This window comes from Ricinus communis, chromosome 6, assembly GCF_019578655.1.
Source record: "Ricinus communis isolate WT05 ecotype wild-type chromosome 6, ASM1957865v1, whole genome shotgun sequence".
NCBI classification, from domain to species: domain Eukaryota; kingdom Viridiplantae; phylum Streptophyta; class Magnoliopsida; order Malpighiales; family Euphorbiaceae; genus Ricinus; species Ricinus communis.
The window spans coordinates 12,862,423-12,934,511 of NC_063261.1; the positions used below are offsets into that span (position 1 = coordinate 12,862,423).

General features: G+C 30.3%; 2 protein-coding genes and 1 long non-coding RNA gene across 7 annotated transcripts in view; 1 reads left to right on the forward strand and 2 right to left on the reverse strand.

The window, feature by feature from the left end:
- Positions 1-235: 235 nt before the first annotated feature.
- LOC8279006 (dihydrolipoyllysine-residue acetyltransferase component 1 of pyruvate dehydrogenase complex, mitochondrial) lies at positions 236-14,497 on the reverse strand. Of its 5 annotated transcripts, none has more exons than XR_007216332.1 (25): positions 14,263-14,497; positions 14,034-14,175; positions 13,756-13,806; positions 13,235-13,289; positions 13,131-13,164; positions 12,956-13,002; positions 12,806-12,850; positions 12,618-12,691; positions 12,198-12,267; positions 11,602-11,784; positions 11,490-11,496; positions 11,294-11,363; positions 8,517-8,586; positions 7,905-8,300; positions 5,999-6,059; positions 5,877-5,921; positions 5,697-5,780; positions 2,636-2,712; positions 2,463-2,525; positions 1,984-2,054; positions 1,828-1,888; positions 1,358-1,418; positions 1,193-1,273; positions 511-696; positions 236-430 (listed from the first exon to the last, which is right to left on the reverse strand). XR_007216332.1 is itself a non-coding variant. In XM_015723922.3 (24 exons), exons 2-24 carry the CDS (start codon positions 14,141-14,143, stop codon positions 638-640), a joined length of 1,917 nt encoding a protein of 638 aa, XP_015579408.1. In that variant the 5' UTR covers positions 14,144-14,175; positions 14,263-14,497; the 3' UTR covers positions 236-637. The 5 variants fall into 5 exon arrangements, 1 of the variants encoding a protein (XP_015579408.1); XR_001535756.3 differs by having other exon boundaries at positions 570-696; positions 11,294-11,367; positions 11,452-11,496; XR_001535755.3 differs by having other exon boundaries at positions 11,294-11,367; positions 11,452-11,496.
- A 26,796-nt stretch (positions 14,498-41,293) lies between these two features.
- On the reverse strand, positions 41,294-42,744 carry LOC125370456. The gene is made up of 2 exons (XR_007216454.1): positions 42,320-42,744; positions 41,294-41,491 (listed from the first exon to the last, which is right to left on the reverse strand). It is a non-coding gene; the product is annotated as an uncharacterized LOC125370456 (long non-coding RNA).
- Positions 42,745-71,742: 28,998 nt separating this feature from the next.
- The window catches only part of LOC8272173 (ADP,ATP carrier protein 1, mitochondrial), a 3,280-nt gene continuing 2,933 nt past the window's right edge, over positions 71,743-72,089 (forward strand). The window contains exon 1 of the mRNA XM_002531865.4: positions 71,743-71,938. The gene's annotated coding sequence lies outside the window, so the exon portion shown is untranslated. The remainder of the gene's footprint in view (positions 71,939-72,089) is intronic.

Sequence of the window (72,089 nt, forward strand, 5' to 3'; positions counted from 1 at the left end):
TAGCAAACAAAATTGCATTGGAGCTAAATGGCAACAAGTAATAAAGTTTAGGAGTCAAGTTGTAACTTCTGTCCACATTTTGAATTTTGTACGACATTTCAAATTTTTCTACAACCGTACAAATAAAAGCTTAAAAAAGCATTATTCTCAATAGTTTAAAAGCTCAAACAGCACATGTTAAGAACTTAATTGCATCAATCACTGCCAACAATGGTGACATAAAGACACTGTTGTGTTGCATATAAGAAAAACATATATTTTTATTTATTCAACTGTGAACAATTTATTGATTCAACTATGTATACCTCTGTTGTACATTATTCTTTCTTCAAATAAACCAAATTTGCAGCACAATCTTCAGACGAAAAACACTGAAAATCTTGTAATATTGGAAGTTTGATACATGGCAAAATCTTGCATGGATCGACACCTGAACAATCAGAGCACTAACTAATATCAAGATGAGTTCATCAAACGGAGATATTTAGTAAGAGTGCACGGCTAAATCACCGTTAAAAGACACTTCTTGAAACTTGAACAAATTGGGGTATCTCGGAAAATTCCCTAACCAGCTTGAGCACAGCATCCTCTGTCATGGCTTATTATTTGAAAAGCCAATTGTTAGTTCGAGGGCCCCTCATAGAAGAAGTCGCCGAATATCACTGAAGTTAGATCGCAAAGCTGACAGAAATGCACCTGCATAGAAAATAACTACAAGTTCAATAATCACAAACCTAGCATCAGATATCACTGCCAACTTTGCCGTGTGGCAGCAGAAGCAGCATTGCTAAGATGTGATTTAGCTCCTTTTAGAGCCAATGATCAAACAAAACGAACAATAGCCTGAAAAAGGCAATACGACCTTATCATTGATTTTCATTACTAGCAAGACAAAGAAGGAAAAATATGAAGATTTCTCAAATTCTCAGGTCCATTGGTGGTCTTCACATAATTGTATCACCTCAACATTCATGGAAGACCTTGTCATTAACAGAGTAAGGGGCGTTTCTTTTGCAGCCTAGCCTTTATAACGATATCCTCTACGAATGAGTTCCCATAAGTTACCAACATAACTAAGCAGAAGGTTAGACCCAAAGGGAATCAAACCTCAAAATTCTCTGCCAGATAAAGCACTAACATTTTTAGTATACCTCCCCATTTCAATAATAAGAAACATTATAGCATTACAGACCTCCGACTTTGCCATCAAAAACACGATGATCAGCAGATAAAGTCAAGGTCATCTTGGTGACCACTGCAGGCTTCTCACACCCTGGTAGAAAGCAAATCCATATTACATTTTTCAGTCAAAAAGCATCTTATTTATATGGGGCAGAAACTACAAGCAGCTACTAACCATCACTTCCAAGTAGTGGCTCAACAACTTTGTTCCCTCTACCAACTGCTAGGATGCCCGCCTGAAATTTCGTAAAGTAGATTTTTTACACCATCAGGGATGAGCCAACAATAACAATGCCAAACAATCATTATAATTTTTTAATACACTTTATAAAAACTAAGAGCGATTAATCCTAATACTGTTCATAATAGATTTTCAACCACCAATGTTCAAGACACGAAAAAAGATATTTATAAGATATTAAGAACAATGGAGTTTGAAATAATAAGAATTTAGCATTATGTGCTCATAACATCATGCTTTCATTAATGGCGATAAAACACTTTCAGAAAACCTTTCTTGGGATTTTCAAGACATAGTTCAAATAGCAAACCAATTTCAATGCACATAGAGACCAAAGAAACCAACAGTTGTTTGTTTATAGCAAGAAATAGTGTATGCATCAAATACAGGACTAGAACAAGAACCTGCGGAGGATTTATAATTGCAGCGAAATGGTCCACTGGATACATTCCCAGGTTTGAAATGCTGCGTCACAATTAGAAGTTAAGTTTCACAGTTATCTTTTAAATAGAAAAGGGAAAGAGAGAGAGAAAAAGATGAATAAAGACAAACTTGCATACCTGAAAGTCCCTCCTTGGAACTCATTTGGAGTAAGCTTCCCCGCCCTAGCTCTTTCAGCTAGTTGCTTGACCTGAAGGTCCAAGTTCTCAAGCAAATGGGAAAAAGATAACGATGATAGCAAAAATCAAGAATTTCAAACTTGACAAAGTAAAATATTGCTAATAATTAGATTTTCTTTTTAAGCAAAAGGAAGAAGAAAATAAGGATGAATTCAAAAATGGCCTGAAACCATTCTATTCTAAGGGAAGGGAGAACAAATATAACTACACATTTTCAATAGATCAGGTGAGATATGGTTTGTGACTTTGTGTAATAAGACAGGCTGATTCCATCTTCTTCCCCTGACATAGTAAGCCAGCATAATTGTATCGGAGAGAGAGAGACAGCACACTGAAGTACTAGTCTCATGCAGTTATCTTTTAGACTAATGGATTCCACATGAAGATATTAAATGGATAAAATATCAAAGTTTCCCTACCTCTGCAGAGATTGACGAAATGGATTTCTGGTCTGCATTCCTAACAATTGGAGTCATTAGACCCTGTGATATAAAATAAGAAATAATGAAGCCATATGTTTTCTTTTATCAGAACAGAATGAAGCCAGATGTTTTCTAGACATTAAATAACAGAGCATTATCAGCACACATACCTTCTCAGTGGCAACTGCTATTGATATGTCAACAGAATCACAGAAAACTATTTCCCCTTTATCCTCATTCCAATATGCTGCAATGACAGATGCAATCAGATTTTCAGTACTAGAAATTCATGCTATAAGACAGTAAGAGTAGCTTTCTCATTTCTCTTCTTTTGCTGCTTGTGAGGGGGAAGAGACCTAATGCCATGGAATCCAAAATACTCTATAGTTTGTATCATTTCAAAATTTTCCAAGAGATATAGTTATAAGTTCAATCCAATAAAAACTCTTTTCTGGTTTTGTATGATATAAACAAAGAGTCGCCTTCATATATTATGATTGCCACGATCCTATACGACATCAAAATCCATCACTTATTTCTGCATCTGAGCTACAAACTCAAATTTTGACAGAGTTTTCATTGTTGCTTTGTTATGGGTGCTTTATAACAATTAGTAGAGAAAGGATATACATTAGACAATTTAGAAAACTAATTTGTAGGTTGGTTTGCATTGTGATATAATCTGTAGATTTAATAAGAGAAAATGTAAGGAATGAAACCAGAGTACTACTGTTTAGATGTTGCTGGAGGAAGATCCAGCTGCCTGCTACTTAACCTCAGGTATTATCAGATGAATGAAAAAAGAACTCCAGCATTTGATCACTAAAGTTTTCATGTTAATTCACCAATCATTAACAAATGAGATTTTTTAATGGGTTGAAGAACTAAATAAGAATCTTGTATTTCTAGAGAATCAAAGTGTTAACTTGGCAAATCAAGGACAGAGATGGCAGGAAATTAAAAACGGGGTTCAGAATTGTTATAACTAAAACGAGATTGGAGCTATTTTCCAACTGCAATAGTAATAAGAAATGCTACCAGGGACAGTATTTAAAAAAAAATTAAAAGAAAGTTCACAAAAGCGAGTTAAAGGGAGTCTTAACAATGATGAAGGTGACTGAAACATTGTAACCAAAACTTGGATAGGTTGCAAGTGCAATCTTTACTTTTTAATAGACAAATATATAGTTAACAGTGGTAATATTCTGAAAAGAAATTAAAATCAATTAATATATGATAATAGTTTTTTATTAGCATAACAATAGTATATATACTTTTTTCCAAATATTTAAAAATATACATACTATCATTTATAAATATTAAAAAGAATTAAAATAAATAAACAAAACTATAAAATAATGGGATAATTACTATTTGCCCCCTGTATTTTTCCATATTATACTAGTTACCTCCTAACATTTGAGAAATATATTTTTTCATCCTTCTGTTAAGTAATTTTATACTAAAAACCCTTTCCGTCAGAGTTTTTGTAAAAATTCGTTAATTAGGTTTGATTTTATACTATTTGCCCCCTGATTTTTTGTTGTAATATACAAATTGCTCCTTATATTTTATTTATTGCATAAACTTCCCTTTCATTTTGAAAATCAATGCAATTAAAGAACTAAATTGATAAAACAAATATAATTTGATCCTCAAACTTATCAAAGTTAAATTTCTACTGTAACAAAATTAATTATAAGAATAATATCTATTTTATTTTAATAATTTAAAGCTAAATTATATGAAATTTTTAATATTTTGATTAATATAAGTACTTTTAAGATATTTAAATTTTATTAGAATTTAATTATGCTAAAAATTAGAGTAATTAAAGAATACTAGTTATTTATTTTTATACAAATACTAAAATTGATTTTTGCATAAATATTAGACAAGGAGTTTTTAGTATAATAAATAAATTACAAGGGGCAATATGTATATTACACCAAAGATCGGGGCAAATAGTATAAAACCAAACCTAGTTAACGATTGTTTAACGAAAATTCTGACCAAATGAGTTTTTAGAATAAAATAACAAAATAGAAGGATGAAAATATATACTTTTCAAATGTTAGGGAGTAACTAGTATAATATGAAAAAACACAGGGGCAAATAGTAATTACCCCTAAAATAATTGCAGCATTTGAGATTAATATTCAATACTGTAACATTTTATTTTATTATTTCAAGTGATCATTATATCAATTATTATAATTTACCCCCATTGCCGGTAAATGCATTTTTTATTTAATAATTAAAAGATACATGGAATGTGTGCGTCAGACAGACAGAAAAAGCAAGGAAAAAAAAGCAGTATACTGGAAGAAAAGTTTTCTTTGTGAAAGTTTAGCTGAAGCAGCAAGGGGTATTACCTGCAGAATAACTTGCCAGTTTTCTGCAGCTTTTCAAAGAAAAAAGATGAGCTGAAACAGATCTAACATTTTATTCAGTAAAACTTGGATACTTTGAATACCATTTATATAATTTTACAGGCTTTCAACTCTAAAAGCAATATTTTCGACTTCAGTAATTAGCATGTAGATATAAGAAAAGAATCAGGAAAAGAGGAAAAACTTTAAGGAACCAAATGCATCAAGAGTACGTAAAAAGGCCCTTTTATGCTATATTTAGTATTAATACTCAGATTTTTCAATCCCTTTAACATATTATTGATATAGAGGTTTGGAGTGGAGCAACAACTTCCAATGGAGTTATTAGAATTCTTAGTTGGTAATTAAATAGGTGCTATATATCAGAGGCTTGCACATAAATTACATCTGTTAGGGCTGAAATCCTTTTTTACCTCACCTATTGAACTCAACAGACCAAAAGTACGCCACAAGCATACTACAACATAGTGGTTTTGTCATTGCATTTGTTCATTTTAAACATGAAAAATATTCAACCAGCAGCAAAGAGCCAACCAAATTTAGCAGGGTGTGAAACAAAAATAAATAGCAGCAGGCATAATTTCCATTTTCTTAATAGAAAATGGCAGGCTAGTGGAGGAGGAAGGGCATACTGTTTCCCCCTGAATCCTTCATAAGAGGACCCTTAGAAGCTGTTAGCCCTTACTCCATTTCTGAGTAGAAATGCAGGCCATATTCTCTAAGGATGCTCTGGGAGGTTGCTATTATTTATTATGTTCCAGATCAGCAAACAAATCTTAGTTTTGAAACTACTGTCTGGAATAATATCTCAAGCAATTAACAGTTACATATTTCTTACCATTAGCTTCTGGTACATTTCTCAGAGCAATTGCAACAGCTTTGATAACAATATCATTTACTGATACTTTGATATCATGATGCTCTGTCAATTGAGGAAAACATTGATGTATAAGCAATCCACCAAATTGTTGGTGTCCATAGAAACAAAGCAACAAACTGAAAAGTTTGAATTCTATACCTTTGAGCTCCTTTCTGAAAGAAATAAGAGGATCCAGTATAACATCTGAAACGCACCACTAACGGAATTAGGCCAAAGATTATATGTTAAAAAGAGAAATAGACTACTAAATAAAATTGCACCTGTTGATAAATATAGGTGTGGTGTAGTCTGTTTTGACTCCAATAACCTTCTTGCTATAACCTGAAAATTTAACACTGAGTTGAACATAAACAGAACTCATAGCAAACTGTAGGCGAAATTTATACCAAATTATATTTTGAGCCATGTGTAGTTAATTTTTCTTTGATAAGGTGCATGACCCAAGAACAGAGGAAGAATGCAGAAGAAACCCCCAAAAGAATATTAGGAAAGGAGGGGAGAAAAAGTAAGCATCTAAAACATCCAAAAAATTCAATAAGGGGTGGAACTAGACACAGGTAGTAGCAAAATTTATCATATATCATAAACAAGCAAAAGCTCAACATAACTGCACCAGGCTTTCATTCCAAATATCAGAAAGAGCATTCATACATTGCAACTTCATGCTAAAACTCATTTGACAAGAGTAAAATGCCGAAATGAGTCATGATGACATACACAACCCATATAAATTTCTTATCTAGAAAAGTAAGATTCTACTAGTCCGCAAAGGGTAAAAAGAAGATGGAACTTGGTATCTGGCTAAGGCAAGAACTAAGAAGTCAAATATTAAAATAGCATATACCTACTTCCACAACCAATATTTCTAATCCATAGCCCCATCAATAGCTTATCAATTCAGCAAAATAAACACCACTAGATAACTGCTTTTTCCATCTTCTTTTCCCTTTCAGAAGTTGTGTTCTATCTCACCATCTCTGTCCTCTTGAACTCCATCCACACTGATAAAATACTGCACTATTCAGGTCCCCTAGACTCTGCATTACAATAATATGTAAGATTTTCTTGATCTCCTTCTCCAAAGATCTTGTACGTCAATCCAACAGACTATTATTGATAACCCCTATAAAGTTACTCTTTCTATGTATAGTTTGAATGATCCTCTGCTCATAACAGTAATTGTTGATATATGATTACTCAAAAATATAAAAACTTTCAAAAGAGATGATAGAAATAGAAGCAACATTTTCTGCAAAAATTCCTCTTGATTTCTCATGAATAAATGAAATTGATACATCAACATTTAATCTAATCGGGTCCAAATTGTCTAGTTCTCATCACATCTGAACCTCAGTTCTCTAATAGTAAAAATGTTTAAATTTTATGCTAAAATATTTTCAAACCTTATTTAATTCTTATCTCAAAGAATTAAAGGTCTTTCATTTCCTATCTTCACAATAAACAGAAAGGAAACAAACGGAGGTTTTTCTGATTTTCTTTTAAAAAAGAAAAAAGAGATGGCAACCTAATCTATCTATGCGACCTTCAAATTCTTCCGCACATAAAAACAAAAGGTTGGAAATCAAGTTGCAGGTTTGAAAGCTATAAAAGATGGATTCAAATAAAGGGTAACATTAATAAACAAGTAAACCATATACCAAATTGAAAAGGGATAGTTTAGGTAGTCAATTCAATTATTAGCAATTTTGCTGTCGAAATAGCTTCACCCTATTAAATAATGTTACAGACAGACAGATAACTGAACAAGGAAAAACAAACACATTATGATGCCGCAATATAATGATTAATGAATATAAATGTCCTAAATTAACAGTATTGAAAGTTGGATCAAATGTATTCAAGATGACATTGGTGAGAATGGGTGTGGGTATGTACCCAAGTAGGCAAACATGCGATGCACGACAAGATCCTTTTGAATTCCAAATCATAAAAATGATTTTTATGTTTTGCCTACACACCATCTACATCACCTGTAGTAAAGGGATGCTTCATTTTATTCTAGGATACATGGAAATATATATTCAAAGCTGTCTAACCACTGTTCAAAATTTTCACCAAGTAGATAAAAGGGGTCACAAGTGGGAGAGAAAAAGGAAGAAAAAAAAAAAAGCTATTTGCTCTCCTTTCAAATGTAAATTGACCCACCTTGCGAATTTGAGTATTTGGAATATCTTCAAAAGAATCTGATTGCTGCGACTGAGGTTCTGGCAAAACTGTGGTTGAAGCATACGGGCCTTTTTGAGGTGATGGGGCTTCTTTCTCCTTAGGAACAGATTTTTTTGAAGATCCCTTTCCTGCTTTAATTGCAGCCAACACATCAATCTTTAGAAGAGTGCCAAAAGGGCCTGATGCCTTTAATGTTGATGCATCCAATCCATACTCTGAAATAAGCAACCTAGCAGAGGGGCTGATCCTGGAAAAACTTGGCTTTTCTTCTCTAGTTTCATCCTTTGAATCATGCCGGGTAAATTTTTCTTCCTTAACCTCCATGCCATTACTAATGGAAGTCTTTACAGTTTCAATATCATTTGGATCTTCAACCTGGAAAAACAAACACCATCAATGATCTAACCTCCTTCAAGTGATTAACACTTCAACACAAGTTAGAGGCAGATGAAATTACAATGTTTTCACATATGAAACATCCATCTAAGAACTGAACTTGGAAACTACCCACTACTAATTTAAGGAAGAGAATAACAGCCCAACTTTACTTCATACCATTAGTTACTCATATACACAGTAAATGAAACTTACTGTGAGTGCAATAGGTTGTCCTACAGCCACATCCTTTGAACCTTCAGGTGCCAGTATCTTAGCCAAATACCTGCATTCAATATTCCACTTAGCATTGCGTTAAAAATCAGCTACAGTAGATTTCTATGAAAATAGACATGATTAAAGAGATTAAGCAAAATACAGCACGAGGGCACAAACCCATGCAAAACTGGGGATCACTTGCAACGCAAGAAGTCATTCAATCCCACAGCAGCAAGTATATCTATAAAAATTTCTTGCTGAAACAGAAACCAGTGCGCAAAGCCCGATATCTTTGTGCATTGTAAGAGACAATTCCTCCCTCAAAATCTCTCTTTTCATTTACTAAATGTGTATAAAGAATGAATAACTATTTTTTTCAGCAAATATCAAGGTGGACTCTAACAGGTTCAGTTACAACATTTGCAACTTGGTGGGTTTAACCACAACAGCCTTTTATATATATGCAATAATGCTTGTGACAACTTAACTAATAAATCATTTATGAGGAAAAAGAGAAAATTGAACAAACAAACCTATTTTTAAATCTCCATTGTCCAAATGGAAAATCAAAATAAATAAATAAATAAATTGAAAAGTAAAAAACTGCAAAATGAAAATAAAAACTGTCTTTTACTTAAACAGCCCCTGAGCCTCCTAAAAATGTCAACACAAGAACTTTGAAAAAGCATATGTAGAACATATTCAGCTGTTCTCTTTTAACTAAAGTTGTCACATGCATCATTAGAAATATAGGATTTGATAACTATGACCTTGCCCTTTCATTGAAGATTGTCCACCCCATCTTTCCAAATTAACCTCCATGCTTACCTATCCCTATCTCACATATAGATTTATTAGTAATGACTAATGAGCCAGCTACAAAATTTGTCATCAAATCAAAACACCCTCCTGCACTAATCCTTCATTCACAGCCATATCGTATACTAGATAAGAAGAATATAAAGAAAATCTTCAAGTCACAATCTTGAGATATCTAACTAGATTACGTTCCCAGACACACTTCCATGGAGTGAAACAGGCAATTATTCAATACTCTCTTAAATTTCAACATCCTGCACCAGAAATAAGAGTCTCAAAAATCAGATCTAGATGAGAATCTCAACACCATAGATCATGCTGAAACAAGGGTAATCCCCAAATATCCAGTTACTTTGAAACCCAAGCACTAACAGAAGCCATTTTGATAGTAACAACCATCCCCCAAAAATAAACTCTTGCAATAATGAATCTAAAACACTTGACAAGATCTCTCTTGAACAAAGACATATACTTTGTACCTAGAATTATCCTTCTCACAGGTTCCTAATTGCTCCCCCCATACAATATGATGTTATACCAACTTAACATCCTATCCAACCTCATAGAAAGCTTTTCCAGAGGACTTCAATCAACCTATTTTCCAGTAACCCGAGGAACGTAATATATCAGAAAAACTTACTAGAACAGGTATCATTATACAAATATGCCTTCCTCCTCAAGATAGATGATGACATTTCTATCAAGAATTCTTGTTTCCAAAAATTATTTCACAATAGTAAACCATTAGGTATACCAGCAGATTAGGAATAAGAGAACAAGGAGAGAAAGAAACAATACAATCCTTAATTGTGAGATACTAAATTCCAAGCACAACCTACATTAGAAACTTAAGCCCATATATATACAAGTACGCTAACCATACATAAAAGAAAAATAAAATAAGTCCCTTAAACAAAATACAACCTAAATAAAACAAAAGAGAGAGGGGTCAACTGAAATAACTTATATCATAAAGATTATAAGCATCAGCGCCTGGTGTTGCTTCCTAGAAGCCACCCATCACTGGTACATCCAGAGGAATCATTCCACTTTAGCTCAAATTGACCATCAGCAGTTCAGCAACAGAATACATCATAATGCATTGAAGTGCACATTTAAGTAATGGTAATAACAGATTATGCACCTCAACGTGTCAACAAAGAAAATTTCAGAAATCGTCAGTTCCCCTTCCATCCTTGTCCCAATTGGCTGCTTTAGATAATATCTGGCTAAGAACTTCCATATTTGCAATGGATGTCCTGAATACCATTTTCAAAAGGTTCATATGGAGTAATACTGTTCCATTACCTGTTATTATTTCCACATTTTTTACACTTCAGAAGGAGATTAAAATTCGGAAAGCTTATGCCTAACCTTATGCGAAATTAAAATCTCGGGTGATTGCAACACTTATAGAATTTGGTGAACATGCGATTGTATCCATAACAGAAAAATCAGCTACAGCCGACATCGTACTTCTATTTGATAGCCATGAAAATCATAGCAATATCCTATAGAAATTTCATGGATTAGTTTCCATGAAACCCCCTCACGACCCAGAAGGATATAGTAATAATGAAAGAGGTACTCTAAGCACTGCCTACATTACCTTCACTATAGAACATTCTTTTTCTACTTCCCATATTGATCAGATATTAAAAGAGAAAAAACAAAACAATCTTCAAGGCAAAGTCAATTGTTTATCTAGCACCCACTAATCTGATAGTGCAGAGAACATCTTTGAGTGGTTTTCTCTTGGTCAAACTCAATCTGCTTTTTCTTGGTACATCAGATATTAGGAAGTAAAACAAAATATGCCTAATTTTAACTTTAAGTTTTATGTATCTTGATTAAACCATGTATGCTCCCTTAAATGATATCAGTTGACTGAACTATTATTTAAAAGTTATTTCAAGTAACTAGAAATACATAAACTTTAAGTACAAGAATATTACCCCTCTTCAAGACATTCAAATTCAAGGGTGGCTTTATCTGTCTCTATCTCACATATAACATCTCCCACTTCTATCTGTAAAGAAAAGAGATAAGTGCCAAGAAAACAAGGCATGATGATATGATCAAATGATTCTACAACTTATGCTAACAAATGAACCTTGTCTCCTTCTTTCTTTCTCCACTTGGCGATATTACCTTGGTTCTATAGAAGAACATAGAAAAGCATTTCTTAGTGTTTGCAGGAACATAGAAAATTCAGCACAAATGCTGCCAGACACAGCTCAAATCTTGGTCCATACTTTCTTACCATTGTTGGTGATAGTGCTGGCATTTCAAGAAAAACATGAGGGGGAAGTTCAGACGTGTTGATCCTAGCAGATTTGCTTCCCACATCTTCACCTTTGGCATCCTGCTCAGCTGATTTTCCCTCTTTAATCTCTGCTCCACTACTATCAACAGGGACATTTTGGATGTCATCTTCATTCTCAACCTTGTGAGAATAAAATAAGTGTCAATAACCTGCTACTTGAATGATAGCTATTCTTAATAAGCATTATTGAGAAAGTATAAAACAGAAACATTAATACCAAACAGCTCTTGCGAACAGCAGGAAATAATTGTTTAAGCGAATTCAAATATCCTCAAGCACACTCTTACAAAAAATTAATAAAGGAAAAACAAAAGTATACAAGCAACAAAAGTGAACAGCCAAAAAAGAAAACAATTAATTAAAAATGTTATACTTCTCTTAGATTTCTTTACGAGAAGAGAATTTTCTTGGTGCCAAAGCAGTTGCTTTCCCATTGTAAGAATAGAACTAGACTAACATACGTGTGAAAACTTTTTTCAGGGATAAAGGCAATGTTTAGAAGTGATTAAACAAAGTTAATTATCAAAATTTACCGTTATGGCAATGGGTTGTCCAACAGGTACATCCTTTGAACCTTCCGGTGTCAGTATCTTTGCCAAAAATCTGCATTTGAAAAATGAATATCAACAAAATAAAATAAGTTCAATGATCGATTTAAAGTAAGAAAGCAAAGTAACTAACGGTTGCACTCTCGTCTAAAAGTAATGAATAAAGTATGTAACAAATTACAGAAATAATAATACTGCTAGAAAGAATATTCCAAAAATAGTAATACTGCTAGAAAGAATATTCCAAATAAGTCCTTCATGGATGTCAATTCCAACAGCAACGCATACCCAAAGTTTGATGAAAAGTACAAAAGAATTAGATTAGAACATTGCAAAAGAAGAAATAAAGCAATTTTTTGCATCAAAAGAAGAAAAAGATAGGGCAGTCAAGAAAGAGGAAATTACCCCTCTTCAAGACTTTCAAATTCAAGTGTAGCTTTGTCTGTCTCTATTTCACACAGTACATCACCCACTTCTATCTGTTAGATTGGTTCAACAATGCAAAATCAGAGGACAGGAATCTAATCAACAAATTACAACCCATTAATTCATGCGAAAGGATTTATTTTAAACTTAATACAAATAAAACTCACCTTATCTCCTTCTTTCTTCCTCCATTTTGCAACGTTACCTTGTGTCTGCACAAAAGAAAGCAAGCACAATATTGACTTCTTGTAGAAGAGAAGAAAGTCCAAGGAAAAGAGAGACGGAACTGCTGGATGGTATATTATCCCATAGCTCACCATAGTAGGAGATAAAGCTGGCATTCCAATGACCATATGCGATGGCTCTGAAAGAGGAAAGATAGTCGGTGATAAATATAAACATAGCCATCAAGAAAAATCATTTTATCACAACCATACATCTAACTACACACAAATACAGAGTGTTAACTAATGAAATAATGATAAATTGTACCTGAAGATGAGAAATGACGAACACCAATTCCCAACTGCAAAATAAAGAGACAATAGAAAAATCACACATATCTAATTGGTAAAACTGAAAAGCTTAATACAAACCTTGAGCTTCAAAAATTTATCGTGTACTCCAGTGATCATGAAAATCGAAGTAGGCCTGGTTGTATAATCATCAGTGAATTACCAGCAAAATGAAACAAACAAACAAAAAAGAGAACTTAATGCAGATGTGCTAGGTTGGTCAAAGAAACTTGAAAATGTACAATTATTTACATGGCCATTGCCGTTGTGAAGGGTTAAGCAGCATGAATTAAGGAAACAACCTAAACTAAAATTGCTTGGAAAATACAATCACCAAAACTCTTTTATTGACACTGGGTTAAGTTATTCTATACCAACAACCTAAGCAATAATGTGTTGTCCAATGGTTGCAATGAGTTCTAACTGTCTAGTTATGAATTTGGACTCCCTTTACCGATTTTTTTCAACTTGTAATAACTGAAATAAAATGGTCAATAACAATAACAAAATTTTATACAGAAGCTTGATATGAAGGTAACCTTAAAACAGTTGTAGCACACTTGATGATTTAAAAAGAAAATGGAGAATTAATAGATACTAACCTTAAATAAAAATCATTGCCATCCACAAAAGAGTGTTTCGCACCAGAACAGCTACATAAAAAAGTGGATAATAAGCAAGGACATAGTCAGCTACTTAGAGTTATTAAGAGAAGTATCAAATAAAAGAAGCAATAATAATTCCATTAAAACAAAATCAATTCATAATTTTGACTTCTTTAAGCAATTTTGACCCAAAAGCTCATTTCAAAATCTCAAAGCCAAATCAACTATTAACTTTAATTTACCGGTGTAATATAATCTTGAAGAAATGTACTTACATTGCACAGCGCGTGACGGATCGAGAGGAGGTGGAAAGAACGCGAGTTTTGAGGAGGAGGGAAGGAGCGCGTGAGATCATCATCTGATGTCTGAGCCGCGAAAACGCCATTTATGTTCCTACTCTTTCTTTCTTCAACTAGTCTGCAGAGAGAAGGAAAAAAATGTAAAAAGAAAACAAAAAATTGCAGTTTAAAGACTCTTAATGGAGATATAGAAAGAGAGGTTTACTGAGAAAATCAGTGCGTTAGAAGAGTCTTGATTGGCACCCAAAGCCGTTAATTTTCTTCCATGATGATTTAAAAATCCATCCCCGATCTCACTTGGGGGTGATGATTGATTACTGAATTGGTGGGTTCTTTACCGGTTTGAGTGATGGCACTCAATTGGGAAATAAGGTATGGAAAAGTAAGCGAGCCAGAGAATCGCAATGGGTATACACAGCGGAAGAGAGAGTCAGATTTCTTTTCCTTTTTAGAAAAAAAAAGTGGTATGGTTTTTTTGCCCCTTAACATTTATAGCTAGGAGCACATTTGCCCTTGAACTACTTTTAAGCGCGAATAAGCCATTAAAGTTTTAAAAATCTATAGTCTAAGCCCTTCATTTAGCAATAAACTAACTCTTATTTAAAGTTGATAAAGAAAGGGTCAATTTTTCTCCTAAATTTATGTCAAAATATTAAATATATCCAATTTAAATTTTTTTCAGCAAATAACTCCCTAAACTTTTGTCCAATAGTCAAATACATCTAATTTGAACTTTTTCAGTAAATAACCCCTTAAACTTGTGTGCGATGGTCAAATACACTTAATTAAGAAATAATATTTATTTTACTAATTTACTAATACAATATCTAGTGACATATTATACAAAAGCGTGTTTGAAAAAATTTAAAATTCAAATTTAATTAATCTCAAATGACGAGTTATAGATTTATTTGTTAAAGACGTTGAAATTTGACTTATTTAATAATTATAATTTTAGGGTCAATTAAATTTAAATTTTAGATTTTTTCAAATACTCTTTTTTATAGTGCGTCACTAGATATTGCATCAGTGAATTAATGAAATAAATATTATTTTTAGTTTTTATAATTCATTAAGACCTAAAAATCTAATATTATTTCACTTTTAAAAAGGTTTAAATGAGTGTATTTGATCCTTGGAAATAAGTTTATAGAGCTATTTGCTAAAAAAGTTTAAATTGAATGTATCTGATCACTGGATATAAGTTCAGAGGGCTATTTGCTGAAAAAGTTAACCCATTGTCTATTTATTTTTTATTTCTTTTAGAAGTAGGATCCATCGTAAATGCCACATCAACCATATTCTTTTTCTTTCTACAATACCAACACCTTATTATACTTTTTTTCTCTCTTTACAAAACTTTTACTTACACTAATATATGAAAAGTCAAAAGATACCATCCTCGAGAGTAGGATTTTCTGTGTGAACAAGAACCTGAAATAAAAGAAATTGTCTATTGAAGCTGTAAATTTTAAAACTACTTTTAGCAATGCAATTATAACACCACTAGTACTACTTCAACATCGAGTATTGTTCAAAAAGATCTTTATGAACGGCAATTCTTTCCAAAGTCAAGGTTTTTATTCATTTATTTATTCATTCTTTTTAAATGTAATTCTTTTTTTCAATTTCTTATGCATATAAAAGCATGCAATCACTGTTGTATAAAGCCATCCAATAACAAAGTGAGGCAACATATATATGTTCTCGATAAAATGAAGGCTATCACAATTCCAAGTAATGAAGGCCATCACAATCCCAAACATTTATAAGATCTACTTTGTAGTTATTAATTATTATCTATGACCATGAAAGGACATGTTATATATGATAAATATCTTTTAACATTTTTTAACTGAAAATTCTTATAAGATAATATCTTTATTTTTGTTAATCTTGTTATTTTCATCTATTTACCTACTTGCATAGCAACTACTGTAATTCATTTGCTAAACAAAGATAATTGTTTCTTGAAGTAATTCTGCATTTTAACTGTTTTTTCTACATATTAATAGTTTTATTTAAAAGATTCAAAAAGAAAAGAGATATGAAAATTACGGAGAGAGAGAGAGTAAAGAAGAAAGAAGAAAGAAGAAGTATTTTGTTGATGTGGCATTTATGATAGGTCTTACTTTTAAAAGAAACAAAAAAAATATGGATGTCAATTTTAAATAACAAAGTTAGTTTTTCTGTTAAATTGAAGGCTTAGATTATAGATTTTTAAAACTTTAATGGCTTATTTGTATTAAAAAATAATTTAAGAGCAATGTATTCCTAGTGAAAAAGGTGTTGCTTTAATAGATGTCCCAATTGAATTTTTTAGCCATGCAAAGCAAATGGAAACATTCCATGCCAATATTTATATGTCATTTGCATTTTCTATACAATCTTTTTAACATTCTTGTTTGCGGCTTCGTTTGCCCCATTCATCTTTTAGCAAAAAGAAGATGAATTGTGATGCTTGATTTTGAATTGGTCGTATATTTCTGTCATAAATTTATTACAAAAAGATTTAGCATTATTTGTGATAATCATCTTAAAAAGACCATATCTACAAATTCTGTTATGCTTGATAAAGTTAATCACTACATCTTCGGTTATATGAGCATATGAGGCTGCTTCCACCCATTTAGTAAAAGCAGTCTATTGCTACCAAAATGAATCTATGCTCATTTGATGCCTCTGACACTATTGGTTTATCCCATCCAAACTCCACATGGAAAAAGGCTAAGTTGTTACCATTACGTGAATATGTAAAGCATTAATCTCATTCGCACAAATTTGACATTTATGGCACCTTCTCACATATGTTATACAATCTAACTCCTCTTTCAACCAATAATATCCCATTCTTAGGATTTTTCAAGTCAAGTTATGCCGTCCAAGGTGAGTTATTCAAAAATCCTAATGGACTTCTTCTATTAATCTTTGTGCTTGACGATCATCGACACATCTGATTAAGGTGGTATCATAATTTCTCTTATATAAAACATCTCTACTTAAAAAGAATCCTAAAGACAATTGTTGAATGGTCTTTTATCATTCTCTAATGCCTCCAACAGATAACTTCTATATTTAATATATTGCTTGATATCATGGTACCAAGTCTTGCCATATAGTTCATGTTCTATATTGGAACAATAAGCATGAACTCCTTTTATTTCTATTTTAATTGGAGGCATTTTTCCACAAGTATATACTTTAAACATGGCAGCTAACATAGTCAAAGCATTAGCAATTTGGTTCTCAATTCGAGATATATGATCGGGTTTAATACTTAAAATTCTTGGTGAATATAAGGATGTAATCTTGATAAGGAATGAGTTTTGAATCCTCGATTTTCCATTCACCCTTCAAATGGTTAATTACTAAAGTTGAATCTCTAAATACTTCTAAACATTTGATTTTTATATCAATCATTACTTGGACTCCTAGAGTGCATGTTTCATATTATGGTACATTATTAGGGCAATCAAAGTACAACTTAGTTGTAATAGAGTAATATATTTTATCTAGCGATATCTAATCTTATCCCATGTCTTAAAGTATTTGAAGTGTCGTCAAACTTTTGTTAAAGTATGCCCTAAAGATAAGGAGTTGTCAAGTGATCTATTTTAATTTATACATTATAATTGATGGCATTTAATTATACTAAAAGTATTGTTTGACTCTTAATGGTACAAGTAGTTATAATATTATCAAAGAATAATCCAAATTATTAAAAATGAACACCATGGAATATAAACATAAATGTAAGAGAAATTATAAAGCCAGTTTAAAATGATGAGGTTCTCATTACATACGTTCCTAAACTTCATTCATAGTCAATGTTTGATCAAGAATTAGATATTGATTGTTGGATATTAATCAAATGTTCGAGACTACCATAATGTGTTATCACTTACTTGTGAAGTGAGTAATCTATCTTAAAAGGTTGAGGAATAAGGATTCTGAGATAAGCATATGGGTGCTTGTTACAAGAACAAGTTCATTGAGCATGACCTCACTGAGTAGTCCATATGAAATTTATCCTAAGTGTCTATAGACAATAATCTTATGACAATCATGTAAGATGTGATCTTTAGACTTGAGATAATAGTATATTATCTCATATGAGGATTATTATACTTTAATATTGTCTTATGTTCTCCTATCTATGGAGTGCTCAAGGGATAGTCATTGGGTATTGTAAGAGTCATATGAAGACAATAAGTTATCAATAAAGAATGTATTGCCTAAGGTAAAATGTCATGGGACCTTATCCAAGTAATTCTTAATATGCTTTTCATAAGGAAATCATTGGCCTAGGTTGTATAAATGAATATTATGAAAAGTGTTTTATAAATTTTATTCAAAATGTTATATGCAATTGTCAAGAACAAATATTATTACTTCAATTATAGAGTTGACACTTACATCCACACTCTATGAATTAATTGGAAAAGAAGTACAATGAAATGATTGAATTACATTATAAGATTGTTACTATAAAGATTGATTAAAGTACTTTAATCATTTCTACATATTTATATAGTCAAAATGCATTGCTAGATGCCCTATGAATATGGATTAAATTAATTAGAGAATGGACATTGAAATAAGAAAGTCTAATTCATAATCCATATTCATTGCCAATATATTAGAAACCTTTTGAGTCATAAGTGAGGACTAAAATAAGACTTTAAGCATTGGGCTTCAGCTCATATATATAGCCCTAATTAAATATTAATTAATTAAGAGCTAATAAGCCTTGTATAATGGGCTTATTACGGATTTATTTTTCATAAATTAAAACTTAATTAATCAAAGTATAATTAGAAAAATAAAAATCCAACTTAATGTAAGTTATGATTTTATAGTAATCCTAAACCTTTAAGGACTTTGATTCAAAGGTCATATATATAGAAAGAGATGCATAGGGCGACAAGGATTGATGTCTTTTTTGAGAAAAAAATATTTTCTTGAGAAGAATGCCCTAGGTGAATCAATCAATAAGATTAAATAATTCATCGCCCTTGCTTGGAACTAGCATTAAATCTCGTGCATCTTTTCTCAATCTCTTAAAAGTTGTTTAAGAGATCTTTGCTTAGAAGTTTGTGTGGACCATTAAAAGAGACTGGTCATTTAAGTAGTTTTTAAATGCATCAATCATTCTTGAAGAATCAAGAATCAATAAAGCTAGAAGTACTCCTCGGAATTGGCGGCATACTCCCTTTGTAAGCCATCTCCATCTTTTGCTTGTGTTGTGTTTATGGCTATTTTATATTAATGAGATTCTTGGTGGGAATTGAATATTTTTTATTTTAATTTTGTTACGCCTTTTCTTATGTTTTAATATCAATTTCCAACAGTGGTATCAGAGTCTCCATTTATTAATTTAGTCATAATAGTTACATAATTATTAATTGATCATAAGCATGCAAATCTGAATTTTTTTTTTGTTATTTTAGAGATTTCATGGGTTGCCATAGCCATACTTTTAAATTTGGGTGATTCTTATTGTATATGAATCCTAAGGGATAAAACTTATCATCTAAAAGTTTGTAGAATTTTTGGATCTTTTTTTTATTATGGTTTGGATGTTGGGAGTCCATGACATGTGCATAGATATCTTTGATATGATCGTCAACACCCAATCTCTAATCAAATTTGGATGGGTAACTTAATTAAAATAAATGCATGGCTAATTATTACAATAAATCTTCTTGAATATTTGTGCAGAACAATTTAGAATTAGATTCTTGATGATCAAAGCAAAATCATACATACATTACACATCATAAGGATTTGGCATGTGCATGTGTGTATGGCTTTTGATTTGATTTAATTTTGGATAGGTATGAATATATGATGTAAAATATGAATAATGAACCTTTAGATTTCTAAAAATTTAAGGTTTGATCTTCGTGAACACTATATATGCACACAACATATAAATCAAGTATTGATTTGATTAGTTATGTGCATACATGGGTTTGCTTGTGGAATTCGACATGTGTGTCTATTCTTAGTTTAATAGCAAGCCTTTTAAGAAAGAACATCATATTTAGATCATGCAAAAAATGAGTTCTTGAAGCAATCTTAAAGATTGATTTAAGTCTTGATCATGTTCATTGCATAGTTGCCTTGTTTATTGATGATTGTCATGTGAATCTTGATTATCTCTGATTGTTTGATAGAAAATTTGATTTCTTGATGGTGGATGTTGATGAATCTTGATAAACTCAATTAATTCTAAAATTAGTGTCATTAATTAACCTTGTTATATTTTTAAATCTTGTTAAATAAGGAGTTTTCTTATTTGTAGGGATTTCTAGATAAGGTATCCTAGCTGGCATGTGACTTATCGTCTTAGGACATATCGTAGTTGTCTTAGGATTATAATTACTTGTCCTAATATGATTAGGAGATTAGTTAAAATATTGTTTTAATTAGTGCAAGTACTATTAATCCTTAGGACAAGGGCATGTAATTTTAGAATCCTAGTTGGACTAGGTAGTTGTTTATATTAAGACAAGAGTTTAACTCTTGTCCTAATTTTTAAATATAGCCAAAAGTTTACATGAATTAAAAGTGAATTCTTATTGTTTAAATTTGATGTAACTAATTAAAACTCTCATTAATCCTAATTAACCTAAGACTTGTGTCTTAGTATCCTAGTATGACTAGGTTGTTTGTTTTAATTAAGACATAAGTTTGACTTTATATCTTAATGTTTGATATCCAAAAGGATATAAAATTAAAATTAACGATATTTTATAGGAAATTAGTTATTAGTTAAATTTGGTTTAATTAATTTTAGTTCTCTACAACTTTTTTCAATTAAGATTAAATCTTAGTTTTCTAGTATAACTAGGAATAATAAAGTTTGTTTGGTAAAAAATTGACTTTATGTTCTAATTTTCAATTTGGCCAACAATTACACTCTAGATTAAGGAGAATTTTTCTTTTTGAATAATGATTTAAGTATTTTAATTCTTCATACCCTACTTAATCCTAATTGCATGCAATGATAAAATAACTTGAATTATATTATCTTAATTCTTTTTATGCTTTATTTAATTTAATTATATTTGTCATGATGGATAGTTATATACTATAAAGACCAAATTTGATTGTGTTGAATGGTTAAATGTTTTGATTTGGTATTTTTAAATAAGGACTGTGTTGTTTGTCTTTCTCTAAATTTCTTTGGGTTATAAAAGAATTTCTCATCTAACTCATATTGAATGCAACTCAAGATTTCTCTAAATCTTATATAATGGATTTATATAGTTTTAAAATAGTTAGACATAATTCTATTTTGTAATTTGGATGAAAATTTAGTGGTAAATAGAGATGAAGGAGATATTGCTTCAAGACTTGGAGATTATGAAGGCAATACCTAGGTTTTAACCATATAGTTATCTTCGATGGCTCGAAAAAAACTAGTTTAGAAAGTCCATAATCATCCATAGTAGTTTGACATGCTTAGCTTATATTATGTATGTGATTATGATATATGCATGATCATGCCAAAATATGAAACCCTTATATTTGATATTTGTATCTTCATGTCAAAGCATGAGATCTTAATCACCGCTTAATAACAAATCTTTTGTTCAATATTAAGTCACATGTTAAGAACATAATTAAGTTGCCTTCCATAATTAAAACAAGAATGAGAGTCTTGTTCATAGATTAATTTATTGAGCAAACTCAATATTGCCTATTACCTGGGTATATTTTCAATTTTAATTGATGAGTTTTACTTAATTGATGAGTCTTACTTAACTATCTTATATAATTCAGATGCACAAAGCTTTGAATGTATAAAGATAAATGTAAAAATTATGTGAAACACATATGATGTTTAGAACATCATAAAATGTATTTAGACAAACATCGTTGTCGCCTAATTGATTTAGAAGTTATATGGAGATACAATTGACAAATAATTCTCTACCTAATTTATTTTAATATGGTTTGTTGAGCAAACTCAAGGTCATATTAAAATAGATGGGATTTTAGCCCACTGGAATAGCTCAACCATTAGTATCTCAAATTGATATTAATGGTTATTAACTTGTATCAAAAAATAGTGGGAGTTAAGTAACTAGTTGTAAAAACTTTACTAGCTATTTATATAAATTAACTTATATTTGTTTTTCTTTATATTGAAAGGTTATAAGAAAATATGAGCTGCAATCTATCTTTGCGCAGTGTGGAGGCAATTTCAGGTGCGCACCCAAGTGTCTCTAGCGATTACAGCACTGCAAGGCTTTTCAATCTAATTGGGGACATATTAACTAGTCATAGAGCCTAGCGCTGAGAAAAGGAGTCGCAACCCGAGTAATTCTTCAGGACATTTTTACTAAATGAGTAGCGTACTAGATTTCATAAGGAAGTTTGACTACATACAGAGATGGATCTATAAGCCAACTTTCTTATTTGTGTATCTCTATATTTAATTTTATTATTTAACACGCTGTTTTCCACAAACACAACATTTATAATTCTAGAATCAATCACTACAACATGTGAGGTCCGCTTAAATCTATTCCATTTTAGTTAAGCCGAATTCTCAATTATATTGTTAGCTTAGATTTACTACTCAGTTATGCTCCAGAAGCCCATCTAGTCTAGTCCAATTACAAATTATATATTTGATTTCTTGGCATTTGTCCTAAGTGGACTATCAATTGCATGTCAAGGCCGAATTTGTTCATCCTATCTAAGTCGATTGATTTATTAATTTAAAAACATGTCAAAACCCACTTGAGTCCAGTTAATTTTAGTTTTAGGTCCAACTACCATCTTATTAACCTTAATGGACTACAAGTTTCATGCCAAAGTCCAATTAATATCTTATGTAATACCGAAATTTTTTTTTAATAATGATAATATTAATAATAATTAATAAATGAGTTTTTATTTAAATTAATTTTACTTTATTTTAATTTGGTTTAATTTAGAATGATTTAAATGGAAATTTTAATGCTAGACAAATAAAGGAGTTATTTTCTATATCCAATTAGTTTAATTTTTAAGAAATTAATTAAGTAAATTCTTTGAAAAATAAATTATATTTTTGGTTATTCAAATCTTTTCCCAAATGAATATATATAAATTAAATTCTACATTTGAGAATTATGGAAGAATTTGTAAAAGATATCTTATAAAAGAATAATTGGGAAAAAGGGCATTTTAATTAGCTAATGGTGTTAAATTTTAATTGAAAAATATTTAGCAAATTGATTAATTAAATTAATTGTGTGTTAGGATTTAAATTGGAAAATTAATTTGGAATAAGGATTAAAAGTGTAATTTTATTAATATGGGGTTTTAATGAAAATTTGTATGCTTGGTATTTTTATAATTAAATATGTCGGCAAGGGCTTTTTGATAATTTTACATTTAAAAGTAAGGGTAAATATGTAATTGTGTATTTTTAATAATTCTAATTTGGCCCAAATTAAATAGTTAGGGGCTTAATTGAAAAGCTAAAGAAAAGTTTAAGGGTTAATTAGAATTTTTACACGACAAAATTGATAGTAAGTAAAAAGTTGAGGGACTGAATGGTAAGAAAGGAAAGTTTAGGGACCTAATGGCGATAAGGAAAAGAAAAAGAAAGAAAGAGGAGAAGAGGGGATCGATGCGTCGGGGAAGAGAAGAGGGGGAGAAGGACGGCGCGAGCCTGTGGCGGGCCGTCTGGGCGCGCGGTGGAGTTGGCCAGGCGGCTTATACTGGCGGCGTGGCGGCAAAGCAAAGAACGCAAGGCGAAGAGAGGAGCGATGCCGACAACGGCTTCCGGACGCTATTCCGGGTGTTTCCGGTGGCATTGGCGGCCGAGTCGGATGGCGATCGACTCCCCTCGGCTTGGGCTTCATTTTGGCAGCAGCGACAACACAAATGGTGGCCGGAATTGGAAGTTCGCGGTGGAGAGAGAAAGTGGGTGGCAACCGTATTTTTCGATGAGCTCTGGCGGGGGATAGATGATCGGATGGCATATCCGGATTCTCCTCAGCTCAAGCTTCGCAATGGCGCCGGTTTCGTGGTGATCGGACCCCGTTTGAAAATCGACGGCCGAGATCATCCGTAAATCTATCATGATGATCGGGGGTTGGATCGGAAGCGGGGATCGTCATCAGCGCATCATTTTGAGTCCGTTGATGCGTTCGGATCGTCGATCGGACTCCGATGGCTGGAGGCGAGTCGACCGAGTGATCAAGTGTCTCGGTAATTCTCTGACCCATTGATTTTAGGATTCTTTGGTAAAGTTATATGTTTATTGAATTGTGTTGAATATTAGAAAATAGCGTGAGTCAAAATAATTGTTTGTCGGACTGCTTACCTTAGGACGTGTTTTGTGATGTGTGGCGGAGTCGGAAAATTAGTGAAATCTTGCGGACCCGACTCCCATTAAGATGAATTGTTGAATATTTGAAGTGTTCTCTGACAGGTCCTGGACCTGTTTTATGGACCTGTTTTATGGGAGGTAAATGTCCGTATTATAGTGGAGGTTCCCGAGTCGAGATTCTTAGACAGTCAGTCCTAGGGATTTAGACCTAGGGTTAATTGTCAACTGTTTCAGCGTTATTGATTAATTGTTTTTCGTGATTAGATAATCTGTCAGTTCGGCTCGCTCCACCCGAGGCATCGGAGCAGAGCTAGGAGGTCGTCAAAGCTGTGAGTTAAAGCATATATCTGCTTACGTGTGTCAAGCTAATATTTTACGCGATACCTCTAATTAAATGATTAATATTTTGATTATTTAGTTATGTACTGTTTATATATGTTTCATTTTTCTGGATTATGATTTTATCGATTTTGTGTTGACTCGAGATGAGATGGCAGTAGAACCTATTATTTTGATGAGTGCACTGGTATAAATCCGAAAGTGATGGAAAAATGATAAATTGGTAAATTTAAAAAGGTAAGTTTAGGACTTGCCCTGGTCGAGCATCACTCTCTGGGCTTAGTAGAGTGTATTGCCGGAGTAAAGGTCCCTGGTCGAGCATTGCTCTCTGGGCGCCGGCTTATTTGGAAACATAAGCTACGAGACTGGAGTTAAGGACCCTGGTCGAGCTTCGCTCTCTGGGCGCCAGTCTTATTGGACTAAGAGAGCCGAAAGGCTAAGAGTGTTAGTGAAAATTAAGTGTCTGAACTGGATTTAAGGACTCTGGTCGAGCCTCGCTCTCTGGGGGCCAGTTCTGTTAGAATGAGAAAGAGTCGAGATGTTCAATATTGGGATTAGGATTCCGTTGAGGTACTCTGCCCCGTAGTGTTTGAAAATTATTTTATTTAAGCATGACATGACACGTTAATTTTTGCATGACTTAGTATTTATTTCAAATTAAATAAATGTGTTATTGAAGTGTTTGTAACTATTTTTCCTTACATATATGATTTTAATTCACTCTCGATACTAACAGTCTCAATTTTATTATTTTTAATATCTATGATTGTTAGTCTTCACGCGGATCTTATCTAACAACCCGACTCCTTCATCATCAGGTGATGTAATTGGTTTGGTATGTTAACTTGTAAAATTCTTAGATTCTTTGTAGTAGAAATAATAGATTTGTCAGTTTAGTAGTAGAAATAATAGATTCTCTAGCCTCCTACCCTAGGCCAATTCAGTTATTTCAGCACTCCAATCCTAAAACTACAATGTTATATGCATGTAACATGTAGACCAAGATTAGTATATGTTCAAGGCATAAAAATGACATAGAATAACCAAATTTGAGATAAAAATGCATCAAAACTAATGAATGGTAGCTTATAGTAAGCAAATACTTAAGTATGGAAACATCTAAAAAAATGAAAATCGAACCAATCATGCAAATTTAATAAACTTAATCATGCTAATACACATGAAAGGAAGATAAACCTAGCATTTGGAACTATATACATGATTATAAGATTCAAAACTCTAGAATTAGAAGTTATCCGATTCAAAAACCTAACAAACATGTATGAGGTAGAAACATCTAAATGCTTGAATATGAGACCTCAAAGGAATTATTTTGATGCAAGATGGCCAAAAGTGCATCTATGAATGCACATGACAAAATATGCTTGAATATATTGAGCATCTAGAGCGTTTTGAATTTGCAATGGACCATGATTTAAGTATAGACTTAATTTTTCAATCTCTATTTGACAATTATTTGCAGTTTGTTATGAACATTCATATGAATAAGTTGGATACTATGATATCCAGACTTATTAATATGTTAAAAATTATGGAGGACACCATAAAGTAGCAAAAGAGAGTTATTCTAATGGTAGAATTTACTAAGGCTGCTAAGAGTAAATCTAAGAAAAAGAAGAAAAAAAAAAGCCTTAAAGGCTATTAAAAGTGTCAACAAGGATGAACGAGAGGGTCACAATTGTAAAAAGGAAGGACATTGAAGAAGGAACTGCAAGGTTTAACTCGATGATTTAAAGGATAAGAAGTAAGAAGAAACTTCTAATTTTAGAAAGAAGGAATAGACTAGCCTAAAGGAAATTGTTACCATTTAGTTTGGTTATTAGTTTTTGTTTTTCTTCTTTAGAATTTAATAATTGTTATTTAATTCTTTTTCTAGAACAATTATTGTTATTATTTCATTTAATAATATCAGTCAATTATTGCCTTATTTAGTTAAATGACTTATGTTTCTAGAATAGCATACAAAAGCTTGTATCAAGTGGTCTTTGAAAAAGACACATATGTCGAATTCCTAAGCTTTACATAGGATGTATGCTTGCTTTTAAAAAGAGTTATGATAAAGTACCATATCAAGATTATATCATGATATGAAATACTTAGATCTTCACTAGAATGTCTAAAACTTACAATTATTCAAATTGATAAAGTTTCATATGATGATGATATCAGACTTTGTGAGACATAGTTAGATCAATAAAGAATGTTGCAAGAACTCCTATATGTATACTCTTATAATCATTAACCCCAATATGTTCTATATATATAATATGATCATAATAAAGTCTATATAGGATGTAGACTAGTTTGTGATGTTTAAGAGAAACATGTACAATTAGATAAATCAAGCAAGCTTGATCTACTAAATATAAGTTTATTATATATCCAAAATAATTTTAGGATATCAACACTATCCTACTCTTGAAACAAAAACGTTTGTTTAGGATATTTTGTCTTTCAAGAAAAATGAATTTTCTAAAAGAAGCAGCAGTAGTTTGATAGATCTTGATAGAGATCAAGATAAATAAACTAGCACTAAAATGGAACATAGCTTGAAGGCGCTTGCATAAAATGCATAATCTTGAGCTAATCATATACAATATTTTGACATGAAATATGACACAACATATTTATAAGAAATGGAGATCTCTTATGAAATATGAAAATATATCTCATTATTAATGAGACTACTACATTAATAACTAATTTTTGATATTAATTCTTAGAGTTTGCGTTAAGCCATAAGATTTTATTAAGGATATCATATTGTTTAATAAATTGAAGATTGTGGTAGACCTATATAAATGAATAAGATCCATTATGATGAAAGTGAGTTTTTTTAGAAAAAAAAACTAATATGAAAATCTTTACATGAAGGTTGAGCAAAAAAAACTTAATAAGTTACATATTTAACCAAAGAATTGATTAGTAATGTAATTATAAGTAACAATTCAATAGAATAAACAAGTGTATATGGAGGGGTTAGAGGGGGTATAATAATATTTTCTAATATTGTATATTGTAGACATATAAATGAATGGAAAGTGACAAATCATTTATCATAAGTAATCCATAAAGAGTTAGAAGATGCAGTTTACCTTTTAGGATTGTGATATATAGAGATGGATGCTTCAAACTGCACAAATGTTCTAAGCTTCGAGTACATAGACATATATGTTAAAAGTTTTAACATAGAAGAATCAAAGAAATATTATTGGCGATGTCTCATGGCATTATCTCTTTCTAAAGATATGTGCCATAAACACTCATTGAGAAAGATGTTATTAATAGAATGATTTATGTGCAAGTATAATATTTTATTATGTACATATGTCATGTTATGTACTAGACTTTATGGTTATTCTAGATGTTGATTTTGGATCACATAGAATAAACTCACAAGATAGATTCATTTTATTTTTAAAAGGAAAGCATGATTTTGGAAAGAGTTCCAAAATGTCATTCTTACACTTGAGGTCAAATACATCTCATTTTATTTATGTCAATATATGATAGGTATTTGGATCTTTAAAATTCCTTTTGAAGAATAAGGTGTGGTTCTTAAGTATTATTGATCTAAAAAATTAGATAGACAATAAAAGCCATTTTCAAAGAATTAAGGTCTCATCTATTATCTAAAATATTATATTGGTGAACTACCAATATTATTAGTAGAATATAAAAATAAAACAAATACTCGACGAAGATAACAAAGTTGATCCTCCAATAGAGCCGTTTGACCTAGCAAGATCATCAAAAGAAAAATTTTGATTTTTGATACTATGATGATTAGCTTTAATAGTGATTTAGTGCAAGTGAAAATTTTTTAGAGTATCTTTAGACTTCAGATAACAGTATATTATATTATATGAGGATGACTTTACTTTGATACTATCTTATGTTCTCTTAACCATGGAGCGCTCATAGGATAGTCATTGGTGTTTGCCCTTATGAACTAAGAAGAAGGGTTTGAATTGGTGAATAGAGAAGGATGGTGTTGATCCAAAGGTTTTCATATGTGCTTTTGATAATATAAAACATTATTACTACTAACGAGCTTATTTAGTGTTATTCTTATTAGTAAATACTCTTTAATTACTATTGATGCAATGAAGTAAATATATATTAATATTTAGAGTATGTAAGATGAAGATGAAGACATAAGCATGAATATTGATTCAAGAGTTAAAATCTTGAATACTTGAATCAATATAAATATCAAGAAAAAATGATGAAGTAATAATATGAAATAGTAATAAAATATATAAGGGCAATGCAAAGAGCATGTGGAGTTAAGAAACTCATATGAACAATCATGATCTCCATGAAATAAAATTAATTAGCTAAGTTTGAAGAATAAACTATACTACTTTGAAGAGAATATGAGGGTAGACCATATATAGATGGATAGCTAGCCTTTTTTTCAGAACCAGAAATCAGACTAATTTTTAGAGCTAGAAAGATTGAGTTTCAAATTCTTGAGTGAATTATGCTCAAGCTGTCAAATTGGACTAAGCATATGAAGTCAATTAGAATTAATGGTCTTACTTATACAAAAGGATTTTTTATATGCCCATCCTCAGATTTATAGCCAAGAAGTCTAGTTTCATATAAAAAAGGTTTTACATCAATTTGAGGTGTATGTAAGACGCAACAGCTAAAATACTAAGGCATGTCTGAAGTATCATGCCGAGATGAGCAATAAAATATTTTGATTTTCTAGAGTATGAAGATGATTGTTTTTTATGTTTCTTAAAACTACAAAGTTGTAGTAGACTGAAGAAAGTTTCAAACAATAAAAACAGTTCATCATTTGGAGTTATAAAGCTAAAGATAATGAATTTGAAAATAATCACACTAGCAATATAAAAATCACGACCGCAAAAATAAGCAAAAACAGTGCAGTAGAGATTGCGACTGCAACTTCCCAATGGTCATATATGGTGCAACCGTGACAATGATTTACTGACCGTAAAATTCACATTGATACTGTATTTAATGACGATTTTATAGTTGTTATAAAGGATTTGATTTAACCAACTTTTATAACGGTTTTATGGACGAGAGACACTATAAATACTCACTTGGAACATGAACTTAAAGGTTGTTAAGCTCTCTAAAGATAAAATACAAGTGGGAAACACCTTTATACATTTTTGAGCATAGAACTAATCATCAAACCCTCTTATCCTTCACTTGTAAATTTGAAATACTTTTGTATGAGGGTCATAAGTTCACTTTACCTTTTACTATTGAGCTATACTTGTAAAAGTGAACTTGGTTTCTTTGTTCTCTAAGTCATTCTCTATTGTAAGGGTTTGAGTGTGAGCCATAAAATACTCGCGTTTAAAAGTTTGAGTGTTAGCCATTGAAAAACTTTTGGTTTTAGTATTAGCATAGAAAAACACTTGAGTTTCAAGGTTTGAGTGTTAGCCATCCAAACACTTATAAAAAGTTTGAGTTTGAGCTTCAAAACACTTAGGTTTGATCTTACACCTGTAAAAAGATCATTGATAGTGAAAATCTTAAGTGAATCTTGAGGAGTAGATGTAGGCAAGGAATTAGCCAAACAACTATAAATCTTGTGTTTGAATATCTCTTTCCTACACTCTTATATTTATTACACATGTAGTCACTATATGTTGTGATTTATTCTTGCATTCTATATTGAGAATTGTTCAATTGCTTTGATTAATTACATCCGCTAATATTTGTTTTAATACTCAAATTCCTTAAAGCAAAATTTTTTAATTAGAATTAATTTTTGTAAACAACCAATTCACCTCTTCTCTTGATCGCCATAAAATATTTCAATTGGTATTAGAGTCGGTGCTCTTGATAAAAGACTTAACCGTCTAATAGTTGATCCATGACAACCTCAAATGAGTTATTTCAAAAGAAGAGTTTTCACTAAATAAATCTCTATTTTTTATGGTAGCAATTTTTAGTTTTAAAAGTAAAATATAGAAAATTTTCTTATAAGTATTGATATAAATTTATGGGATATTGTAAAAGCTAATATTTGGGTTAGCAAACCTAAAAATCAATTGCATGCTTAGGATGAACAACAATTTATGTTGAATATCAAAGCCATGAGAATTTTGAGAAATTCTTTGAATGAAATTGCTTATGAAAAATTGCATCATGTGTTAGTGCTAAGGATATTTTGAATTATCTTAATTCTACTTACAACACTAATACTATATATGAAAAGAATGAACTTATGAAGAAAATCAAACGACAATAAGAGAAGAATGAAAAGAACTCTTAAGATTGCTCTATGGATGATCATGCATGCTTAATTTTCCTTAAAAATGATAAGGAGACACAATCAATAAGAGAAAGAAGCTTAAAATACTCAACTTCAACATCCTCAAGCTATGACTAACCAAGCAAATGCTTTAAAGAACAAGATGATAAAGTAACATCAAGTCCTTACAAATTTAACATTAATGATGATGATGATGATGATCCTTTTTATAATGAGTTGTTAGATACATTAGAATCTATGCAAGATGCTCTTGAGAAGCTAAAGAAGGAAAACAAAAGTTTCAAAATTTAAATTAGAGCTTTGAAAAGCAAAAATGAAACTTTTGAAAAAGAAATCTTTAATTTCAAAACAAATTACTTTGGAAGAGCAAACTAAGAGCTTTCGAAGAAATCACTTGATTTTGAAAATATCTTGAAAAGTAATGAGATTCTGAAGAATAAGAATAGAGCTTTCAAAGAAGAGAAAGAATATTTGAAAGATAAAATTATTTCCTTAGTTTCCATCAAAGATGTTTTAGGAAAGAAAAATTATGAGCTTTTATTGAAGTCCTAAAACATTGATAAAACTTTGAAAGAAAATAAAAGTTTCAAAAAAAAATGAAGTTCTTAAATATGAGGTTATTGATTTGAAATCATCACTTGCAAAATTTACTAAATAAAAAAAAACTCTTGATATTTTGCTAGGTTCACAAAGATCATCTTGCATAAGACAAGGATTAGACAATGATGCATCATCTAGCACACACAAGACAAAGTTTGTGAAAGCATCTCATTCCTTAAATAATCATGCATTAACTAGCATACAAGTGTATGTTGTTAAAGTGTCTTATACTAAATATGATCATTCTAAGTATATACATAATAATACTCACACACACATAAGAATAGAATTCATATGAGTAGTAAGCATGACATTGCACAAAGCTTTTATAGATATTGTTACTCTTCTAATGCATATGAATATAAAGCATTTAATAGTAAAACTATATTATATGTCCATTGATCTCATGCTAGACCAATTATTGGACATCACACTTATTGTAATAGAAATGGTCATTTTGCTTATAATTATGCCTTCAAGAGGAAACAATCTAAAACCAAGATGGTTTGGATTGTTAAGACTAACAAGCAAGGATCTAAAGAAAAATGGATACCTAGAAAAATATTTTCTTGTAATTGGATGCAAGGTATAAGAAAAAAAAAGACTTGAAGGAAATGTATAAATTAGCATGTACCAAAGGCTAAAATATTTTAATTGGCATCAAACATCAACGTATTGAAATGAAAATGGTAAGCAATGGAAACTCAAAGGAGTAGGAAGGCCATCTCCATTTGGAGATTAAAGATGGAAGAGCTCATGAGGAGATTGTCATCAACAAAGAGTTAAAATAAGAGAAACAATAAATAACATATGAAGTCTCTCAAATAGATTGGCAAAATATAACTCCTCATTCAATATGGACATTAATAATATAAAATCAAGATAATTAAAGCACAAGTCGTACTAATAAATTTTAGTCTTAATTTTACATGTTTGATGTGTTTGTGAAAGATTATTTATTGAATATGCATGTGTTAAATATATTTTATTGTATATATATATATATATATATATATATATATATATATATATATATATATATTGATGTGTGAATTGAGCTTTTACATAATTTGATGTATAATAATGATTTGGATTATGCACTTAATCTTTTAATTTAATACATGTTTATTGGCATCATCATAGAGAATTTTTTATTATCTTAACCCTTAAGGACCCAATAAGTTAAATGGTACCAAACTTATGGATTCTTATAGATATACTTCAAAAAGAATGTTCTTGCGTCATGCTTAACAAAAAAGGAGGACATGAAAATTTTTGAACGCTTTGTTAAAGCCCTTCAAAATAAATTACTGATTTTCCTAAACAAACTTGTAGAAATAGTGAAACCAGGTCGAATCCCAAGGGAACCAATGTGAATAGCTTTTTAAAATTAAATAATAAAAATGGGGGTGTTTTGAATGTTTCAACCAAGATTATATATAAACAGAAAATAATGAACGCTGAATATTAAAGTAAATAAAAATCAATCTTACCAAACTTCCAATTCAAGAGTGCAAATTTCATCAAATTGTAATTCTAATCATAGACTTAAATATCAATTTTTCTATTCAAGTACTTAGTCTACTTATTCGGAAAAGCTGCAACAAGTGTAAATTCTCCTAATTTAATTGACTCAAATCCAGCATCAAAATCAAAACTTACCATTAGTCAACTGGGCACGATATATCAACTCAACGATAGCATTAAGAATAATGAGAATGACTAAACCAATATTAATTAATCGAGATAGCTGCAATTGAATTAATCTTGTTCATGTATTTCCCTAGAGCCTATCATGCAAACTATGTAATTCAAAAATGTTGCAATCACACACACATGAGCCAGCTCCTTGCTACTTGTGTCAATCGTTCATAACAATTACGGATCACAAACTCAAAGTTAGAAATAAAAAAATCAATATCAAATTAAGTCGCTAGTTCAATCAATATCAGAAATTCATAAATAATAAAAACAAGAAATAAAGAATGCGTGAATTAAAAAAGAATTTTGTTAAGCATAAAGCCTCACAAAATTACAATTAGAATTTATTCACTCTTGAATCAGAAACTAAAAGCTTAGCCACACATGGTGGAGTAAGAATTCACAAGAGCTGTAGGGAATAGAAGAAGAAAAATAATAAATAAAATCAAAACTCTCAACCGTTCTTCTCTCTTTATAGAACTAGCCTCCTTATGTAGGAAGTCAAACCTAAATCCTAATAAGTTTATCTAAAAAGAAATAAACTTTCTATATAATCTTAATCTTAGAAGGAAGGATAAAATAAAGGGTAATCTAAGCAAATAAAATCCTAAATAGTATAGGAGTCAGTTTTCTTTATCCAGCACTTTCAAAAATAAAGGAAATAACATAAAAGTGGGTCCACCATGAATTTAACTAAAAATTTAAAATTCTCTTCAACAGATTCCAGCAGCTCACAGATTGTAGGGCGTGGTCACGCCCTATTGAAAATGACCTTTTGCATAAATTTTCACTCTTCCTCTAACAGACTTGGTTTTTGACAAGTGATGCTTTAAAACATGTCTTTAAGCTGAATTCCACTTAATCCTTGATATTTCATCACCTAGATAAGAACAAACACAATTTTTATAATTAAGCACAATATCCAATCAAAATATAAAGGAATTAAACACAATAAATATAACTATTTATGATCTATCAATATACTTCAAGAAGAATGTTCTTGCGTCGTGCTTAAGAAAAAAGGAGGACATAAGCCAAGTTTGAGAAAGCATGAATGCAAATTAAAATGCATGCTCTTAGAGGATCTATCTCTAGAGTTCTTTAATTAAAATAATTTGAATTTCTATTTTCATGCCTCCAAAAATTTCAAAATGCTCTTTATCCTTAAATTGAGGAAAAGTCATTTTTACTCTTGAGATGAATACATTTTATTCATTGCTCCTTGAAAGATAGCTATTTTGCTTCTATCTGTTATAGGCAATATAAATGAATTACAAAGTGATCTCAAAGAGAAAATACTTAAGAACTCTTGATGAATATAAAGAGAAAAGCATACTAAGAACTATGAATAAAGTTAAAGAATTAAGTATTTGCAACTTTCAAATGTGCTCAAAGAGGCTTAATTAATCTTGGTATCAAAAAAATTTGTCAATAGAAGTGTAGTTGCAATATTATTCTTAAGTGGTATTTACTCTTCACTTTTCAATGAACCTCATGAGTTCTGAGTTAATCTTTATATTGAGTACACTTGAATGCTTATTTGCTAAACTGCCTGTGTTTATTTAACCCTTAATTTCGCATCCTTCTTCCTATTAAAAATAAGTGGTCTTACCCTTGTATTTATTAATTGTGAAAAGGATTATTTGTTAATAGGGGAGCTTAATTTATATGATGATAATGCTTAGGGGGAGATATAAATGGATTAACGCTACTTGTAGAAAGGTAGTAGTTTTTGTTTTGTAGCCAAAGCTTCAAAGATTCTCTCTAACATTCAAATGTCAATTGATCAAGCTACAAAGAGTGGAAATAAATTGGAGTAGCTAAATGATCTACTATAGAAATCTTGCCATAAAAAAAGGAGAATCGTGCATCAAATTTCTATCATATTAAGGAGAGTATAATCAAACCTCACTTACACATTTGTTTTAGATATGAAGTGTTTGAATATACACTCTCATTTCCTAAGATTTCAAATTATCATACATTATAGGAAGGATTAATTAATATTTATATGATCATTCACTTTTTAAATGGTTCATATCATTCTATAGTTCATGAGCATTCTTAGTTTATGCTAAAAAATTATTAGTTTGAGGGGGAGATATGCTCTTAAATATGCATAAATTACCTATTTAAGGGGGAAAAATATATCATTGAGATCCTCAAGTTGCAAATGAAATGGAAAATATACATGTATCTTTTAATTTTATGCATTTATCTAATCTCTTGTATTTATAATATATACACTTTATGTTAATAACCCTTTTTGAATGATTCCAAAAAGATGGAGAATTATTTTGATTATTGCGTCAATGTTTTGTCATCATCAAAAAAGGGGAGATTGTTGACCCAAGATTTCATATGTGCTTTTGATGATGCAAAACATTATTACTACTAATAATCTTGTTTAGGTTATTATTGTTAGTAGGTACTCTTTAATTGCCATTGATGCAATGAAGTAAATATATATTAATGTTTGGAGTATGCAAGATGAAGATAAAGACAAAAGCATGAATATTAATTCAAGAGTTAAAGTCTTGAAGGCTTGAGTCAATATGAAAATCAAGATAAAATGATGAAGTAATAATATGGAAGAGGGATAGAACATATAAGGACAATGCAAAGAGCATATTGATTCAAGAAACTCGTGTGGACAACCATGACCTCCATGGAATAAAATTAGTTAGTTAAGTTTAAAGAATAAATTGTACTACTTGGAAGAGAATATTAGGGCAAACCATATATGGATGGATAGCTATATCACTCTAGTTTTAGGAATAAAAATTAGAATAATTTTTGGAGCTAGAAAAATCGACTTTCGAATTTTGAGTGAATTATGCTCAAGCTGTCAGATTAGACTACAACAGATGAGGATAATTAGAGTTAGTGGTATTATTTCTACAAGAGGATTTTTAAAATTCCATTCTTCAAATATATAGCCTTGAAAGTCTAGTTTTATATGCAAAAGGTTTACATCAATCTGAGGTGTATGAAAGACACAACAGTTAAAATACTTAAACATATCTGAAGTGTAATGCCGAGATGACCAATAAAATATTCTGATTTTCTGAAGTATGAATATGACTAAATTTTATATTCCTTAAAATTACAAAGTTGTAATAGACTAAAAAGGGTTTTACAACAAAAACGGTTCATCATTTGGAGTTATAGAGCTTAAGATATTGAATTTGAAAGTAATCGCGCTCGCGACATAAAAATCACGACTGTGAAATTGAGCAAAAATAGTCCAGTTGAGATCGCAACCTAGATCGTGACCGCTACTTTCCAATGGTCATATTTGGTGCGACCATGATAGTGATTTTCTTACTGCAAAATTTACGCCGATAATGCATTTAATGATGATTTTATAACTATTAGAGAGAATTTGATTTAACCAACTTTTGTAATGACTATATGGATGAAAGATACTATAAATACTCATTTAGAATATGAACTTGAAGGTTTTTAAGCTCTCCAAAGAATAAATACAAGTGGAAAACACCTTTATATATCTTTGAGCATAGAATTCATCAGCAAGCCCTCGTGTTCTTCATTTGTAAGTTTGTAACACTTTTGTGTGGGGTTGTAAATTCACTCTACCTTTTACTATTGAGCTATATTTGTAAGAGTGAACTTAGTTTCTTTGTTTTCTAAATCATTTTATATTATAAGGGCATAAAATACATAGGTTTAAGGGTTTGAATCTTAGCCATTAAAAACACTTAGTTTTGAGTGTTAGCCATAGAAAAATACTTGGGTTTGAAGGTTTGAGTGTTAGCCATCAAAACACTTTTAAAAAGTTTGAGTGTGAGCTTGAAAATACTTGGGTTTGATCTTACACCTGTAAAAAGATCATTAATATTGGAAATCCCAAGTGAAGCTTGAGGAGTGGATGTAGGCAAAGAGATGGTCAAACCCCTATAAATCCTTTATTTTAATCTCTCTTCCCTACACTCTTATATTTGTTATATTTATGGTTGCTATATGTTGTGATTTATTCTTGCTTTCTATATTGAGAATTTTTCAATTACTTTGATTAATTGCATCCGCTAATATTTGTTTTAATACTCAGATTTTTCAAAGCAAAAGTTTTTTATTAAAATTGGTTTTTGTAAACAACTAATTCACCCTCCCTTCTTGGTTGCCAAAGGTATTTCAAATGGGAAATTAAAATTTGGTTTGAGAAAAGATTGAATGAGTATAAAGAATGAGACACAAAAAATTATAGTAGTTCAAGTGTTAACAAACTCTACGTCCACTCTTCAATTCACAACTGGAAATTCACTAAACTATCAATCTTTATAAAATGGAGTTTTTTAAGCTCAATCCCAACTTGGTGTTTTATGGCTCAGAATAAACCTTACAACTGGTATTTTAATCGCTAACACACAACCCTTACAAGAGTTATTCCTAGGCTAATCCTTACACCTTACTCCAAGTGTTTAGGCTAATGCTCAAACCTCACAAGAGCATTCAAACTCTTACAACAACAAAGAATTAAGAAATTAATTGCAAGAAAGAGAAATATTCAATTGTGTATGGATTTTTGGAGGTTGCTGCTCAACCATAAATGACCATTTGATGCGATTTTTATAGCCTAAAAACTTCAAAGAGCCGTTAGATATATATCCCAAAAAAATTACCATTACTATAACTTATCAGAATGCAGAATTGTAGTTGCAATTCTTGTTTCATGGGCACGAATCTTGAACTACACCAACGACTATCTGACGCGGCGGTATGGCATTGGCGGTTTTTAAATGTTACCACTGGTGGTTCCTAACAGTTACTTAATCTTCAAGTTTTATGGTAGCACCCACCTGAGGTGCGGTCATGAATCTGAGCTGTCCAATCCATTTTCTTATGTCTTAAAATTTTTGCTTTTTATGATCGCGCCTATCCTGGTAGGGCTTTGAGATATTGAGTTTTTATAGACTCGAAGTTTTTGCTATGAAAATATTGCTTTTCGTAGTCACGCCCTCTTGGTGCTGTCGCAATTTTGAAGCAACCTTTCTTAAACTAAGCTGTAACACCAACAATTGGAGAATTATCATATCAACACTTCAATTTATTTGTCAAGATCAAAAGAAGGGATTAAGCCATGTAACAAGGCATTTAGGCTAACAATCTCCTCCCTTTTTGATCTTGACAAATAAATTGATAAAAAAAGATTAAAAAAACCTTGAAAGATTCTTAAAAGAGGGTAGAAACATCAGGAAATTTTAAGAACTCCCCCTAAGATGTTGCTCCCTTTAATTTATGCATATAAGTTACGAGTTATGTAATCTCTAGCCCTTTATCAAATTCAAAATGGTGAAACAAATAGAGTAACTTACAAAAGCATAAAATTGAGAAATAAATGAGGCAATAAGAAAGAAAAGTAAACACAACAGTAATCATTAACATTGAGGACAATGCAGAATTATAAAAGAATGGGACCTAAGACTAAAAAGCAACAAAGCAAAATAAAAAAAATTAAAAATATGAATGCAAGTGAGATGAATGCAAAATGGCTTCTAAAGATCCTTTGAACCACTTAATTCCTCTTCATTGTCATCCTCCTCCTCACTAGAATTATCATCAGATAAATGCCAAAAATTCGAATAACAGGGAGGGATCCCATGGTGTTTTTGCATCTCAATGAGATCTTCATGGTAAAAGTTCTCAATCCTCTTAGTTTGCCTAGTCATGAAGATCATCATTTTGTCCCTTAGGGTAATCCTTCCTTGAGGGACACCCGTCTCTTTTTTCAACCCTTTTTGCTTTACTTTTGGTCTCCTCTAGATCTTCCTATTCTTCCTCTTCACCCTCTTCCAAAAGTAATCTAGCCCTATTCTTTTCCCAAACTTACTCCATAGAGGAAAAGACACTTGCACCTAGTATGACTTCTAAAGAATCATCACCCTTTTTCTTGAGAACTTTAGGGTGAAGAAAGTATTTGATGGTAATATATAGTTGGTGCTCATTGGTAAAGAGTGTTTTAAGAAGACAAGGTTGGTTTTGTTTAGGAATTTAAAATAGTTTACAATCATGGAGACATAAGATGAAACCATGCAAAACCACGAAAGGATTTGGAGAGATGGACAAGATGGTCAATGAAAAAGTAAGTGAGTTAGATTGGCTTATTGTAAACCATGCAATAGAGAATGCATAGGTCCTTTTAGGTTATCTTCTTATTACCATCATACCTTCCATGAATGGTTAGTGTAATAATCTTATGAAGAGTCCAATGAAGAAGAGATTTAAAATGCTTGGCGTTTGAGTTCTTTTCTATTTTAGTTTCAATTGAGATTTTTTCCAAAAGTTAACTAGACTTACTTGAAGGTCTTCTAAAGCGTTGATGTCATGCTCGTGAAAGTTGAAGATGCCTCTAAGTTCATTCCTTGTGAGTGAACACTTTTGCCTAAAGAGATTGACTATAATGCTAAATACCCAAAGTTTCCTCCTTATCTCTTGTTAACTTCCAAAGAACCCAAAAACTCCAAAGTGAGTTCCTTATATCTATCTATGCTTGAATATGTTATCTACTCCATTTGCACATTGTTGATGTGCTTTAAAACATCTTCATAGATACCAAACTTTCATAAGTCCATATTCAGAGGGGCCCTTGATGCTTCAAACTTCTTTTTTGCAAGGATCTTATACTTATTCCTTGCCTTTTGGCTTGTCTCCTTCATCTTGGTTGGAATGTCTAGTGAAGAGGCAAGAACATCTTCATCTAGGGCTTTACCTTTGCCTTTATGTTGCCTTGAGAGGTGATCTTCTTATAAGCTATTAAGTGAGGAATGCGAGAATAAGGATGTATGTGCCTTTGAGAGAATGATTAGAAAACGAGAAGATTGCACTTAAAAAGGAGTAGAGTGATTAAACTATATGTAAAGATATCTATGAAGGGTATTTATACATAAGTAACAGTCAAAAAGCACCAAAAAAGCATTGAAGAAGTGTAATTCCTTGAAAATCATCCAAAAATAATGGTAAAAGATTTACAGAAATCGTGCAATTCGCAACCGTGATCATAAAGTGCGATCGCGAATTTCAAATTTCTATAAGAACGGCTAGTTTGACTAGTTTCGCCACCGCAATTGCTAGGGTCACAAAAATTGAAAATGGGTAAAAATGTCATAAAGCCATGCATCGCAACCACGATTTTTGAGATTTTGAGAAATTTGAAATATTTTAAAACATAAGTACAATATCAACACTTGAAGAATGATTACATCAACACTTCAATTTATTTGTCAAGATCAAAATAAGGAATTAAGCCACGTGACAAGGCACTTAGGCTAACAATTGGGTATAGTAAGAGTCATATAAAAATAATAAGTTATCAATAAAGAATTCATTGCCCAAGGTAATATGTCATGGGACCTTCATATGATGATTATTGATTTAACATGGAAATTTTTTGCCAAGGTTGTACAAATGAAGATTATGAAAAGTGTTTTATAGATCTTATTCAAAATATTATATGCAATTATTAAGAACAAATATGATTGTTTCAATTATAGAGTTGACACTTGCATCCATACTCTATGAATCAATTGGGATAGAAGTACGATAAAATGATTGAATTACATTGCAAGATTATTCACTAAAAATATTAACTAAATTATTTTAATCATTCCTACACATTTGGGTAGTCATGATACATTACTAGATGCCAATATTGATCTATGAATATTGATTAATTTTAATTAGATAATTAATATTGAATTAAAGAAGTTTAATTCATAATCCATATTCATTGCCAACAATTTAGGAATCTTTTTGGTCATATACACAAATAGTCATTAAATGGTAATTAATTTGAGACTTTAATTGTCACGACCCGATCTGTGGGTCCGTGATCGATACTAGGGAATGGGTAGGCTTAAGACCATCGAATCCCGTAGTAAGCCTTACTAACCGATAATTCAATAAAATGCTTATGAAATATCATATTTATCCTGACTGAGATGCCATAAATAATTCTAACTGGTCTTTATAATATCTCACGTCTATCATGGACTAGAATAATCATAACAAATTAAAAGTACTTTACTGCGCAAGATCTAGAGTATGAAATAACTAAAAATATAAAAGTACAGATTATTTACAACGAGCCCGATGAAGAAAGAAATCGGACTGTCATAATGCATGATGGCGAAGAATTCTAACTGTCACCTGAAAAATAAAAATGAGATTGTCAGTCTCGGGAGTGAGTTAAAATCAAATAATCCTATGACTAATGCAGTCTCCTCTATAAAATAATACTTATTATCTCAGTATAACATGCCATTGTACATCAAATGCGAGTCATACCATAATAAAAAATATAAAATACATTTCAAGACTTATGGGATGAGTGGCTCAGTAGAACTCTAACCCCAAATACTAGCAGCCTTTCGACTCTCTTATTCCAATAGGTCTGGCGTCTAGAAAGCGAATCTCGACTAGGGTCCTTACATCCAACCTGAACACTTGATTCCCAACTAAGCCGGCGCCTAGAGAGCATTGCTCGACTAGGGACCTTTCTCCGGCAGTTAACTTTCACAACCTAGAGAGTTATACTCGACCAGGGCAAAAATCCAAAATAACATTGTTACCTATCTCTGATTATTACCAGTGCGCACGCGGTCCTGATATAATCCATCAAGTGGCATGTTCTACTATAGCCTCATCCCAATGTCACAATCATAACACATATATATTAATCATAGTCTAACATAATCATTCAACACATACCGAAATAAAGATTTAGAAATTTGGATAAAGCAAACATGCATTTTGTGTATATAAATAATAATAATTGTATTAAAATAACATTAATTATGATATCAAAATAACGATATAATTTCAATAATAATATTATTAAAATTATTCTTAGTAATTAATAATTAAATGAAATTATTTATAATGCGATACTGATAATCGCATTAGACATAAATTACTAAAGCATCGTATTAAATTTAGACATAACAATAGTGCAGTGATTATATGATTTTAACTTACATTTCTGACGCGCTCCTCAGTCGTTACGTTACGGATTAAGGAAGAAACTGACCTACCCTGGTAGCATGAAGAAAGCTATCGGTTAAGCCTAAGATTGGCTGGTTCGGCGGATAAGAAGGAGCTCAATTCAAATATCAATTTGGCTCATTCATCTCTTGGTGTTGATTGTTACAGGTCTCTCAGTCTGCTCCTATGCCTCAGGTGGAGCTGGCGGGAAGGATGGATTATCTATCTATGAAAACACTCAATTAATAGATATTCTTAAATTTTTTTTCTAGGCCTAGACCCTTAGATTAGACTACCTAAAATTAATTTAGACTCAAGAAATTTGTCGAAAATTCAGTAGAACTTCTCCTACATTACGAACATTTACCCCCTGTAAAAGGGGTCCAGAACCTGCCAAAGTGTAACACCCCAACTCAAACTTCCCATTGAATAGCAATATATATATATATATATATATAACTTTATAAACATAATTTACTACTTAGTTACAATATACATTCATACAATTTAAGTGGCATGACATACTTAATATATATAAGAAATATTTATACAGAGTTTAATTCACACAAGTTCCCAAAATGCCCCAATGCTTTAGATAACTCCTCCGGCCCACGATAATATTGGACTGATGCAAAAGAGCAATGCATGACTAAGGCTATCTACAACTGCACTAACTTTGAAAAAAAAATTGCTAAGGAATGAGCTAGCGACTCAATAAGCATTTAATTTACTAAACTATAGTATATTAGGCTAGAATTATCAAATCTTTATCAATACAGGAAAATTATACCAACACTTAACTAACAATCACAAAATCAACCATTTCGGTTATTCTCATAAACATATAATTTCATCTCACGTAATGCAAATAATCTCAAACTCAACCAAGTCAAATAATTCAATTCCACATTATTTCTATCAAATTAGGATCAGATGACTCATCCTTACATTTCCTCACATTTTTAAATTTCAGTAACCACTTGACAAGACTATCCGCTCGGTCTTGCCATCTCACATACTCGGGTAGCTATCCCGTCAGCTTTCCGATCACACAATATCCATACAAAAGTTATCAATCCTTAATCACAATCATTTCACTTCACAACACATCACAATCAATTCACTTCACAACACATCACAATCAATTCACTTTATAACAAGCCAAAACATAACTAATATCAACTCGGTCAACCAAGAAATTATCAAGTAATCAAACAGCAGTCCCTACTCAATATACACAAAGTTTAGTCTATTAAATACTTACCAAAAGTTATAGGATAACAAAGTAATCCTATTCTTTTTCTCTTACCACTTCCTTGCCTTTGGATGAACCTATTCACATATTCAATACAAATACAATTCAATCACAAGGCATAAATATATATATATATATATATATATATATATATATATATATTTACTATCAATAAAATATCACATTTCAACAAAATAACATATATTTTAGATATTAATATGATGCATGAGATGAATGACAATAAATCAACATATTTGTTGATGAAGGCAGCTTGTAGGTACTGACTTAGAAATTACACTAAAACTTATGTACAATTAATAAAAATCTCATATTTTCCAGAATTACACTTCCATTTTTATAGAAACCATAGCAGAAAGAATCACCTCAAAATCATTGGTATAGAAATAGTTATGGCATTTTCTATACAGCTGCTCAAATTTCCATCTAAGCGAACAGGAAAAAGTTTCCTATTAAATGACCAATCAAACGAATGAATTTTCTGATGAAACTCTCCATATAAAGTTAACATTCTAAAGTTTCTATAGACACTAATTTTACTCAATTTAAACTTTTCTAGCTCAAGTTGTGAAACACACAATTAGCAACAAATTTCTGAATCCTAAGCCCGATTTCTGCTTAAAACAGTTTCGGGCAGGCCATATTAAGTTCAACATATCTCACGTTATACTCAACCAAAAATTATGAAATTTTTCAGACATATACTACATATATAAATGAACAACTTTCATGTTTAACTCTCTGCTTGGTTCAGCCTCTAAATGCCTCAAAATGTCAGCACAAAAACCAGGTCACCTGCTGAACCAAAAACAGAGCAGCAGCAAAATCGAACCTCATAAGTTCCTACTCACTCAACAATCTGCAAAACCATTTTACAGAGATATTCTTGAGACATATACCTACAACTTTCATGTTTGAAAATTTTCGAGATAAAGCCTCTAAGGTCACGAAATCATAAGTGAAAAATCTGCCCAGAAATTTCAGCTTCAAGATCACAAGTAAAAGCATGTTTACTCTTAATTAAACAATTCCAAAACACATAATCATCAACAATTTCATATCATTAACCCTAATTTACAGCAAAATCAAGCAATTAAAATTACTCACCTTTGTTTTCCTTGATTAAGAAAGCCCAAATCTTTCAAGCTTAAAAGAAGAATTTGATTTTCACTTACTAAAAGTTTTGTAGAGTTTGATTTGCAAAATCAAAGTTGAAGAAGTAAAGGAGAAAAATGAGAGAGACAAAGAAGAAAAGGAAATTGGAAAGCATACGTAGATAAGAACAAATGAAAGAGGTGGTATATTGGTGTGGAAATAGGCAAATTACAATTTAATCCTCTTTCTTTCTAACTTTTCAATTTAGTCCAAAATCATTACTTTTCAATTAAATCAATATGTAACTAAATAATTTATTTATCTACCACATAATATAATAAAATAGATCATATATAATCATGATGCAAATGACATGTTTAATGACATGCTAATAAATATTAATTATTAATAAAAAGAAATAAATAAATTTGGTTGTGACAATTCCTACCCACTTAAAAAATTTCGTCCTCGAAATTAACTAATCGCCAACAGACATGCCAAATAAGCTCGGGTATTTATCCATCATATGCTTCTCTACTTCCCAAGTTGCTTCCTTAGATGAATGTTGACTCCATTTCACCTTTACCATAGGAATTTCCTTGTTTCTTAATTTTCTAACCTGTCGGTCTAATATCTGAATCGGTTCTTCAACATATGTGAGTTTCTCAGAAACTTCAATTTCTGGTATCTTGATGACATGGCTAGGATCAGATCGATATCGTCGAAGCATAGAAACATGGAAAACATTATGTACTTGAGCTAACTCTGGGGGTAATGCAAGTCTATAGGCTAAAGGACCAACCCGCTCTAAAATCTCATACTGACTAGATATATCGAGGACTTAGTTTACCTTGTTTACCAAATCGAAGGATACCCCTCCATGGTGATACTCTCAAGAAAACCTTATCCCCAACTTCATACTCAATTCCCCTTCTGTGTTTATCTGCATAGCTTTTCTGTCTATCTTGTGCGGCCTTGATACACTGCTTCACAACTTGTATCTTGTCTACTGTTTCTTGAATAATTTCAGGACCTTCCAATTGTCTCAACCCTTCTACATCCCAACATATAGGGCTTCTACATTTTCTCCCATATAATGCCTCGTATGGTGGCATACCAATACTAGAATGAAAACTATTATTATAAGCAAATTCCATAAGTGGTACCTGTTCATCCCAATTTCCGCTATACTCTAATGCACAAGCCCGTAACATGTCTTCAAAAGTTTGAATAGTTCTCTCAGATTGCCCATCTGTTTGAGGATGAAAAGCAGTACTGAAATGCAATTTAGTTCCCATTGCCACTTGTAAGCTCTTCCGGAAATGAGATGTAAACTGAGGATCCCTCATGCGGAACAGTGGAGATAGGTACACCATGCAACCTAACAATTTCTTTCACATACAAGTTGGCTAGCTTATCCAATGAATCATTCATTGAATAGGTAAAAAGTCGCTGATTTTGTTAACCTATCAACTATTACCCAAATAGCATCATTTCTCCTAAAAGTGCGAGGCAAACCAACAACAAAGTCCATAGTAATTCTTTCCCACTTCCACTCAGGTATAATTAAAGATTGTAATTTACCTGCAGGTGATTGATGTTCTGCTTTCACTTGTTGACAAGTTAGGCATTTAGCTACATATTCTGCAACTTCCCTCTTCATGCCTGACCACCAATAATGTGGCTTCAAATTGTTATACATTTTTGTACTCCCACGGGTGCATTGAATAAGGAGAATTGTGAGCCTCCCAAAGAATCTTTTGTTTCAATGCGGCTACATTAGGTACATATACTCTGGTTTTCATAACCCACATTCCATCATCTCGCTCGATTAGTTCACTTGTCTTACCATCTTGCACCTTCTTCTGTAACTTCTTTAAGTATGCATCACTACCTTGTGCATGTTTGATCTCATCTAGTATCTGGGGACTAGTCTTCATTGTAGTCAATAATACCCCATTCTTTATAGAAAAATGCATATCCATAGCTCTTAGCGAAATTAAGGAACTCATCCGATATGAAATCATACCGCAACCCTTTCTAAAGTCTTCCTACTAAGTGCATCCGCCACAACATTTGCTTTTCCTGGGTGATAATCAATGGTACAATCATAATCCTTCAATAATTCCATCCATCTTCGTTGCACGAGGTTCAACTCTTTCCCGTGTAGGTATGTACTTTAAGCTTTTGTGGTCGTTGAATATCCGAAATGTCTCTCCATAAAGATAATGTCTCCAAGTTTTCAAAGCATGTATAATTGCAGCCAATTCTAAATCATGTGTAGGATAATTTTGTTCATGAGGTTTAAGTTGTCTAGAAGCATAAGCAATAACCCTTCCATTCGCATCAATACACAACCCAAACCATTAAGTGAAGCATCTGTATAGACTACATATTCCCTCCTTGTATAGGTAATGTAAGTATAGGTGCTTTGTAATCAATCTATTTTTCAACTCCTCAAAACTAGCTTGACATTTATCATTCCACTAAAAAGTCACTTGTTTCTTTAATAGATTAGTCAATGGCTTTGCTAAAATGGAGAAGTTCTTCACGAATCTTCTATAGTACCCAGCCAATCCCGGAAAACTACGAACTTCCGAAATATTTCTTGGTGATTCCCACTCCTGAATAGCCTTCACCTTAGATGGGTCCGGTTGAACACCTTGTGCAGATATAATATGCCCCAAAAATGCAATGTTATTCATCCAGAACTCACATTTACTAAACTTACCATATAACTGTTTTTCTCTCAAAGTTTGTAATACTGTTCTTAAATGATGTTCATGGTCTTCGAATTTCGGAGTATATCGAATATCATCAATGAAGACTATCACAAATTGATAAAGATACGGTTGAAAATATTATTCATCAAAGACATGAATCGCTGCGGTGCATTGGTCAAACCAAATGGCATAACAACAAACTCATAATGACCATATCGTGTCCGAAATGCCGTTTTAGGTATAGAAGTCTCTCTAACCTTTAATTGCCAATACCCGGATCTCAAATCAATTTTGGAGAATACGATTGCCCCTCCGAGTTGATCAAGCAAATCATCAATGCGAGGTAAAGGATATTTGTTCTTGATAGTAACTTGGTTCAACTTCCTATAATCAATGCAAAGTCTCATACTTTCATCCTTTTCTTCACAAACAACACTGGAGCTCCCCACGGTGATATACTAGGTCGAATATAACCTTTCTCCAATAAATCCTTAAGTTGCTTTTCAATTCCCGTAATTCACGGTGCCATTCAGCAGGTGCTATAGAAATAGGAGCAACTCCTGGAATAGTTTCAATTTCAAAATCCACTTCTCGTTGAGGTGGCAATCCAGGTAATTCTTCTAGAAATACATCCGGGAATTCTTTGACTATTGGTACCTCTGAAACCCATGGACTAACAATTCCGGTGTCTACCACATTCACAAGATAAGCATCACACCCAAATTTCATTAAATGAAAAGCGAGTGGCAGAAATCAAACATGTAGGTACAATTTTCCCGTCACCCGTGAACACTATTTTTATTTCCCCATCTATAACCATTTTTACTTCCTTCGTTAAAGCGATCAACTATGACATGATTTCTAGATAACCAATCCATTCCCAATATCACATCAAAATCTCGCAAATTGATCACAATTAGGTCTAACGACATATTTGTACCATAAATCATCACAGAACAAGCCCGAACTACGATTATTCACCATTATTACTCCTCCGAAGCAGGCATCAAACACAAATATCATGTCCTAAAGATTCAATGGCACAATGCATTTTCAATGCAAAATCACATGAAATGAATGAACATGTAGATCCGGGGTCAACTAACACATATGCATCATGCCTACAAATAGGAATTATACCAGTTATTATCTCTGGAGAAGTAGTTGCTTCCTGCCTCGTAATAAAGATACACTCTGCCCGGTAAGGATTGGTTCGCATCTTCAATATGGACATATGCCGCACTTCTACCTCCCCTACCTCTACCACGACCAGTCGTTGTAGGTACTACATTATCCCCAACACTACTTTGTCCTCCTGAATGGTAGGTACTCGATGCTCCTCTACCTACCACACACTCATTGGCATAATACCCAGGTTTCCCACATCTATAACAAACCTGCACTCTCGGTCCCCAACACTCTCCTCAATGGGTCCTTCCACAAGTGCCACAAACGGGTCTATATCCTCTACCAGTAAACCCAGAATTACCTCGCATGTTCACTGATCCACCACTTCTACCCAAAGTTATACTACTTGGCCCTCTAAACTGATAACTACCCCTTCCTCTAAAACCTCCTCGCTGACCTCCTGATCCTCCCCTAGGTGTAAATGAGGTACCTCTAGAGAAAGATGGAGTAAATGTCCCAATTATCTTCTTTTTCTTTGCTTCTAATATATTTCTTTCTAAGAATAATTCTTCTGCTCTTGTTGCAGCTTCCAATAAAGCAATAAAGGTAGGTGGTTGCACTGCCAACTTTTCACGAATCTCCAATCTCAAACCCCTCTCAAATCTATTTCTCTTCACCGGTTGCCACTTCCTCCGGTGCATACCTAGATAACCTTGTAAATTGTAATTCATAGTCAGACATCTCATTTTATTTCAATTCAAGGAATTCAAGTTTCTTCCTCTCTTGATATATTGGTGGCATATACTTCATCTTGAACTCCTTTAAGAATTCTTCCCATGTCATTGTCAATGGTTGTGTTTGGCTACCGGGACTGCCTCCCACCGATTTCTAGCATCCTTAAGAAATAATGAGGTTGCATACCTCACTTTCATTTGGGTTGTCGGTTGGGTATTAAATTGTGTAAACACACCTTTAACAGACTTTAGCCATTCCTCTGCTACAATTGGATCAGTTGTCCCTCAAACTCTTTCCCACCATGCTTTCTTAACTTTCCAAAGTTTGCATCCAATGCAGTGCACGTTTAGTGGAGGTGGTGGTCATTGTTGAGCTAATCTTCTTAACTCTTCGGTATTTCTTTGAGCATACCCTTCGACTTTTCCTTGGACTGTTCATTTTCATGCATCTGTTCTTGTTCAATATGATGTGCATGAATCGGCGAATGTGAACCTACTTGGGCCGGTGGAGTGCTCATCCATGCCTATATCATTAACAAACTTCACAACAATAAATGGTTGTGCATAATTACTATATGCTTGCATGTTATGCTCTTAATCCCCTCTATTCCCATCAATTCAATCACACAAGCATTTAACATATTGGAACATATTAAAAATTCCAACTCACTTTAACATATCACAACACATACACACCTTCATATAACATAACATAAACACAAATATAAGTACTCAAACTTATGTCCCAATGGTCTAATCCCGCTCTCCGATACCAAAAACTGTAACACCCCAACTCAAACTTCCCATTGAATAGCAATATATATATATATATATAACTTTATAAACATAATTTACTACTTAGTTACAATATACATTCATACAATTTAAGTGGCATGACATACTTAATATATATAAGAAATATTTATATAGTAGTTTAATTCACACAAGTTCCCAAAATGCCCCAATGCTTTAGATAACTCCTCCGGCCCACCGATAATATTGACTGATGCAAAAGAGCAATGCATGACTAAGGCTATCTACAACTGCACTAACTGAAAAAAAAATTGCTAAGGAATGAGCTAGCGACTCAATAAGCATTTAATTTACTAAACTATAGTATATTAGGCTAGAATTATCAAATCTTTATCAATACAGAAAATTATACCAACACTTAACTAACAATCACAAAATCAACCATTTCGGTTATTCTCATAAACATATAATTTCATCTCACGTAATGCAAATAATCTCAAACTCAACCAAGTCAAATAATTCAATTCCACATTATTTCTATCAAATTAGGATCGGATGACTCATCCTTACATTTCCTCACATTTTTAAATTTCGGTAACCACTTGACAAGACTATCCGGCTCGGTCTTGCCATCTCACATACTCGGGTAGCTATCCGGCCTCAGCTTTCCGATCACACAATATCCATACAAAAGTTATCAATCCTTAATCACAATCATTTCACTTCACAACACATCACAATCAATTCACTTCACAACACATCACAATCAATTCACTTTATAACAAGCCAAAAACATAACTAATATCAACTCGGTCAACCAAGAAATTATCAAGTAATCAAACAGTCCCTACTCAATATACACAAAGTTTAGTCTATTAAATACTTACCAAAAGTTATAGGATAACAAAGTAATCCTATTCTTTTCTCTTACCACTTCCTTGCCTTTGGATGAACCTATTCACATATTCAATACAAATACAATTCAATCACAAGGCATAAATATATATATATATATATATATATATATATATATATATATATATATATTTACTATCAATAAAATATCACATTTCAACAAAATAACATATATTTTAGATATTAATATGATGCATGAGATGAATGACAACAAATCAACATATTTGTTGATGAAGGCAGCTTGTAGGTACTGACTTAGAAATTACACTAAAACTTATGTACAATTAATAAAAATCTCATATTTTCCAGAATTACACTTCCATTTTTATAGAAATCATAGCAGAAAGAATCACCTCAAAATCATTGGTATAGAAATAGTTATGGCATTTTCTATACAAATTTCTCAAATTTCCATCTAAGACGGGAAAAAAGTTTCCTATTAAATGACCAATCAAACGAATGAATTTTCTGATGAAACTCTCCATATAAAGTTAACATTCTAAAGTTTCTATAGACACTAATTTTACTCAATTTGGACTTTTCTAGCTCAAGTTGTGAAACACACAATTAGCAACAAATTTCTGAATCCTAAGCCCGATTTCTGCTTAAAACAGTTTCGGGCAGGCCATATTAAGTTCAATATATCTCACGTTATACTCAACCAAAAATTATGAAATTTTTCAGACATATACTACATATATAAATGAACAACTTTCATGTTTAACTCTCTGTTTGGTTCAGCCTCTAAATGCCTCAAAATGTCAGCACAAAAACCAGGTCACCTGCTGAACCAAAAACAGAGCAGCAGCAAAATCGAACCTCATAAGTTCCTACTCACTCAACAATCTGCAAAACCATTTTACAGAGATATTCTTGAGACATATACCTACAACTTTCATGTTTGAAAATTTTCGAGATAAAGCCTCTAAGGTCACGAAATCATAAGTGAAAAATCTGCCCAGAAATTTCAGCTTCAAGATCACAAGTAAAAGCATGTTTACTCTTAATTAAACAATTCCAAAACACATAATCATCAACAATTTCATATCATTAACCCTAATTTACAGCAAAATCAAGCAATTAAAATTACTCACCTTTGTTTTCCTTGATTAATAAAGCCCAAATCTTTCAAGTTTAAAAGAAGAATTTGATTTTCACTTACTAAAAGTTTTGTAGAGTTTGATTTGGAAAATCAAAGTTGAAGAAGGAAAGGAGAAAAATGAGAGAGACAAAGAAGAAAAGGAAATTGGAAAGCATACGTAGATAAGAACAAATGAAAGAGGTGGTATATTGGTGTGGAAATAGGCAAATTACAATTTAATTCTCTTTCTTTCTAACTTTTCAATTTAGTCCAAAATCATTACTTTTCAATTAAATCAATATGTAACTAAATAATTTATTTATCTACCACATAATATAATAAAATAGATCATATATAATCATGATGCAAATGACATGTTTAATGACATGCTAATGAATATTAATTATTAATAAAAAGAAATAAATAAATTTGGTTGTGACACAAAGACACATCAAATATACTGCAATTAAATAACAGGAATCGAGCCACCAGAACTGCATTACTTTTTCCCGACTCCGCAATACACCACAACACAATTAATTAAATTCAATTAATTTTTAAGTTATCCATCACATGTAATTAATAGCCACAATATTTTTTAAAAATTACAACATAATTTTTAGAGTCTAAATAAAATTTTACTAAGTCAAAATTGCAATATTTAGCGCGTTCGGAAAACAAAAGGGTCCGGAAGCCGGTCCCGCCAACGGTGTGGGAATTCAAATCCGAAAGCGCCTACGCGAAGCTCGAGTTGCAGGAAGTCCAAAAATACAAGAATTTCGGCCGGAAGTGACCTGAAGGCGCTGAATCGGAGCCGAAAAAGTGCTACTCGGTGACGCTTCTCGAGGCTGCCGGTAGGGAATATCGTAGTAAGGAATGTCGCGTCCGGGATTTTTAAGGGTGGGGAGTCCATTTCCAGCGTCGGTTTATTGAAAGGATGCTGGCAGGAGGCTGAACGACGATGACAGCCTCTTTTTCTTCGGTCGGCGTCGGCAGCGGAAGAGGAAGGGAGCTGGCGGCGTCGGTGATGGCCCGAATGGCGCATAGGTAAGGAGGGAGGAGAGACAGCCGGCGAGGGGGAGGGAAGGGGAAGGAAAAGAGAAAGGAAAGGAGGAGGGAGAGGGGGAGGAAAGGGAGAAGAGAGAAGGGAAACGGGAGGGGAAAGAAAAAGAACGAAAAGAAATCCCTTTCTTTTATATATTATTTTATTATTATTATTATTATTATTATTATTATTATTATTGAGAAAAATAGGGTATTACATTAATCATTAGGCTTAAGCTCATTTGTATTAGGTCTAATTGAAGATTAATTAATTAAAAGCTAATAGGCCTTCTACAGTGGGCCTATAATGAGTTTATTATCTATGGGTTATAACTTAATTAACCAAAGTCCAATTAGAAATCAAAATCGTAAGTTAACGCAGGCTATAATTTTGCAGTAATCCTAAATCTTTAAAAATTTTGATTAAAAGGCCATATATATAGAAAGAGATATATGGGGATGTAAAGATTGATGTCTTTATCAAGAAAAAATATTTTCTTGAGAAGAATACCTTACGTGAATCAATCAATAAGATTAATTGATCATCTCCTTGCTTGGAACTAGCATGTAATCTCTTACATCTCTTCTTAATCTCTTAAAAGTTATCTAAGAGATCTTTACTTAGAGTCTTGTATAGATCACCAAAAAGGATAGGTCATTTTAGTAGCTTTTAAGTGCATCAGTCGTTCTTGAAGAATCAAGAATCAACAAAGCTAGAAGCACTGATAAGAATTAGCGGCATACTCCATTTATAAGCCTTCTCCATATATTTACTTGTTTTATGTGTTATGGCTACTTTACATCAGTGAGATCCTTTGTGGGAATTGAAAAAAATTTATTTTGCTTATGTTGCACCTTTTCGTTTGTTTTAATATCAATTCCCAACAACTTCATGATCCAATTTTTCTAAATTTTTTCCCTCATTATTAATCACCATTATGTTCACATCTGAAAAATCTGATTGTATTGGCTCGTAATCCTTAATTGTTCTATCTGCTAATAATCCGCTATGGTACTTCTTTTTATTGCCTACTGAGTCAAGAAAATAATGTCATACACGGATAACAAACCTGTCATTGAGTTATTCTTCCCGTCAACCTTGATTTTTCAAATATGTACTTAATGGGATCCATTTTAGAAATCAACCAGGTAGTCTAGCATAACGTGTAATGTTTGAGTTCATGAGCTACCCATGCGAGTCTTGTACAAGTTCTCTCTATCATGGAATACTTAGCCTTAAACTATATAATAAATGCCATATTCTTTCTTTCCAGAATAATCATGTTATCCTAAAACAGCCCTCATGGACTTTTCTAAAATGAGCGACCTCCCTCGGTCAGATAGACGTAAAATTGCTAGGTTTTACAAATATTGTTTGATTTTGTCGAAAGCCTCTTAAGATTCCTTATTCTATTGTGTTGGGTTAATCTTTTTTAGGAGTCTGAAAATTACTTCATAGGTTGTAATTAATTGCAATATGAAAAGCGATGTAATTTATTTTTTTAAGAGAACTTCTCACTTCTTTTTCCTAGCTCATGCATTTCTACTATTGCTTTGATTTTGTCTAAATATATTTCTATCCCCTTTTCACTAATTACAAACCCTAACAACTTTTTAAAGTGACTCCAAAGACACATTGCATGATTCAAATTAATTTGATATTCTCCTAATTATTCATAAAGTTTTGGCGCAACTGTAATGTGATCTTTGCCTGGTCATGATTTAGCAATCATATCGTCAATATATACTTCAATTTCTTTAGGCGTCATATCATGAAACAATGTAACTGTTGCTCTTTAGCACATTGCCCCCAATTTTTCAAATCGAAAAGGCATTACTTTATAGCAAACGAATTAATTTAAGCCTAAAATAGAAAGCTAGTATGCCTTCTAATTATTCAGATTGATGTTTAGAGGATAAGGTTGGACCCATTATTCTGCCTCTGCACTTGATTCTTCCTCTATGACCATTGTTATTGTCCTGAACCAGTTTAACTAATGCTATTGGTCTTTCCACTATTTATAATTTTGGAGAAAGAATACCAACACTTTTAAATGTTTCCATTAAAGGTGGGAAGACAATTTTTTTAATTGGAGTTTCTCTATTTTCTAATATTACTATTCATTTTTCTCTTCTCTCCCTCTCTGCTTTTTTTCTATCCACTTTTGATGGTGTATACCCTAGTCCAGCTTTGTAATAATTAGTTAGAGGTTCAATATATTAGCTTACTCCTTAATTCTTTCTTCCTAGTCATAAGCATGGATAAAATGGTTTCTCTTTATCATTTCTCTTGCCACCATATCGGCTAAACTAAATAGCCGAGGTAATGGAATGCGTGAACCCTCTCCCACATATAAACTTCTTCTTTTCTATTGCTAAAGATTATGATTTTAGAATCAATCAATTCTTACACTTTTTGCTTAAATTGATAACACTCATTTATTAAATGATCAGTGCTACCACAATGATATTCATAAACTAAACTGCCCCCACTCTATTTTTCTTTGCAATTTGTTTGTACTTCAACTATATTTGCCTGGTGTGATACTTGAAAGAGGGATATGAGAACTTTATTTTCGTCAAATTTGTATTGCTCTCCATACCCTGAAAAAGTTGCATTGACCTTACCTTCATCATGATTTGGTAGAGGGTTATTATTAACGTTAAGGGCTTTTGCTCCTTAGTTAAATTTTAGTCATCCTATCTTAATGAGAATTTGTACCTTTTTCTTAAATGTCATACAATTTTGATTGGAATATCCAATTACTCCTGTATGATAGTCACACTTTACATTTGGCTCATACCATTTAGGATATGGAGGATTTATAGGCTCAATTGTCATTGGACATATTTGGTGGATCTGAATGAGTTGGGATAGTAACTCAGTGTATGATACAGGATAGGGTCAAATTGTTCCACCTTTCTCCCCTGCAAGTGATTTGCCTGTTGAGTATTATTATTCCTAAAAGTATTTCTATTATTTGCTACTTAGGGAAGTGGATTTGTGTTGGAATATTAACTCACTTAGTAAGTTGTGAGAGACTGATAAGGGTAGACTTCTGATGCTACATTAGCAACATATGAGACTTGTGATGGGTAATACTATGGGTTAATATGTATTGGAGCAACTGGGGTATATCCTCTTACCATATGGGTTTCTCCTTCTTTCTTCTTCCCAGCGTATTGTCTTTTTGAACTGTTACCCTCAGTTTATAGGTCTTCAATGCCTTGCTTAATTCTTTCTCCTGCTGAAATCAAATCTGAAAGTTTATAGTAGTGTTGGCTAGTAAAGATGCTCCCAATGTATCAAGGAAATTGAATATCATTTGGCATCACGACTGTGACAATATTTATGACACTTGACAATAATCTAACCAAGAATCCACTATGATTGTATCCACTATCACAACCACAAAAAGAATCCAACCAATAATCCACCACCACCATCATTATCATTGAAGCCACCAATGATATTCTTCACTAGATAAGTAATTGTTATCTTTGCACAAGAGATTTAAAGGATAATAAAAATCCAATTTAATCTCATTTTTCTTAAAGAATAATAACACACCATTAACAACAATTATAACACCCATCAATCACCATAGCAGTACATCGATAGCCGTAACTAAAGGAGCAGTATATTTACTCAATCTTATCATCTAATATACACAGCCAATATGTTTATTCAATTAGTGGTATAGGAGGAGTTGAGGGAGTGAAGCAGGTGGATAGATGTTGTACTGGTAGAAATTGATGGAGGTGGATAGACGCTCTCAACTGGTGATGTTTGTTTTTCTTTTGTTGGATTGTTTTTCATTTAGGGTTTAGTTAACAAAGAGAGCTTGAGTTTTAGAATGATGAGAGAGTTTTTTTAGGAATAAGGTTTCAATCAAATGATCCATATTCATTATCACCAAAAAATGACATACCACTAATCAATAATTCAATTGGTGTGGCAATTTTATAGCACTACCTTCATCATTAATGCCATTATCTGAACATAGTTAGAATCATTTAGTTTTCAATTATAGAAAAAATAGGATAAATAAAAGAATTAAAATTGGTTATTCATTACTAATGCTATTATCTGAAAATCATTTAGAATAATTTAGTTCTCAATTAAAGGAAGTATTGGAAAAATTAAGGATTGAAAGTGATTAAAAAATGAGATGAGATTTGTTAGAGGAAACAAATATCGAATTTGACACTGCTATAGTAGTGGTAGCAGTGGACTTAAATATAGAAAATGTTAAGAAAATAAAATATAAAAATTAAACGGTAAAATAAACAAAACTATCATATGGTTTGATGCTTTTATATTTGGGGGACAAAGGTATCTTTTATAATAAAGAAGTAACATGTGTTTTATTTTTTAGCATTTTTAGATATGTCCAATATTTATTTTATTTTTTAGATTGCAAATATTAATAATACATACATTTATGATACAATAAGTACTTTTAAATAATTTAGCATCGGACTAGATATTTTGTGCTTATAACAAGTTGTTAAAATATATAAATTATTTAATTTTAATCAAACTTAAAAAATTAAATAAAATTTTAATATATTTATGAATTCTATGATGTATTGCTAGATGACATGTTGTTGATAAAATTATAATTTAAGGATGGTCCAACTTAAATGCATACAAAATTATGTAAAAAATAATAAAAATATAAATATGCACTTAATAAATGTAAGAAAATAAAACACGTAGTACTTCTTTGATATAAAAAATCTCTTTAGCCCTCAACTGAAAAATATGTCAAATCACATGGTAATTTTTTTAAATTTTACTTAAAATTAAATATAAATAAATAAATAAAACTTGTGCAAAAAATAGTAGGGTGATCAAAAAAAAATTATATAACCTAAATGTCTTAATTTATCTTGTTTTCCATTTAGAATTTGTAAGGAGAAAAAGAGTTAGAAATGTTTTTCTCTTTTTTCTACTTTATTAGGGGTGAATTTCTTCGTATTTTTATTAGGGTGACTTTCTTGGTATTTACTTTTTTATTATAGTAAGAGATAATTACAAAAATAATATTTAAACTTGTTAAGATTTGACAATTAAATATTTAAAAGTTACAATTTGGTATATGAATCTACTCAATATTTATGATTGAGTATATATAGCAAGTCAACAATAAATTACAGATTATCCATATCAACTTCTTATAAAATGGTGTGTTAATTTGTTAAAATTTAATAATAAAGTGTTAAAAGTTACAAGATGTTAAGGTTAATGACCATTGTCCACCATTTGACACGATATTCTCGAACTAAACAGGTAATAGAATTTACATTTGGAGAGGGTTTAAAGGGTTTCACCTTGAATTGCTAAGAAAATATCCAAGGTAGGTTAAAGGTTTCGGAAAAAATGATCAATTTGTCATGTTTAAGAATGGGTAATTTTTCTTTAAAGATGGTAAATCCTTCCATAATTTTAGTAGGTATAATTTTTGGGCAAAGTCCAAAATAGGTCCACCAATCAGAAAACCAATTGGGAAAGGTTTTTGAGTTGGTTTTGTGAAACATAAAGAACCAGGAGTGGTTCCAATTTCGAAGATAAAAAGTATAGTACCAGGCTTTCTTATAATCAAAATAATTGAAGCAATGAGGTGTAAAGGTAATAAAAAATTTTTTGGCAGTATAAGGATTTTGGTTCTAGTCGGTTAGGGTAAGGACTTTCAAAATTCTGCATTTTGAATAGGAGATTTTTTCAGGAACGTCTTTATCAAAGGAATGTTCAATTTCTATTGAGTGAGTGTCCAAAAGGATAAGTTCGTAAAAAAATTTTAGTTTGTACGAACTTTCAGGAATGAAAAATTGTCCAGAGGGAAAAGTATGTTGAAATAATTGTTGATAATTGAGATTTTCCAAATTCTCATTGAATATTTCGCTTTCAAAAATAGTTACAATTTGGTGTTGAGGTTTTGTGAAATATTTGGGTGGTTCGGTTTTAGAAGAACCTGGTTTTGTAATAGCTTGTAAAAAGTTGGATGGGTTAGGTGGGGCAGAAGGAGTTTTGTCAAGTATTTCAAATCTGTTGGTAGAAACCAACGAAGATTGTCCAGACTTTTTAGCCGCAAAATCGGCTGAAGATAATTTTTTCTTAATGGGAGTGCCCATAAGAACTAGCTTGATTTATTTCCCTGCAAAAATTCTCTTGTCAAAAAATCAGGCAAAGAATTTGAAGAACCTTTAATATACTCAATATCAAAATCAAATATTCCTAAGTGCTTGCCATCTGGCAAAAACTTGTTTCGAAATAAAATTCTTAACATCTTTTTCCAAAATATTTTTTGCAGCACTACAATCAATACGTAGTAAAAAATGTTTTCCAACTAAATCATCTTCAAATTTTGTAATACACAAAACAATTGATAAAAGCTCTTTTTTAATAGTAGAGTATTTGGATTGGGTTTCATTCCATGCTCCAGAGTGAAATCTAACCAAAGACTCTGTATTTTGACCAAGTAACCTCTGTTTGAGAATACCTCCAAAACCTAAATCAGAGGCATCTGTTTCTACTATGAGAAAGGCATTTGGATGTGGTATGGATAGACAAGGTAAATGACGAATTTTCTGTTTAATAGTTTGTACGACTCGAGTGTGTTCATGGGTCCAGGGTTTTGGATTTTTTCTAAGACGATTGAATAAAGGTTTGCAAAGAATTCTAATATCTTTGAAAAAATCAGACACATAATTGAGGCATCCCAAAAATCTTTGAAGTTGATTTTTGTCCTTAATTTCATCCGGAAATTTGGAAGTAAATTCTAAAACTCTTGCAATTGGTGAAACATTATTTTCAAAAATTTCATGTCCAAGAAATCTAATTTTTGTCTGACATAATTTTATTTTAGGTGCAGAAACAACTAAACCATTTTGCTTAATTATATTGTAAAATTTATGCAAATGAGAGAAATGTTGTGCTAATGAATTTGAAAAGACTAAGACATCATCTATGTAAACAATGGTAAATGATTGATGATCACGAAAAATGTCATTCATAATTCTTTGAAATTCCGATGGTGCATTTTTCAATCCAAAAAGCATGACATTCCATTCATAATGACCAAAAGGAACATTAAAACCAGTTTTGTAACGATCCTTTTCATCAATTTGGATTTGCCAAAAACCAGATTTCATGTCAAACTTAGAATAAATTTTTGAATCATAAAGTTTTTTCAACAAATCTCTTTTGTTAGGTAAAGGGTATCTAATCCATTCTAAAACTTTATTTAAAGGTTTATTACAAACTATTAACCAAAGACTCTGTATTTTGACCAGGTAACCTCTGTTTGAGAATAACCCTAAAATCTAAATCAGAGGCATCTGTTTCTACTATGAGAAAGGCATTTGGATGTGGTATGGATAGACAAGGTAAATGACGAATTTTTTGTTTAATAGTTTGTACGACTTGAGTATGTTCATGGGTCCAAGGTTTTGGATTTTTTCTAAGACGATTGAATAAAGGTTTGCAAAGAATTCTAATATCTTTGAAAAAATCAAACACATAATTGAGGCATCCCAAAAATCTTTGAAGTTGATTTTTGTCCTTAATTTCATCAGGAAATTTGGAAGTAAATTCTAAAACTCTTGAAATTGGTGAAACATTATTTTCAAAAATTTCATGTCCAAGAAATCTAATTTTTGTTTGACATAATTTCATTTTAGGTGCAGAAACAACTAAACCATTTTGCTTAATTATATTGTAAAATTTATGCAAATGAGAGAAATGTTGTGCTAATGAATTTGAAAAGATTAAGACATCATCTATGTAAACGATGGTAAATGATTGATGATCACGAAAAATGTCATTTATAATTCTTTGAAATTCCGATGGTGCATTTTTCAATCCAAATGGCATGACATTTCATTCATAATGACCAAAAGGAACATTAAAACCACTTTTGTAACGATCCTTTTCATCAATTTGGATTTGCCAAAAACCAGATTTCATGTCAAACTTAGAATAAATTACCGATTATATTGATCATATTAACTAATAAATATTTTTAGAATAATTTTTATATTTTTGTATTAATAAAATTTTAATTTTTTTAAAAGTATTAAAAGAAATATTCAAAAATAGTTAGTTTGTAATTATTTTTAAAATATTATAAATTAATATTAAATATTAAAAGTTTTATTAAATTATTTTTGTCAACTTAATTTTATAATCAAATAATAATAACGGCCGTGTAACGACTAGTTTAATATTTTAATTCTAATAGAATTAATTAGTGATTAATTTTTTTAATTATAATAAAATTAATTAGTGATTAATCTAATCTAATTATAATCCTATTATAATTTCATATTATATACTTAATCCTATAAAAAATTAATTCAAATAATTTCATACAACCTTTTGTGAAAATTAAAAGTTAAAAATAAAAAAAATGAAAAGATTTTTCTTATTATAAATAGATGTACATTAGAAGTAAGAATGCATCACTTGAATGCTTGAGATATCTTCCCTACTATCTCTCTTTGTAAAATTTTCTTTTTTTAATAAAAGTTTAAAATTATTTACTTCTTATCTTTCTCTTCTAACTATTTCTCTATTATTAAGATCCTGCTCTGCATATGGTATCAGAGCCTAGTCATTAAACTCGTAATATTGTTTAAGGTAGCATTGGTCAGCTTGGTTTTCCGTTGGTCAGCCCGTCTTCCCAATTATCAGTCAGGGTGGTCCCAGTAGGTGGTCCCACTATCCTAAACATTATTTACTTGTTTATTGTTTTTGGTAATGACATCGTTGTTTCGCAGTTTTAGTAGTCGAGAAATAGTTTCTCCTTCTTCTTCTTCTACTTTTTCTGATTTACATTCTGAAGAATTTACTGTTCAAGAGTCTAATATCCCAGAAATAGAAAATCAGTTACATAATTGGTCCATCCCTAAACAAAATATTAATAGTATTTATCGAATTGGAACTTTTGATTTTGCACAAAATTATTCTATTAAACAAACTGAACAAACTATTGCTTTAAATAAATCTCATGAAAATTTACATTTACTTTCATCTTCTGCATTGCATGAACATATTAAAAAGAAATTTAAATTTCTGCATATAGGCATGGTTCAAATTGTTGTCAAACCTTTATTTAGAATTGGATTGGACATACCTATTTTCCTTTGTTTAAGAGATGCAAGACATCTGAATTTTTCAAATTCACTTTTGGCTATGGCTGAATCGAATTTAGCAAATGGTCCTGTCTATTTTAATTGTTATCCAAATTTTTCAATTTCATTATTTGATTCAAATATTTTAGACACGTTGATTTTAACTGTAAAAACAAAAAATATGGATTTTGCTGAAAATTCTAGATCTATAGCTGTTATTTATAGGATTTACTATAAAGTAATGACAACAACTATAGATCCTAGAACAAGACATTCTTTAACAAGAAATGAAACGATTTTATTTGAAGCTAATCCTTTACATTCTAAAATACAAGTCCCCAAAAGACTAAAATGGAATGAGTTGTCGCAAGCTGGAACTTGAGATTTACAAGAAATTAATAAGCCTCAATCTATTGAAAATAATTCTAGAGTTTCACAAATTTTAGAGCAGTCTAATGGATCTGTTCAAATAAGTTTTTCACCTACTTTTTTACCTTCATCTATATTGTCTACTTTTGAAAATTCTAGACCTTCCACACACACAACACGTTTTCCAAATACAAATTTACAAGGAGTTGATTTTGACAATAGAATTCCTCAACCTTTTTACACTGATTCTGTTAATATAGATCAAGATAAAAATTCAGATGAACCTGTTTTGTCACCCTCAAGATCAACTATGGAAAATTTTTCAACTTTAAATATGATTTCTACTCCTTTTGAAATAGATAAACCTTTCTTACGATCTGATTATTATCATATAAGAAATCATGAAAAAGTTTTATGGTTTCAAAACCATTTTTCAAGAGGGGAGAGAGACACATTTTTGGATGAAGAAGGTTTTTGAAAATTCGAAGTATTTTTTCTATAATTTTTATTAGAAGATTTTCTTTTCAAATATTTTTTAGTTTTTGAAGAAGGAGTTGAATACGTTCATAGCCATATTCAGAACAGAAATCTCCTAACTCCTTTTTAGATTGTGAAAAAAAATTTATGAATATTTAAATTCTGTTAAGGCTAATGTTCCGTTTTTCATTTGATTTGAAATTTATTGTAACAATAATGATATAGATTTTCCTTTTAAAAACCTTTTTACAAATGATAGAGTTTCTAAAACTTGGACTACAACCGTAGGAAATAAACAAATTATTTCTGTTCATCCACCTTTAGAAGAAGTTAAAATAAATGTTCATAATCAAGAAATAATTGCTTCACCTTTTAAAAGGATAAGCTCTGAGAATGATGACAAACTCCCTTTATTAAAAGATATTAGAAATGTTCAAAATCAAAATAATTATACAAATCAGATTCTTTTTACAATTGCTTCACAACTTGATAGGATAGAGACATCTAGCCTAAATAATTAAGCACCTAGGCCATGTGGTATACCTATGAAACCTATTTTTCAACCCCATGAGATTCCTGAACAACAATTAATTAAATTAAATGATAAAGATGATATTTTGAACCAAATAAATTTAAAATTAGCTAGTCTGTCTTTGAAAGATAAACCTTCTGTTAGTGTACTTAATTCTGATAATTTTGAACAAAATGAAGTTAAAAATTTAGAGAGTCAATAATGAAGGCTTAGCTTTGTGTACTGATTTGAAATTAAAAGCTAAAATTAAAAATGAATTTTCACAATCTAAAAAGGAGTTAGGAGATTTCTGTTCTCAATATGGCTATGAACGTATTCAAGCTCCTTCTTCAAAAACTAAAAAAATATTTGAAAAGAAAATCTTCTAATAAAAATTATAGAAAAAATACTTCGAATTTTCAAAAACCTTCTTCATCCAAAAATGTTTCTCAAAATAAAAATAAAAATAAAAATAATAAAAAGAAAGGTCCTCCTGTTTGTTACAAATGTGGTCCTGTTGGTCATTTTAAATCCCAGTGTAGGATGAAAGAAAAAATTAATAAGTTAGACATTTCTGATAAACTTAAAGATCAAATGCTTAACCTTTTACTTTCCGATACAGACCCTGAAAATTCTGATTTAAGTGATTTTGAAGAAAATGATTTAAATATTTTAAGTGATTCTTCTTCTACAAATACTGATTTTGAAACATGTGAGGGTCCTGGAATTTGTACAGGTCCTTGTTGTAATTCAACTTTAAATGTTTTATCAAAAGAAACCCTTTCTGATCTTTTTGAATTAGTTGACAAAATTAATGACCCTTCTGATAGAGAAAAATATTTTTTGAAATTAAGAGATATTGTTTTACATAATGAGACCCAAAAAACTAAACCTATTCCTTACAATTTAAAAGAAATTTTTCAAAGATTTGAACCAAAATCTTCTAGAAATTCTACACCTAATATTCAAGATTTACAAGAAGAAATTAAAAATATAAAACAAGAAATTAATAATTTGAAAAATGAAAATTAGATTTCAAAGAAAGAATTTTAAAATTAGAAGTAAATGGGAAAAATAAGAAAATTGTTGAATCTTCTGAAAATACAAATGATTCTCATATTAATGAATTTTTGGCTCATATTACTAGAGTTAATTTTCATAAGTGGTTTATTTTTGTTAGAATTCTTATAAATGATTTTAAAATTGAGACAATTGCTTTAGTTGATTCTAGAGCAGATCAAAACTGTATTCAAGAAGGAATTATTCCTACCCAGTTTTTTGAAAAAACAACCGAAAAATTACATACTGCTGATGGGTCAAGAATGCAAATAAATTATAAGCTTTCTAAAGTTAAAATTTGTAATGATCGATTATGTTTCTATACTTCTTTTATTTTAATTAAAAATCTTTCTGCTACTGTTATTCTTGGAACTCATTTTTTATCCTTGCTTTATATATATAGACATATAGTGAAAAATAATATTTACACAAAGGAGGGTAAATCTTTCATGTAAATAATAAAATTATAGAAATAGAGAAAAGTATATAAATAATTATTTATGTTATAAGGAGATGTAATAGTAATTAATATTATAGTCAAGTTTATAATCCTCAATAATGATCGATTTTGTTTTAGATGTTTGTACTAATAGGTTGAAGTAGACAAAGTGCTACTTAAAGTTGGATAGAAATTTATAAAAAAATTGATAAAAATAAACTACGAACAGTGTAATAATAGTGGTAGTAAGAGCAATATATTAATATATTAAAAGTAGATACTCTTTGAAGATTTTCTTTTCATTTTTTTTTAATTTACTAAGCTGATAATATGTGTTTTAAGATTACAAGTATGTAATTATTATAGACATACTATATATGCTTAACTTTAGGTTTAAAGGTCAATTTGCCCCCTCAACTTAAGTCAAGTCCAATCTACTCATATTTTAATTTTTTTTAGCTTATTTTATCCACCAACTAGGCAAAAGTGGTCAATTCAGTACAAACTCTCATAAAATTAAGAGATTTGATTCCAACTATAATGTAAAATAAATAAAAGCTTAATTAAAGGACTTAACCAATCAGTAAAACTCAATTTAGTCCTTAAAACTTCATATTAACTATCAAAGTCAATTAACATGAAATTACTAAATAATTTAAATTAAATAATAGTCTTAATAACATTTATTCTTAGTATATAATATTAAATAATTAAATAATATTTGTTTTTCTGCTCTATTTTTATTTTGAGCACAATCTAATCATTATATCCACAGATATTAATAATTAGTCCATAAATTCTGATTACATTAACTATTATCTTATATATTATTTTTTATATTAATCAATCCGGTTAAAAGACTAGATCAATAAAAAATTTAGTTTGATTCATGAACTTAATATTAATTATTAAATTATTTATTTTAGATAAATTAATTTTAATATCTAAAAGAAAATAAAAACATTCGTTAATAAATATATGAGAATATAATAATGATTATGAGTTCAAGAAAATATTTGTTAATCATCTTTATCTCATTAGATTAAGAGAAGTATTTTAGAGAAAACTTCAACCTACTTTTTGTACTACTATTTTTCAATTTTAAGATAGTTATGAGTTGAAAGATATTTTATTGTATATACTTTAAAAAATACATAAGAATGTAATGATGATTATGAGTTCAAGATTTTTTATTTTTATTAATTTATTATATATCTTAATTTATTTAATAAGAAAAGTTATTGAAAATGGTTTAGTTATCTTAAGTTTAATTTTTTTCTTAATTTGTTATAAAATTGATATTTATATGAAAGTAAATAATTAGTGATTTTCTTAACCACTTGACTAAATTATGCTAAAAATAAAAATTAAAGTAAAAGATTTATCAATTAATTATTCTCATTAGAAATTAAGATTAATTATTTTAAGAAATAAAAAAATTTATTCTAATTTAATAAAAAATAAATTTTGTATGAGTTTAATTATATTACTTAATTTAAATTTTTTAGTAAAAATAAAATTTAATTATTTTTTGTTAGATATGATTATTAGATTATATTGAAATAAAAAATTTATTATATAAATTATTTTACAAAGTTTGATACATAATTATAAATTCTAAGAATTAAAATAAACTTACCTTATTGATTAGGTTTTTCATTTACTTGCTTCTCATGATATGTGGAATCCAATCTTTTAATATTCTAGTAATTTAGACTGAATTTAATACTTTTGTCAAGTTGGTGGGTAAAGTGAGCTAAAAAATTAAAATCTGAATAAATTAGCTATTGACTCCAAGTTGAGGGAACAAATTAACCTTTAAACCTTTGTAAGTATGTAATTTTTAAAAGTTTAAATATTTGTTTATCAAATTTTAACTAGTCTAGTAATATCCAACTTTTTTGTATAGATTACCGGTTATATACATTTAAATATTAATAATTTTTTGTTTCATACATTAAATTATAATTTTTAAAAATTTAAATATTTAATTGTAAAATTTTAATAATTTTATATATTTTTTTATAATTACTCCTTATAGTAACAATTGAGGAATCAATTTTGTATTTTTATTCAATCATTGGTCGTTTTTCTTATATTTTAATTATAATTTCAGAGCTTGAACTGGAAAAGGCTCTTAATTTTTGAGTGGTAGAATTAAAGATGTAATATGGACTTTCAATGAGAGTAGAATATGATTAGGAGGGAAAATTTCCATTGAGTTTGACAAATAAATATACGAAATCCTTTTGTTCTTAAGAGCAGACTGTCTAAGACATGTTTGACTTTCAGTTATCATACATCAAACATTTGTTTGTTTAGTAGGGAGAAGGAAAATAATTATTAAAAAAGAAAAAGAATAACATAAAGAGAATAAAAGGAAAGAGGCAGCCCAATTTGACCAATGGCTGCAGTAAACGCGTGCAAAAACCTAACCCAACCCCACATGTGGCCCAGGGCTCACCGACCAGCCGCTTGAGTACCCAATAAAAATGAATAGACTCCGATCCTTTATACAATTTAATTAACATGCATTTTTCAAAATATGAATATTTAATAGTTAAAATTGTGTTAGGTTATTTTAGTGACTGTCCTCAAATTTAGGATCGAGATATTTATATATATAATAATTTTAATATTTAAAATATTTTTATTTTTATTTTGATATACATATTTATTTTAATATAAAATTTAAATTTATAAATAATTTTATTTTTTATTAATTTATTAATTAATAAGTTATATTTCTAATTAAGTATCGATTCTAATTCTAAACAATAATATATATATATATATATATATTAATTTTTAAATATATTAATTTATAAAATTTAAATTTTTTAATACATATGTTTAATTTTTGACATGTTAAGTTTTATATAAATTAATTAACAAATTGGTTTTCTAATTAGATAATGATTCTAATTATAAAAAATAATACTTTATTGATAGTATTAATTTAGATAATATTATAGTAATAAATAAATATTTTAAAATAAGTTTTGCATTACTATACTAAAAAAATTTAAAAATAAGAATATTTAAATTATAGTTAGTTTGCTATTATTTTTTAAAACATTATAAATTAATAATAAACAATGAAAATTTTATTAAATTATTTTTATGAATTTAGTTTTATAATCAAAATAATAATAACAGCTGTGCAACACACGATATGGACTAGTTAATAATAAATTAATTTTTTAATTAGATAATAATTATTTTAAAAATAATTATATTTTAATATTATATTAACTAATAAATTAGTTATTTAATTAAATAATAATTCTAATTATAAAAATAATATTTTAAAATATTCTATTCACTAATTAATTAATTTTTTAATTGTATAATAATCTCAAAATTTAAAAATAATATTATTAATTATATTGATAGAATTAATTTATATAATATTATAATTTATTAATAAATATATTTTAAAATAATTTTTATATTATTTATTAATATTGTTTTAAAACTTTTAAAAAATAAGAACATTCAAAAATAATTAGTTCGCTATTATTTTTTTTAAATATTATAATTAATATTAAATATTAAAAAATATGCAATGCGCACAAGTAAACAATTAACATATTTAGTTTCAGTATTTTAAATGTAAATTTGTTTTCTATTTATAATATATATTTATTAATAAATTTGAATCAAATATATTTAGTAGAATTTGAGATAATAAATTATGAATTTATTGAAATAGTTAAAATGTTAAATACATTATTGTTTCATTTTTTGAAATTCTTTAGATAAAACTAAATGAAAAAACAGATTTAGAAGTTTTCTTATTGATGTTTGTTATATAAACTGAATTATGCCAAATTGCTTCTTTTATAAAAAAAATGTTTCTAAATTAGACATTGGATATATAAGCTTGGGTCAATAGAGCAAAATTTACGGACTGAAAGTAAAATAAAAAGTTAGTTAATCAAACTGATCGGTTTAATTTTTATTTTTATTCTTAAAAATTTAGTTGATTAGTTGGTTTTTTTTATTTTTAATATAAATAACTGATAGGCAATTGTACCAACTAATTTGATTTTTATTATTAATCTTTTGTAATATTATATATCTATATTATAAAAGTATGTACGGAAAATTTTTTAACTCATTAAAATACTTTTATTAATTTTATATTTTTAATAGAATTAATAAGTGATTAATTTTTTAATTCTAATAAAATTAAATAGTGATTAATCTAATACAATCCTAATTCTATCATAATTTCATATATATTTCTAATTCTATAAGAAATTGATGAATTACTAACTCTATATATATAACTATGATGAAATTTAAATAATTTAATATAAATTTTTTAAAGTTGAAAATATAAGGTTAAAAAATAAAAAATATGATATTTTTTTATTTTATTTTATTAATATATCAATTTATGTATTTATTGTTATTATAATATTTTATTAATAGAATTATTGAGTGAAGTATTTTATATGATTAATATATTTTTATATATTTCAAGAGTTTTTATTATGTGTCAAATAAAATTATTCATAAAATAGTTAAATAATTTTAATATATATTGTAATATTTAAATTTATCAAATATTTTTATATTATAATTTTTATTATAATAATTTATGCAAGTAGAACGTGACAAACAATATTAATATATATATTAAGCAAATACATTTTTATATTACTTTTATATAATCTCTTTAAAATATTTTAAAATATTTATATTATATTATACATATATATTTCAAAACAAATCACTTTCAAGTTTTTATAGGTTAACTAAAAGATAGGATAACTAAGTATTTCTTTTTCTTTCTTTTAGTTTTTAAAATTTCTTTAGATAACCAAAAACCAGTAGTCAAGAAAACCAATTTTTTAGTTAATCAAATATTTAGTTTAATTTTTTCAAAATAAATATTAATATTTCTGAATTTGTATCAATTTATTAATTTAACACTTCAATTTTCAGTTTGATTAAATAAATATTTTAATTATCTTTCCATATATGAACCTTTTTAGTAGTATTTAAATATTTTTATACAATATATATATATATATATATATATATATATTATAATATTAAATAAATATATATGTCAAAAATATTAAAATATTATAAAACATATATATAATTTTATTAAATTATATCAGTGTTAAAATAATTAAAATTTAAACATAAATATAAATTTGACTTTTAATTTTTGATTTAAAAATAAAAAAATTAAAACTGAACTATCAAATTTTTTTTATAAGCACAGTTGAATTAACCGATGACTCATTTCTACCTCCGACATTATAAGAAAAGCTTATGTGATACGGTAATATCTAGCTGACAGGAATAAAGGTCCATGTGATTTTAACTCTTTACCTAAGACTATAAAGAGGCTCAAGTCTTTAATTTTAATTTTAAAAAGTATTTTTTTGCAGATATTTTCTCAGCAACCATCTAAGGTTCACTTCGGTTCCGTCTTTCTTTTTTGGCTCTAAAATTGACAATGCAGTGACAAATTTAAATCCGGTCCAATTAGCTATAGTTTTATAAATATCTTATAATAAAAAAATTTCATATGATTATGTCCAGCGAGGATAGCTGCTATTGGTTTCTCTCTTTCCTTTTTCCTTTAACAAAAAAGAAAAAGAAAAAAGAAAACTAGCTTCCGATTGTCTCACTGTTTCTTTCTTTTTAGGACTTCAGCCATAACAGAGTAAAAGAAACTGAGCAAACCAAACAGATTAAAAATTGAACAAAATTGATAAGGAAACTTATTGCATAATTGATAAGGTTTTTTTTTTTTTAGTTTAAAAGCTATCGTTATTAATTTTTTATAGGCTTAATAATCTTGGCTAATTTTTTAAAATTATTAATTTAGCTGTGATTTAATCGATTAATAGTAATTTTAGCTTAAGTGAATTTTTTTTTTAAATTGAGCAATATGAATAATGGCATTAACACCGATTATAAAATAAGAAATTTAAATTAATGAATCATAATGCAACATTATTTATACACATTGCATAATTTTAGATTCTCAACTCCCAAATAACATTCATATTATCATTCACGTTATATAATTTTTACCAACAATTCAATTTGGGCAAAATTACATCAATTAGTCAAATTAGAGCTAAATTGACTATTTTTAAGAATTAGCCAAAATAATAACCCTCCACAAAAGTTTAGATTTTTTAACTTACTGTGTCCTTTTTATAATATATATTGTTTTTATATTATTTCTATCTAATCTTTATTAAAAATATCTTTTAAATATTATATTTACATTTTAAAGATAATTTAAAAAAAAATACTCTTTTAAATTTATATTGGTTAACTAAACAATCAGAGAATTAGGCTATAATTTTTATTTTTTCTAATATTTTCAGTTAATCAAAGAATTATAGTGTTAAAGCCGATTTTTTTAATTAATCAAACTAATAATTAACAGAGTATTTAGCTTTTATTTTATTCAAGAAAATAAAATATCAAAATTAAACAGTTGTTCATTTGTAAGAACAACCTATAGACTTAACCGCACTCATCATTATACGGCAGCGTCTCAATAGAAAAGGAAGAATGAAAATAATAGTAATGACGTTGAGAACTGCAGGTGCATCTAAATCGACCCTTACAGAATAAAAAACCTAGCACGCGTGATGGGTCGGGTCAGCGAAATCACACTCAATAATATTGCACAAACGGAGTAGAAAAAGAGGCACATAGAGCCAATATAAAAACCTTTCCTTTTCGCTCTTTTCAATGCTCACTTTCCTCCACTAATAGTATCTCTCTCTCTCTCTGTCTCTCGCCGCTGCTCTCTTTCAACGCTAAGCGAAAAGGCGGAGAGATACAGCTCACACAAATCGCCGCCGCTCTCTTCTCATCTCATCAGGTATATCACACATTAATCAATCAGATCTGTTTTCTTTTCGGATCTGTATATATGTGTTTTTGTCATTCCAGTTTTATGGGAGCTAAGTGTTTACCGTTTGTTTTGATAGGTTTCATATCATTTTATTTTTTGATCTGTTAGATCTGTGTGA

Coding starts and splice junctions, on each gene's coding strand:
- LOC8279006 (XM_015723922.3), bottom strand. CDS start 14,143: ATGGCGTTTTCGCGGCTCAGACATCAGATGATGATCTCACGCGCTCCT. Junction 12,268..12,617: donor TTTGAAAGTCTTGAAGAGGG/GTAATTTCCTCT, acceptor TTTCAAATGCAG/ATTTTTGGCAAAGATACTGA. Junction 6,060..7,904: donor CAAATACTCAAATTCGCAAG/GTGGGTCAATTT, acceptor TTAAATTTTCAG/GTTATAGCAAGAAGGTTATT.